At 36.6% G+C, this 60948-nt stretch overlaps 2 protein-coding genes across 2 annotated transcripts; both read left to right on the forward strand.

Annotated features, from left to right (window-relative positions):
* Positions 1 to 28520: 28520 nt before the first annotated feature.
* LOC146131960 (luciferin 4-monooxygenase-like) lies at positions 28521 to 37571 on the forward strand. The gene is made up of 12 exons (XM_083397157.1): positions 28521 to 28628; positions 29455 to 29671; positions 30641 to 30747; positions 31228 to 31300; positions 31565 to 31694; positions 32579 to 32744; positions 33546 to 33717; positions 34609 to 34706; positions 35161 to 35232; positions 35660 to 35815; positions 36419 to 36581; positions 37429 to 37571. Exons 1-12 carry the CDS (start codon positions 28521 to 28523, stop codon positions 37569 to 37571), a joined length of 1605 nt encoding a protein of 534 aa, XP_083253283.1.
* Positions 37572 to 42440: 4869 nt separating this feature from the next.
* LOC146131961 (luciferin 4-monooxygenase-like) lies at positions 42441 to 51493 on the forward strand. The gene is made up of 12 exons (XM_083397158.1): positions 42441 to 42548; positions 43375 to 43593; positions 44580 to 44669; positions 45150 to 45222; positions 45487 to 45616; positions 46501 to 46666; positions 47468 to 47639; positions 48531 to 48628; positions 49083 to 49154; positions 49582 to 49737; positions 50341 to 50503; positions 51351 to 51493. The coding sequence occupies exons 1-12, from the start codon at positions 42441 to 42443 to the stop codon at positions 51491 to 51493; spliced, it is 1590 nt and encodes a 529-aa protein (XP_083253284.1).
* Positions 51494 to 60948: the final 9455 nt, after the last annotated feature.

A 60948-nucleotide genomic window follows, 5' to 3' on the forward strand; every position in this document is an offset into this window, starting at 1 on the left:
AGCCAAAAAAGTTTGGGAACCACTGCTGTAGAGTCTCGGCCGGACTCGGAATCGGCAAAGTTGGGACTTATATAGTAGTCCGGACTCGGGACTGGGATTTTTTTTAATCGGACTGGGGTTATTTTAACCAACCCCGCAGCTCTGAATAAACATACGAAAATCTTTAACCGCGTTTAGCAAATATCAAAAAACGATTTTCTTACCGATGAACTTCATTTTTGATAATGGCCAGACTAAAGCACTTAACTTCGAGACTATACAATTTAACGTGTGATTTGTTATGAAGAACTTTTTTGCTGATTTCTGCATTTGAAAAGCACAGCTATAGCGTAAAGACCAACCAGTTGTTTTGCAACCACACTTTTATTGTGGGCTTTAAAATAAATTCCTAATAACTGCAGGTTAGAAAGACTGACTTGAAAAGACTGGCGAAGGCGAGTGCGTCCTATAAAACGGTTGAGAATTACAGGCGCATAGAATGGTATTAGATTCTGGCCGGGCTCATATTATTTGGCCGGGCTCAAATCGGTCAGTACTCGGCCGGGGCTCAATCGTTCCACTGGTTAAGCAGCACCGCGATTGTGCCGTCTTGTGAAACGCACACCAGGTCGCTTTTTCCATCTTCGTTCATGTGGTGGACCCGGAGTGAAGCGGTGTTGACGGAGCAGAAGTCGCCGGTGAATAAATCGTGCCAACTCGTTGCGAAAGTTGAGCCTTGGCGCCAAGTGACCCGAGCCACCCTGCCATTATAAGTTGGGTAAAGTACATTGTTCTCAAAAGAACCCTTAATACTATCTTCACACTACAAATAGCAGACAATAGACAAAAAGCGATTTTTCGAGCTAGCCGAGAGATCAAAGTTGTTGAACAGTGAACAGTAAACACTTGTGTGTGTAACCGTGTATCTTTCTACTATGCGAGGCACCCTGCAGTTATAAGTGCAAACCAGTCTGCTCTGTTTATTTCCTGAAACAAACGAACTGTCAACGTGAGGCTTTCCCATTTTATCTGGCGCCGTTCGAATCGCATATTCAACAGTGTCTAGTGTTGAAGTCTTGTCAACTCTTTAAAAATAACTCAAGTCGTAATTAGAGCAAGTCAGTTCCAAGTCAAACCCTTGTCATAAAGATAAAACGTTAAACTATTGCGATTGATGAACTTGTCAGATTATGAGCAATATCTCAACTTAAACGTCTAGTCCGGGCGCCAGGTGAAGCTAGCCACCCTGTCACCAAACGTGGGTAAAGTACTTTGATCTAAAAAATAACCCTTAATACTATCTTCAAACTACTATGAGCAGAGACAAACGGCAACTTCAGAAGGCTAGATCACAGTTGTTGAACACGTTTCTTTCCTACTATGCGAGTGCTGGGGCGTAACTTATGGAACGAGGTTCGCAGCAAGATTTTGTTAAACCAGTCTGTTCTGTTTATATCTGAAACCAACTACCTGTCAGCACAAGGCATTCCAATTTTATCTGGCGCCGTTCGAATCGCATATTCAAGAGTCGTGAACAAGTCATTTAAGTTCAAGTCACCTCTTTTAAAAAAATAAAGTTTTTTTTTTTATAAAAATGAAGTCCGGGCCAAAGTCAGAATTAGAGCAAGTCAAACTCCAAGTCAAGTCCTTGTCATAAAAATAAATAAATTATGAGCAATATCTGAACCTAAAAGTCGAACCAATAGCCTATGACTAGACCAAAAGCAACACCAAGGCAAAACTTATTTTACTTGTTTTTCCTGTCGAAGCACAAGATGTCTTGCGACCGATCTCCGTCGAAATCTCCCAGCAATAAAGTGCCACTGCCGAACTGACAGAATTCGAACTTATCTTCGCTTTCAGACGTGAAGCTTCCGTCATTGTTGTTTATCCAAGTTAGACTGAAACGCACAAAAAATAAGCTTCGCTTAAAAGTTTTTTTCTCGAAATAACCAACTGGTTATAGCTACAAACGTTTTGCATGTAATTTAAATATAAATTCTATTTTATTATCGTGTGAACATTCCGACTGTTTTATAGGAATTTAGCAGTGTTTAAACTATTGAAATTGGTAAATCCGTTTTTTGAATATGAGCAACAATTTAACTAAAAAAACAACACAAACGCAATATACAGCAATAAAAGTGTTCCAGATTATTCAACAAAATGCTATTCCAGATTATTCAACAAAATGCTATTCCAAATTATTCGACAAAATGCCTCAAGTCTAAGTCAAGTCATTTGTCAAAAAAACTTAAGTCAAGTCAAGTCGTTTTAAAACAGTGACTTAAGTGCTCTTAACTCAAGTCAATGTCTTAAGTCAATACAACACTGCAGTGTTGTAAACAAGTGATGTGAAATAGACTTAAACGACAGTCAAGTCATTTGTAAAATAACTTCAGTACAAGTCAAGTATTTTTCGAATGAATAGCATGTACCAGTCCAAGTCATCGGTTTTCTAAATCAAACGTTAAACTATTAACGTTGCTAACTCGTCCGATATTAAGCAATAACTTAACTAAAAATAACCAAAAACAAAAAAAATTGCTTTATGAAAACACTTTATTTTAACCCAAGTCACTTGTCCAAAAGACTCAAGTCAAGTCAAGTCGTTTGAAAATAGTGACTTAAGTGCACTTGGACTTGACTTCAGTAAGTACAACATTGGCATTTCATTCGTAAAAAAAAAACAGTGTAGGATACTGACGCGGTGCGAAAGTGATCAATGCAGATAATATCGTCGGCTCCGTCGCTGTTAAGATCCACCACACCTTGCCAACCTTGGTTGCACGACGGACGCGGGGGAAGACTCCAGCGTCCAACGATACCTGGTCAAACGTACGGACTGTTGTTTGCATAAATAGCTTGTGTCTCACGAAACAAGGTATTGCTGTGATAAACAGTTATGTTTGCCCAACACAGGCTAACACAATGGTTTTCAACCGGGTGCCATTTCTAATGCTCAAGGGTGCCGAGATATATTTAAGAATCTTTAGGAATCTGTTTTTTACTCAACTCTTCTTGTAAAGATTAGAGTGGAATAAATCTGATTATAACTTCGTACGTTATGTATAGATGATGTGTGTTGTTCCAGTTCCGTTTATAGTGACATTCTACTGAATTACCTACGAAAAATCTTTAAGGAGTACCGTAATCAACTTGTTATTTTTAAAGGGTGTCCGCTAGCCATAGAAGGTTGAAAAACACTGGGCTAATAGAAGGAAAAGTGCTTCCAATTCCAAACATATACGGTATGCGGCACCCTTGAGAAACAATCAAAAGATTGCGACACCACTACTAAAATTTTCCTGAAGTTGTTTACGGGTATGCCACTATAAACGGAACAGTAATAACACAAAAGGCTCCACACTTATAGGAAAACATCATCTATTGTACTATAATCGTACAAATCGAGTGGCTTGTTGTAAGTTGCATCAAGGGGCTTAACAATAGAGTAAAAATTCCCACAAATCCCAAATACTTTTCTGCACACTTAAGCATTACAAATGGCACACAGGTTGGGAGCCACTAAGTATATCCATATGCCTGGAATGGTTTGGCATCTGTGAGCCTGTGTAGCTCAGTTGGTAAAGCGACGGTCCCGGTATGGCCGAAGGTGTGATTTTCGAGAGATTTGGACATAAGTCTTTCGGACAAAGTGATTTGACTTGAACTTGAGTGCTATATAACAATTTTGGTAAAGTAAAGTTGTTTTTTCAACCAACATTCTGCTTATCAAACAGATAGCTCGCTAAATGTTATTGTTAAGTTTATGTATGTGTTTACTTATCAAAATATCGCTTCACTAATTTAATATAATTTTCATTTCTATTTTTAGCAAAATGCTTGACTTGAACTGGAGTTAACTATGACAATGAATGGGCATGCTATTTATCGCGCAAATGACCTAATCTGACTGGGACTTATTAAGATATTGCTTGACATGAACAATTTACAACACTGCCTAATTAACAATAGGGTACGAACAACGGCCCAAGTATTACAAACTTGTTTTTCTGGACGGATCCGACGAGGTAATTATTCTGTCCGGACAATGCGGAACGGGGCATTCTTTCGAATCTATATGCGGGCCGTAACAGGGAAATGTTGACAATTCAATTTCTCCTTGCTGGCATTTGCGATATCTGGAATCAAAAGATAAACAATTTAAGTAAGGTTCAACTGAGCGTTTTTTGTTTAATGTTTGATAGAAATATCTGATAGGATTGGTTTGGATAGCGATGCCAATCGACAGTGCTCGTCCGATACTAGGGTGGTATCGGTGCAGATTAGATTTCTTATTTACCGCAACGATTTCCACTCTCTAAGTAAAAATAAATAAAATTATAACTGAATTCAGGTTTAACTGGCGTTTTTTATTATTACTTCACAAAGATGTCCGATCTTCATAAAGATGTCCGATATCAGCGTCGCAAATTAGAACGCCTTTTCGGTAAAAGCGGATTTAATGTTAAGGATATTATGGGTGGTATATGATAAAAGCAACCTCTGAAATAAAATGGGTGTCGTCTTAAGCACTTTTCTCCATTTAAAGTTAGCGTCAACTTAGCAAAAATAAGGTAAAAGTACATAAATCTGAAAGTTAGACACACTGATACCTCTAAACATTCAAAAATCCTACCTTATTCTTAAACTGACAAAACTCAGTACATTCAACTAAAAACATAAATCCTGTAAAGCGTCAAGAAAAAAATTTACCTCCAAACCAAAATTGTTCCGCATGCGCCACAATGTGGCCACGGGTCCCAGGGACCCCAGTGAAAACAGTCTTTCCAAGGACAAGCTCTTACTTCTAGGGGATCGCCAGGACAGCCATAGGCGTTTTGATTTTCTTTGGTTTTGCATTCCCGACGCCTGACACAAAACATTTTTTTAAAGGAATATAAAGAATCTATTTAAATAAGGAACTGACGATGCCAGTAAAGGCGAAATATACACTCGTTTAAAAACTGTATGATGCTGGTTTTATTCAGGTTTTTAGACTTGTAAATATACGCGTCAGCGGAACAGCGATCGACAAGCAGAAACCTGCTGCCAATAAATACACCTTTTTATATATCTTTAAAGACAAAGAATTATTTATTTCGCCAGCAAAGGCATCGGTAGTACATCTTGATTCATACTAATGTTTCTTTTTTTTTAAATTACGAATTAAAAAAATGTTTTATTAAATACAAAGGAGCTAGTTTCCAAAAATTGCTTACATTTGACATAATTAGGAAAATGTAACGCCGCAATACTAATTCAATCATAGAGCAAAAAAATGTTTAACAAGAGCCGAACAGATCTTTTGCTGCAAGCCAGGAATGTTTAAATGTTCGGATTGAGTTGTTTGGGATGGTTACTTCATGAACTTTATAAAAATTGTTTTTTACCAAACAAAGTGTTTTTTTGTTCCACTTGCAGTCTTGCAGGGTTGCAAAATGGCTTATGAAAAATACAAAAACATTTTAGGACCTATTAAAAAATTGTATAGCCTTTAGCCTTTCAAGGATCTAAAATTGGATCACTCGAAGTTTTTTTTAGTATAACTCTAAATAAACAGTATAAATGCCATGGTCAACATAAAAAAATGTTTATTTGGAATCATACTTACTAAACACGTAATTTAAAGCTGCACAAAAAAAATGTCAACTTTTGGAAAAACTTAGGGATGTGCAAAGACTTTTCAATATACAAACCATTTCAAAGACATTCAAATATTTTGTGGTAACCCTATATTAGTCAGTTCAAATGGGTATTTCCAACGGCCAAAAGTTTTTTTCCAGTCACCTACCTGGCAACTATCTCAGCTTTTCCGCATTGAATGCAAGGCGGCCATTGGGTCCATCCAGTCCAGTGAACACAGTCAGGTAAGCGACAACCCATTGCTGACACGGCTTTACCAGGACAACCTGTGGCAGGTTCTTTTCCTTGCATGCAAGTCCGACGTCTAACAATAACAACATTATTCTACTCTAATTCGGTTGTTCTAAACCGGGGCGCCGCGGCACTCTACGGTGCCATTTTTATCGCTCAAGGGAAGAAGAAGTATTTCAAATTATTTTGGATTCCATTTGTTTGCTCTATAAGTGCCAAAAATTTAAAGGTTCGTTCAATCTTGTTGCACAGTTAATGTCATGTTTCAATCTCGTTTATTCTAACGTTACAGTTAACCACGAAAAAATACGAGCAAGAGTGCCGCGAACTATTTATAATTTCTGTAGGGTGCTGCCAGCCAAGAAAGGTTGCGAAACACTGCTCTAATTTGTATTCCTGTTTTCAGAATTTCAAATATTATTGACAAAGTTAATAACCTAGGATGGGGTTTCTTAAAATGGGTTCCCTAGACCCTTCGGGATACGTTGGGGTCCGTGAAAAAGCTAATTAAAATCTTAGGGTATAATTTAAAAAAACGAATAAACTGAAAAATAGATTTATAAATGACGTCATCTCTAAAAATTCCATGCCGACCGTGGTCGACGAAAACCAAATACTTTAGGGGTCCGTTTCGAAAATAGATGAAAAAAAAAATGATTTAGTGTTTTTGTATTTCACTGCTCGACTTACGTTGTTCGACTGTTTAAACTTGAATTATTTTTTACCCCCGAACTAACTCTACCGCTTGTTGCATTTGTAATTAACAGAAAAGATTGATGCCCACAACCCGTCTAGAAACACACTCTTGCCAATGCGACGCGTTGTCTGATAAGATGACATGAACGAATTTTCGATGTTATGCAATCGTCTTTTGTATGTATAGTTAAAATGTCGGGTATCCAAATCGCAATATAGCAGTGTTAAGTATCGAATTCGGAGTCAATACCTGATACCAGGTTGTAACACGATTCTATGGTGGTATCGGTGCCGACCGGTGCCGACCGATACCATAATCAATTAAAAAAAAATATTAACAGGCCCTGACCAACCTTCCTAAAAAACACTAGTACATAAAAATAAGGGATTACAGTACCATAAGTAATAAATAGGGCGATTATTTCGTGACCTAAAAAATGAGAAATTTTGACCTAAAAACTGAAATTTTGACAAATTTTGACAAAGAAATTTATTATTTTGACAAAATTTTGACCTGTTAGAAATACAAAGATTTAAACAACATATTATTGTTGTTTAAATCAATTGATAAAATTTTAACTGAACGAGAATTTCAAATTAATGACTATAATTTTGTAAATTTATGTGCATTTTTATTGATTTTGACTTAAAATAATTTTGACAAATTTTGACCTAACGTGTTAATTGTGACAAAATTTTGACTTTTTAAGTCAAAAAATAATCGCCCTAGCAATAAGAATAAAAATGCGAAATTCATAACAAGTACCGAAATCTGGGAATATTTAGCGAACCCTACCAATACTAACCTGGTCGTTTGATGGTTTCCACACGTAGCAGCACAAGGCAACAATGAGCCCCAGGATGACCAAAGTATACACTCTTCTAAACCACAAGTGGTTCGATCGATTGGTTCGCCTGGACAGCCTGTAGTCGCTACTTGACCTTGCATGCATCTCCGCACTCTGAACAAGAAACGCACTAGACTAAGAGATGTCCAATAACAACAGAAACACGATGCCAAGTGGTAGCACCGGTACTCGTCCGATAGTATAGGGCAGTGGTTCTTAACCTTTGGTAACCAGTCGAACCCCTGTGTAATTCTGCAAGCGTTCGTCGAACCCCAAATTTTCGCTCAGTATTCGTTTCTTTCACCTAGCAGCTGAAACTGGGCATATACTTATTTTATAATTTTAATGGTGAAAATAACGGCCCAAATAGACGTAAAAAGCGACATGCTTTATTGTTCAAACGTTTCGGAAAATGCTCATGCCATCATCAGTGATATCTATTTTGGCCGTTATTTTCACCATTAAACTTATGAACAGATCCTTATTTCGTCTATTCAAAATGCTACCTACTTCTGTATGGGCTTTGATATTCTTACTGCGTCTTACGACAACCTCCAACAATAACGCTCTACCCAAAACGTCGTGATTGGGAAACTCCAGCCCGGTGGTTTCCAACACTTTTTAGTACCTCAAATTAGGACTGATCTTCAAACCAAACATTTTGCCTAATTTCGCCAAAAAGTTAGTGTGTCAACTTCCAACACAGTCACGGACCAACTGCAACCTTTCTCCAATCTACGATTGGAAACCACTGCTTTAACCAAAATCAACCTGGCTTCAAACTTGCATCTGGCAACACCCGAGAAACAACCCTAGCATCCTGCCTTTAAAGGACTTGATTTGAGTGAACTTAATATACTGTTTTCAAATCACTTAACTTGACTTGAGTTGTTTAAGCAAGATGACTGGACTTGACTTGAGAAGTTTTGAAAAATGAACTTGACTTGATGAGTCATTAAGTCAAATGATTAGGGTTAAAGTTAAATGTGTCTTCATTTTTTTTAAGTTTTTTGTTATGTAAAATTAGGTGTTTTATTTCAAGGTTTTTTTTAGTCGAGTTTTTCGTCATAACAAGTTGACTACATTAAATAGTTTAACGTTTTACTTTTATATCAATGACTTGACTTTGAGTTGACATGCTCTAATGTTGACTTGACTGGGACTTGATTTGGGCAACTGATGACTTGGGACAAGAAAAGTGTTATTTTTTATAAGACTTTACTTGGACTTAAGTTATTTTATAAATGACTTGGAACTAGAGTGATTTCAAAATTCCTTATAATAGATAGATAGATTTAACTTTATTTCGGAACAATGGTATATGCATGCAAAATATTCAAATAAAAAAGAAAGGTCCGTAGTTCAAAGGGGGCAGCGAAATACTGTTCTGCCAGCTTGCCATGATTTAATTCGTGTTAATATGAAAAAGACTCCAGTCGTACCTCTGTTGCAAATCTCTGCCGCAGGTTCTTGAACAACCAACATAAGGACCCCACTGAGTCCATTCGGTCTTCGCAATCTGAGAGATATCAACAGGGGGACTGCATTCCTAAGGACAACACAACGTTCGACTGGATTCAAGATGCAAAGTTAAAGTTAACCCTGGCATTATAAGTTAGGAAAACAAAAAAAATGATCGATTTTTGTATTTGTGACATTACACTACGTGTATCACAGGGTAGGCTTGACGAAAGGTCGCATGACAAACTGAAAATGTAGGTACAATTCATTTAATTAATTGAAAGATTTCCAAAATCGAGATCAAAAGGTAGAGAAGCTTATTTTTGCCCATTTCATGAAAAAATGAAAAATTCAAAGAAAAATATTTGTAGGTTTTTCGAAGACCTGAAATTGGATAGCTCGACGTTTTTTTTTAATATAATTTAAAAATAGAACAGTATAAATGCAATGGTCAATACACTACATAAAAAATTGGCACTTTCAAAAATACATAATTTCAGCTGGACTTAAAATGAATTCAAAGAAAAACATAGGGTTCATCAAAGACAATACACAAACCAATTCAAAAACATTCAAACACTTTTTTTAAGGAGTTAAAGACTAAGTGGCAGTTCTGTATCACCTCGACTGAACAAATGCGGGTATCTTCCTCTATTTGAGAGTTACTTTGTTTTCCAAAGCATCCTTCCACAACATTGTATTTGGTCGCAAAGCAGCTACGCATTCTTGTGGTTTCGTCGCACGGATCATTGCAAATCGCCCAGGACGACCAAGGACCCCAAGTTGGAACTGGAAAGATGCATCAACAAGTAGCAAAAAAAATAAAGTCATCTTCAAGTCAAATTACTTACGATTAAATAAAACGATAAACCTTAAAATAGGCTGAAACACTTTAGAAAGTAAGAATCTCCCGCGGACAATAAAATGTAAAAAGTATACAGTCTTAAGAACCTTAAAATAGGTTAGATCAGTGGTTCTCAAAGTGAGCCACTTGCCTCCTTTAGGGAAAAAAATTTAAATTTTGGGGTGGGATTTGTTTCAGGGAGGAATAGGGGAGGAAAAAGAGATAACAAAGAAGTTATTTAATCGGTTAAATGCAATACACAGCTTATTTAAATGTAAGATCGAAGTTGTAAAAAGTCTATTAGGCCCATAATAATCTAAAAGTCCATCGTTTCTTCACACTTAGGCCTACAGCCATTCAGGAAATATAAACCAATGCACGAATTTTACATGGTAATTAATCAATACCTACGTTATACGTTCAAACAAACTGAACTTTCAGACGATTATCGCATCCAAATTACATCGAAGTAACAAATAAAAAAGGTACAGTACCTTGTGTTATTTTGGGGGGTGGGAGAATTAATAGTATTAGGGCTTGTAAGGGAGGAATTCGAAAAAAACTTTGAGAACAACTGGGTTATATTGTCCAAGTTGGGGCAATAGATCAACTAAAAATGAGAAAAAAAACGTGTGGCAATCTGAACGTTTTACGAGAAACAATTACAAATAAATAACTCAATTTATAACAACATGTTAAATAAAAACTGTTTGTTTCAACCCAAGTCCGTTCCACAGAAGACTCGAGTCAAGTCACTTGAAAACAGTGACTTAAGTTATTTAGGTCAAGTCAATAATTTAAACTTGCAACGCTGATAAATAGTAATTCAATGCTTTTCCTAAGCGATGTTTTGGAATAAAAGCATTGACTATATATCAAAATGGAATGCCTTTGAAAACACTAGACTGACAAGTTTGCATTAATATTAAAACCAGATTTGTGCAGAACAATTTATTTGCAAGCAAGGCAATAGAAAAGCAAAAGTGCGTTGAGATTCGAACCCACGACCTCGACCATTTGGGGCCTTGATTTTGCTGCTAATGCTACCTGCATCAATTTAGTGTTCTAATAATTATATAAAGGCGTTGCGGCTGGTCAATGCGACTTCTAGTCTGATATAATTAGCTTGGGTGTATTTTAATTTTAACGATCGGCTGATATCACATTTTTAACTATAATTGAAAATCAAATGCATCTCGTGGAATTTTTCCTTAGTGTGTTGTTATCTTAAGGAAATAACATCCCGTTCACGAAAAGCGTTCAATATAATTACCGTTGGATTTATTAATAGGTGGGCAATCGTCAAATTGGCAAGCTTCCATCTTGGAATTCAACCCCACGCATTTTCCACCCTCTGGACGACAGTACCGATATCTGTAGAGAAATCGACTCTGCAGTTGTCATTTTAATGGTAGAACTGCTTATAAAGGGTGTTAATTATAAATGCATTGTACCTTGTAAAAACTATCCACAGAAAAATAAAAAAAATACACACAGCTCATTTTTCTTGATATTCGGTAATAAAATACCATTAAAATACTGATTTTTTAAATTGTACAAGGATGTGTCCACTGAAATGCAAGTCTTAAAGTAAAAAAAAAACTTTTTTAACAAAGAAACACTTTATCGTTAATTTGGTACTTTGTATATTTAGCATACTTGTATTTGACTGAATTTCCACAGGTTGATGTGCATTCTGTCCAATTCCCAAAGGGGGTCCAAGTTGGAGGTGGCACTAAACAATTTATCTTTAATAATTTACCAAAACATAATGCACCTACTTACCAAACCTTAGCAGTATCTGCAAAGTCATAGTACCAGTGTGGTTATATGTTTTATATTGTACATTATAATAAATTTGTAATGTTTTGCGGAACTAGAATTAAGAAAAAACGAAAATAAAAAACTAAGTGAAATAAAGCGAATAACTTTGTTTAAATTTAGGCACAAAAATAGTCCACGATATTTAAAAATATGGTACCATACTAGTTCGGCAAAGTTCGTTCAACGAAGTACGTGTTCATGTAGCCTATTTTAACAATTTTAGTGTAAAAAAAGTTTGTTTCTGGTGTATTTTAGCATAATATATTAAAATCGGCTTAGAATGCAGCGCCACGCGTCTCATCGCAACCCAAAAAATAAAATGTGGGGTATCCTCAACGGACTCAGTTTTATTTTATTGGCCGGAGTCGGACTCGGGTTATTTTTAACCGACTCCGCAGCATTCAACTGTACTAAAGCCATATTTGACGCTGCACGCGAGTATTTTCCCTCTTTTTGACGTCATCCCTGATTTTTTTTCACAGCCGTCAAAACATAAATCCGTGGCCCCTGGGTGCAATATCTTGTTTTCTTTGCAAAGCTTCGACCGATAAAACAAAGCAAAATGTACCGACTTGAGCTGTAGCATCATAATTTAATTAAAATAGCAAATACATCATAATTTAATTTAAATGTCAAATACATCATAATTTAATTTAAATGTCAAATACGTCATGATTTAATTTAAATGTCAAATACGTCATAATTTAATTTAAATGTCAAATACGTCATAATTTAATTTAAATGTCAAATACATCATAATTTAATTTAAATGTCAAATACGTCATAATTTAATTTAAATGTCAAATACGTCATGATTTAATTTAAATGTCAAATACGTCATGATTTAATTTAAATGTCAAATACGTCATAATTTAATTTAAATGTCAAATACGTCATGATTTAATTTAAATGTAAAATACGTCATAATTTAATTTAAATGACAAATACGTCATAATTTAATTTAAATGTCAAATACGTCATGGTTTAATTTAAATGTCAAATACGTCATGATTTAATTTAAATGTCAAATACGTCATGATTTAATTTAAATGTCAAATACGTCATGATTTAATTTAAATGTCAAATACGTCATGATTTAATTTAAATGTCAAATACGTCATGATTTAATTTAAATGTCAAATATGTCATGATTTAATTTAAATGTCAAATACGTCATGGTTTAATGGTGCTTCATAACACTTTGCCCTCGTAGCTAAACCATTCGATCAAAATCATTCGTAAGTACTGACTTGAGTTGTTGCACTTATTGGTCTGACAGCGTTCGATGTCCACGCTGCTTGGAAGTTGCCAGGGGCAGTTGCGCACCTCGAACACTTTCCAGAACTTGCTGGTACAATCGCGTGAACGCCTTCGCCAGCCGGATCCGCAGCTTCGCGAGCAAGAGCCCCACTCATTCCACTCAGTCCAGAGTCCTGCGTCTGAATCAGAAGGTTTGCAAAGCTTTCGAGTAGTTCACATTAACTGCACCTAAACATCTATGGGAAGGTTACGCTAAAATATTAGCTCACCAACATGCAACTCAAGGCTTTAAATTTTAATTGCTTGCGGCAGGGCTTCGTAGTCGGTTATGAGGCTTGATCGGTTTTATTTATTCATGGATGAGTGATAAAACACTCCTATGAGGGTATTAATCTATATCTTTAACCTATATATTTTATACTAATTGGAAAATAAAAAGCTATGTAAGTTTTTTTGATTACAAAATTATAATTTGCAGAATATTAGCTACTGTTTTTCCTATTTGTCCTTCAAAATGTCAAAGTTTTTTTCAGTTTAAAGAAGTGTTGCCTGTTATAGAACTTACTTATATCAACAGGGCAATCTTCTTTAGTGCATTTTTCAGTTTCGTATTTAGCTTCAGGAAGACAGCAACTTGTTCTAATCAAAAACAGAAGTTTGACGTTTACAACAAGATTATTGCTTGATCGTGTTAGCTCTGTTTGTGTAATAAATCGACGTATCAAAAATTCAAATCAAAATTCAAAGGCTTTTTAAAAGCAAATTTGCAGGTCTTCAAAGACTTAAAGTTAGATTCCTCAACGATTTTGAAATATAATGCGACAACAAAAGTATAAATGTCACGGTCAACACAATTAAAAGCATTTTTAATCGTTAGTGGAACTTTTAAAACACTAAACTTAAGCTGGACAAAAAATAAATTGAAAGACTACCCTAAAGATTTTGAAAAAGCATGGCGTTTTCAAATACTTTTCAATTTGTTAAGCAAATCAAAGACATTTAAAGACACCCTGTATTACCATGACTGACAATTTATTAAACGTCTTGACAAGCAAACTATCTAAAGTGATTCCCATACTATGTGCAGCGGCACACTAGTGTTCCTCAAGAGATTGTCAAGTGTGCCGCGAAACTTTGTTAACTTTGAAATAAGTTATTTGTATTACCAATAGGCATACACGCAAGCATTTTAGACTTAAATACGCACTATCCATTAGAAGTTAATATTATTGAGACGTTTACATATAGTTTGTCGTTTGTTAAGGGCGATTGTAAAGTTACTCTATTGTTGTTCTGTTAAAAGTGCGCCGCGAAATATTGCAGATTTTTTAACTGTGCAGTAAACTTAAAAAGTTTGAGAACCAATAATCTGCAGAGTCAAATCAAAATATTTAACCCCCCCCCCCCCCCCAAAAAAAAAAAACCTTAAACAATCCACCTGTGTCTAATGCTGCTGTTTTACGTAATTTAAGACATACAAAGACTCCTTGTATTGATATGCCTAACAGTTTACAAACAGCTTAAACATACACATATAATAATTAAAACGTCGTGTCAAGCAATTACTATCGACAGAGTCTGAAAACTATTCAACCCGAAAAAAATAGCCCACAAATCCTTAAACAATCCACCTGTGTCTTATCCCGCTGTTGCAGGTCACTGTGCACGGCGACCACTCGCCCCAGCTTTCTTGCTTGCAAGCGACATCGCTCGAACACTTCTTGGTCTCGTACTTTTCTCCGGGACAGCGCGACTTGTAAACGATCGTGTTCTCCTTGTCCAAGCATTCGCGGAAACGAGATCGTTGTCCGTTACCACACGAGGCTGAGCATAGCTGCCAGTCGCCCCAAGAATTCCAGTGGTCTTCTTTCTGGTGCTCTGCATTAAATTTACACGGGAATGTCAGACTGCCTTGGATAGATAGTATAAAGAGTAGGATCAGTGCTGTGAACAAGTCATTTTAACTGACCAAAGTCCCAGTCAATACCAAGTCAAGTCATTTATAAAACATCTCAAGTCCTAGTCAATAATTCAAAAAAAATAACAAGTCAAGTCCCAGTCATTTTCATTTTTAAATTACTAAAGTCCCAGTCAAGTCATTTGGAAAAAAAGTCATTTATAAATAACTTTGAGTAGAGTATTTAAAAAAATACGTCCATGTCAAGTATTTAAAAAAAATAACAAGTTAAGTCATTTATAAAAAAACTCATGTCCTAGTCAAGTATTTTTTTTAAATAACAAGTCAGGTCCAAGTCCGAATCATCAGTTACCTAAGTCAATTCCCAGTCAAGTCATTATTAGAGCAAGTCAATTCCCAGTCAAGTCATTATTAGAGCAAGTCAATTCCCAGTCAAGTCATTATTAGAGCAAGTCAATTCCCAGTCAAGTCATTATTAGAGCAAGTCAATTCCCAGTCAAGTCATTATTAGAGCAAGTCAATTCCCAGTCGAGTCATTATTAGAGCAAGTCAATTCCCAGTCAAGTCATTATTAGAGCAAATCAATTTCAAGTCAAACTAACAAATTTGAGCTAAGATTTTACTATGAAGTTGTTATGAAGCATTTACTTAAAAACAAACAAATTTCCTAATTTTTGAACTTTGGAATTGGTCATTTGCTGTCTATTTTATGGCAGACTGATTAAACAAAGAATACGGCTTAATGTGTTTAACATTATGTAAAGTTAATGCGCAAAATAACAGTTGGGGAAAAAATGAATGTAATTTGCATTATATGTTTGTTCAACAAAAGTCATTACTGACATCCCACATTTATAAAAAAATGGATTATCGGTATCAGGTATAAGTCATATCTAGCGATATCTTATTATACAATTTTTGAGGGTCAATCAGCATTCAAATTTGTGGATTTCATTATAACTTCATAGACCTCCTTGTACTGTTCTATATTACAGATGTCTATCCAAATCCTGCAAAGGGAGGCCTGATAACCAAATCATGCCATAACTTTGCTCAAAAAGGCCATATAGATGCGATTAAAACATTCAAAGGCGCCTTTTTCTTCTTTGTTAGACCTAAATTGGCGGTAAGGAGTCTAAATTGTTCATGTTTGTTCATGCATTTAAATTTCAAAGTCAAATTGTGTTTTGATCACCAAACATGGCTGAAATTCCTTAACTAGTTTGGTTTCAGATCAGCACCAATACCACCCTAGTATCGGATAAGTCCTGATATCGGACATCCCTAATCCTGTATGTATATTAAAATCCAAATATTTTATTTATATATCATTTTTAATTATTAAACCATTATTTTTGTATATTACTTGGAGTGATGGTAAAATCCAATTTTTTTTTGTAAAAAAATGGGTAAGTTGATAATTTGTACAGGAAAAATGATATCATATTATCGTAGTAAAATATCGGCCAACATTTACCGATACCGATATATATAGAAGCCAAATATCGCCGATATTATCGGTAAACCGATATATCGGTATTTCTCTAATATATACCAATTTTTTACATAAAATGCAAATCTAAGAAAGACACTTCTTTTCCTACCATGAAATCCCGGGCTCAAATTGCAAATATAGAGGTTGTTGATTTTGTCGATATCTTGTTGTGTTAGAGCGAACCGTTGAGCCCTCAAAGTGGTTCCAGCTTTGTCTACAATGGTCGGATTTTGGTTAATGGAAAAGGTGAAGCCGCCAAAGTGAGTGATGGAGTTTATGTCGTAAGTTGAGTTGATGTCTCGCACTGCACCACTGCCCAGAGGCTTGAAATTGTATTGGTTACCTACAAATCAACATTACAAAAATGTAAGAAAGAAAAATAATTCAAACTTCATTCTCTGGTGAAAAAAAATTTAATGGTAAAATATGATTTTCATAATAGCTTTGCATGACGATATCCAGGGTCAAAACTATAGAAAAATTGTTACCGCACATGTATAAGTAAATGTCCATTCCAGAAGAAATTATTCACTAATATATATAAGCAACAGTTGTGTTGTGTTTCACTAGACAAGAAGTTACATAGCATTACAAGAGAAACAACAAAACAAGGATCATTTATTTGTATAAATTATATTTGTTGCCTACAGAAAATAAACTTTGACAAATGACAGAATGTTAAAATAAATAAAGCTTAATTTAAGGTACCTACTGAAAAAACATTAGTTTGCAATCTAAGTTACAGTGGTAAAATGATAGGGAGAATTAGAACTTGGGCATTGATAAAAAAAGCAAACATTTTGTAAAATTGGCAGCTAAAATATTGAAGGATTAATAACTGTAGACAACTTACTTTTATTTCAACGAGTTTAGAAGTTTTTCTATAGTCTTTCCCTTTTGCTTTACTTATATTGTATTGGATATATATGTTTGATTTTTTTTACGCTAATGACCTTGCCCTATTTTGAGCAAACTTATACTTTAGACCAGGGATGTCCAACATTTTATTAATAGTAGGCCGCATTTACACTTGAAATAATTTAATGGGCCACAGAACTTATTACGTTTCAAGATTAAGTATTGCTCTTTAGAGTTATAACGGGCCTTTAGAGTTATATATGTATATTTTTACCCATACTATACTATTAGTGCGCCCCTAAAAGCTCACTGGTACATTTTAACTAGGCTAATATTGAACATTTAAAATACTACTAGGGAGTGAAAATGATTAGCGGGCTGCACAAAAATTTCAGACGGGCCGCAATGTGGTTGGACATCCCTGCTTTAGACTGATGTTTTGTACAAGTTTTATACTTTATTTGTTATCAGAGCAGTAACCAACCAGCAAATGACTCCAGGCAATGTTTTATGTGAAGAAAACACCAAAAACTTTTCCACAAAGGAACTTCAAATAAATTGGCCGCGTGTGTCAAAAAATATTGTATAGGTTATAACTGTCAATCAAGAGCTAAAAATCATATTTACCAGGTAAAATATTTTCCATATTAACAGTTACATAATCGTCCCTGTCAGGCCTTGAATTTTCATGCCAGAATCCCAATGTGTGTAACATAAGGTGGAGGATATTGCCCAGATGGAAGCATTCTTTACTGAGGTTGATCCATTGGCGTCCACCGATTCGACCGACATAAGACCTGCATTTTTAAACAAAAGCTTCATCACGTTTTCCTTGATGTGTTGGATGATTTACAATAAATTTTCACCATTCTATTTTAGAGTATCAATACAATAAAGTATCTGTACATGCTCATAAGTGCAAACAACCATCTACATTAACCTGAAAAATAAATAAACAATCTAATGGTAAAATTATATCTGTCTGAACCTGCATCCATTTAGCTCTGCAATAAACTCAATATAATCCCTTTCTTCTGTATACGGAACAAAATCAACACAAGTTAACCCAGAAAACAATGCAATTGCTTCGTCAATTGCATCTAGAGTTTTTTGTCTGCCATCTGCAAGAATAAATGTGTTTCAAATATATTTGCTCAAGTTGTTACAAGCAACTGAAAACTGTTATTGTTACTAGAAATCGACCGAAATCACTGATTTGGATCGATACCCCATTTTTTACAATTCTGTCAACCAATTTTTTTTATATACCTGGGAAATGTTTAAAACGTGAATTCATTGAAAATAAAATTCAAATTCTGTTTTATTATATATACCTTTATTAAGTATTAAACTATTGTTTTGCAGATTAACTGGGCAGGATGTTAAAACCCAATTTTTTTATCAAAAAATGGATAAGTTGTTTGTTGTACAGAAAAAATTACATCATATTTTGTGTTGAAATATCGGCCAAAGCATCTGCTACAATCACCAATACCGATATGTCGGTAGAAGCCAAATATCAGCCGATTGGCTATTAAAGTTTTTACAAGCATTTCAAAACAGTTATTGTTATGTTTTAACAGTTTTACATAAGGTTTGTCATACACTTTCATACCTATTTTTCAAAAGAAAACAGTTCATGACATGGATAACACAATAACTACAAGTTTAAAACATAGTTTTACAATTGCAATTTCTAAACAGATAACTTAAGCTCTACATAAAATAAAAAAAATACTTTTAAAATCGACAAAACATAGGGTTTATTGAAGACTTTTCAATGCACAAATGAATTCAAAGACTTATGAGGATTTAAAGTCTTTGTGGCAGTCCTGTGCATATAATGTAGGAGGCTAGCTGAATTGGTTACATTTAAAATATAAAAACAGCCAAGTTAATATTTAAAATTGCAGCTAACTTACTAAGAGATGGAGCAATACTGTAAGGAATCCTGATTCTACCATCAACTACATTCCAGTCCCAGATGTTTTGGTGAATAGAAACTGAACTCCTTTCAATTGAGCTGTCTTCTTCTGTTATGTAAGACTGAAGATTGTGTTACAATTGACTAACTTGTACTGGCTGGATTTAAACCTAATTGCCGTGCTGCACATACAATCTGACTAAGTCCTACATTGAAGTTACTAATATACAAAATAACAGAATTGCAAAGCCAAAAAGTTGAGTATATCAATATCAACATCATCTCGAGTACAGGACGTTTCCATACAAACTTGTATCATCTTCATTTAATGTGACTGAGAAGTAAATCAAAGCAATGTTCATAAAATGTGGGAGGCAATTGTTATTATTATGAGTTTCCATAGTCGGAGCATCAACCTTTTTGGCTTTGCAATTCATTATCAAGCTACATTACAGATCTGTACATAGTGTACCCAAAATAATAAAAATCTTTCAAACAAAACTAGAGGAGTAGATTGTCATCTATACCAATTTTTTTTAATTTTAAGTAAAGTATAAAACAAAATAAAAAAATAAAACAATTCATCACAAGTTCTTATAAACTTTCAATTTGTCACTACTAACAGGGTTGTTTTTATCAAACATGTTGTACCAGCTAGTTTCAAGTAATTACCCTGATTATAGTGTTTATAAAAAATTGTTTGTTTTGACTTACTGCCATCATTTCTTTAAGGTTGACTTTTGAAAATTGAACATCCGACTCCAATAATCCCTCAGTGGCACATTCACATGATGTAAGACAACCAAAGGAATCTTGTTTGTACGAAATTAAGCAACTGTTTGGACAATCTGATACGTCAAAGTCACACCATACTTTAGCAGTTTGTCCTGTCAAGCACAACTTAATATACTCAGTGGAAAAAAAAAACAATTGCGTTTGAAAAGCTAAATTTTCAACTAATTTCAACATGTTGTATTTGCAATTGTTGGGCATCGTTCAAATCAATTATTAACAAATTTGCACAAGAAAATTAGGTAAAAAAAAAAATTAGGTAAAAATTTTGATTTGTTTCAAATAGAAAATGTTTCTTTATTTATTGCTTTAGTAAATAACTCACTTTCACAGTTTATGATTTCATATTCAGTTGGAATTCCCTCAATGGAACAAAAATCAGTTTCAGACGGAAGTACTGAAATATTAAATAAATATTTGTACCTAATTACAACATTATCTTTGCAAAAGACACAATTTCTTTAGGTTTAGTAAATTTTATTTATTACTTAACAACTAATCAAATTGTACATTTTGACATAAACACTCTGTAACTATACAGTATAGAGAAGCCCGATATCGGTTTACCGATAATATCGGCCGATATTTGGCGTCTACCAATATATCGGTATCGTAAAATGTAGGCCGATACTTTTGCCGATATTTTAGTACAAAAATATGATATAATTTTCCTGTACAACAAACAACTTGTCAATTTTTTTATGAAAAACATTTTGGTTTTAGCATCACGCCAAGTTAATATGGAAAATAATAGTTTAATAATTAATAAAGGTGTATAAACTAAAACATTATTAGGATTTCATTTTCAATTTATTCAAGTTTTGTATATTTCCCAGGTATATAAAAAATTTGTATCGGTATCGGATATCGGTTGAAAAATTGTAAAAAATTGGGTATCGGTATCGGTCGAAAAAATGGATATCGGTCGATCTCTAATACAGTATACACACATTTCTTGCCAGTGTTGTACAGACTTTTGAATTGACCTAAGTGCATTTAAGTCACTGTTTTCCAATAACTTGACTTAATTGTAAACTCATTTGAATACACTCCAGTAAACTTAGTGTTAAAGTAAATATATATATGTGTAATAAATATCAACCTTATGTTTGCTTCTACTTGTGTTGTATTGCAATGTCAAATAGTGCTCAGAATGTTATACGTTTCCCATTTTATAAGTTTATCTTTTATGTTGTGACTAAAACTTGATCTTTTTTGGAAATAACTTGGACTGGGACTTGCTATTGGTTAAATGTGACTTGAATTGGACTTTAGAGTTACTGTGCAAAATGAATTCAGTCACAAATGACCTGACTGGGACTCAAGTTATTTTGCAAAGACTTGTACTTGAGTTATTTTAAAATGATTTGATTACAAATTACAACACTGCGCCTTACTCACAAAACCACAGTAGAAGGCCACCAATTAAAAGCAACAGCAACAATAGAAAAAGGAGAAGTAATATCCAACGTTTCTTGTTACTCTTTTGTGGCTCAATAGGTATTCGTGCTGCAAAATAGAAGGTATAGTCATTATTTTTACAACAAAATTTATTAAAAAAAATAAAAATGTATATATATTAAAAAAAAAACTCTGTTTATTGGAAGAAACTTATTCCATGTAGGTAATAAAAAACTAGGCACTGTTCTAGAATCCTCCAACATTTTCGTCCTGGGGTTTATATTACCAACATTTTTTAGGTTGGGGTGTGACTTTTTTGTACCAGGGGACAGATAGCCATTTTGGTTTTGGGTGGGGCGAGTATTATTGTATTGTTATATTTATTTTCCATATTTGTTTCTTCCTTGCAATTTCAATTTCGACAACTAGTTTGTTACTGTCAAAAAAAGTGGTAGAATTCTGGACCAGCACCAAAAACTGCATTTTTTAATAGGTATTTTTAAATAAAACAATTATGTTTGCATAAAAAATTTGACATTTTTATAAACCTACCTACACCAGTCTTTGCAGCTTTCAATCCTGTTTCCTTAGGCTTTCTTTTTTTCTTTTTCTTAGGGATTGGTGGTTCCTTATTTGGTTCCATTTTAGGCAAGATTAAACTGTTCGGTGGAGTGTTTGTCAATACCAAGTTGAACACGTATTATTTCAACATACAAAATCATCCTAATTAACTGGAAAAAATGTCTATAATGAAGTTTATTCAACTTGAATAGCACCTTAAGGGCGCTGGTCTAGAATCTCACCATGATTATTAAATCAACGCACAATAATTGGGTTAGGGTGTGAGCTAGCGTTTGGGTGTGGGTGGGTCAAGTACAGAGGCGTAGCTAGGGTGTGCGGTGGGGTGCATATGTCCCAAGGTACAGGGGCGCCAAAATGAGGCGGATTCTTTTTTAAATACAATGTTGTAATAAAATTTGAATCGTTTTTTCGTATAAAGTAAGGTATATTATGTTATTGTAATAGAAAATGTGATTAAACATGGAGGGGCGCCCATTTTATAATTTGCCCCTGGGCGCAAAATACCCTGGCTACGCCTTTGGTCAAGTATTAATATATTCATTTTAATAATAACACTTGACCCACCCTAACCCAAATGGCTAACCCGCACCTTAACCCAAACAATGTGCGTTGTGGTAGGATTCTAGGCCAGCAACCCTTTAAGTTGTTACAGTTCAAAAACTAAATAACAACAAAACACTTATGTGAAATTATACAGGGAAAGTTAATTTCATACATTATTTATACAACCAGCAAAATCCATCTAACCTATCTGTTGGGGTATCACTTTATTTTACATATGCTGAGGACAGGGGCGAATTCAGGGTTGGGGAAATGGTCATGGCCCCCTAAGACTGAAAATTTTACTGTGTAAATGCAATTTTTTTGGCACTTTTTGAACAAATTATGTTTACAGTAAGTCTTAGACAGGTTTGTTGTAATTGCTTAACCCAAATGCGTCTCATCGCACACTCGAAAGTGAAAAATTTAGGCAACTTAAGCTATACAAAATCATTTTAAACATAAAAAATACGGGCGCTGGTCTAGAATCCTACCACAACGAACATTATTTAGGCTAGGGTGCGGGTTAGCGTTTGGGTAGTTTAAGAAATTTTATTAAATAATAATACTTGACCCACTTAAACACTAACCGACACCCAACCCAAAGTATAATTGCTTTAATCAAAATTTTATCAACTTTGTGGTAGGATTCTAGACAAGCGCAAAAATACGTCATGTTTTGACATTAGTTGTGACATCACGTTTTAACACAATTCTATGACGGCAATCCCGTTTTTTTTTCATGTCCCCTCCCGAACAAAAATCCACGATCTTTCCTGGCCGGAGAGTTAATTGAATGAAGAACTGATTGCTGTAAAAACAAAATGCCACAAAATTAAAGGTAATGAAAGGTTATTATCGTTAAAGTTTCTAATTAAAATGCGTTTAAAAAGTAAACTTGTCATGGTATTCCTTTGAACAAATTTATGACATTCGAGGAATGTACCGTGTCACTGCAAAGGCAGACTACGTTTTATTCGAAAATACGAATGTTTGGCGCTCTTTTACTTACGTACGTGAAAGTTATGCAAAAAACAAAACAAAATAATACCACATACCACAACGCATATTGTTTGGGTTAGGGCAAAGAGATTATAGGTTATAATCTCTTTGGGTTAGGGTGCAGGTTAGCGTTTGGGTGAGGGTGGGACAAGTAATATTATGTTTATTATAAAATAATAACTTGACCCACCCTCAACCAAACGCTAACCCGCACCCTAACCCAACAATATGCGTTGTGGTATGCGGCATTTAAAAAAAGTTTTTTTTTGTTATTAATTTTCACGTACAAAAGTAAAAGAGCGCCGAATGTTTAATCTCTATAACTTTTAAACACTGTTTATTTTTTAAGTAACTTTAAATTCGGATATTCACCCATAATATCGACGAAGCGGCAATTTATTAAAGTAGTTAACTCCTCAAATATATAAACTATAAAAATGGTTAGCGAAGCTAGCGACACACCAAGTCATTTTTACGAAAAAGTGCGCCAACAGTTTAAGCAAGGCAAGGGGAAAAACAGCTTTAAGTTTAGCTACAACAATTAATGGTTTTTGAACAACAAATGTCATCTTAGAACACTTTCTATATTTATTACTACTTTGTTTTTAATTTGTTGTGCCTTATTCTGGCTATTAAATTTTTCTTAACGGATTTAGTTCCATTTCGATTTACAAGTAGTTACAATTATTAGGTATTACTATTAGTCCTATTTTGATCTTATTCCGAACTAAATATTATTGCGACGTTTTGTTTTAATTTCAATCTTATATCAGGATGTCCCTTTTTTGGTTTAAAATAAAAAATGGAAACAAACTACGATTTGCATGGAATTCTTTCACACTTCGTATTCTATGAGTATCGTCTGCATTTTTAGAAATTTTCTTTAAAACCTTAACGAAAAACGCCAGAATTTTTAATGCTTTTCGTAGAATGATCAAGCACGTGTTTGATATTGGATTAGTATACAATTATATATCACGGTAAACAGTTAATACTTACTGAAAAGAAGCTCTACCGGTACTTATTTATTTCATTTGGCGTTTCGTTACAAATGAGTTGTGCGTGCCCGCCCTTATCGCTTTTTATTTTGTACGTTGGTTATCGTTTTTTATCTCCTTTTATGTCTTTTTATTTTGAGTGGTGTATAGTTGCATTCTCCAATGCAGCCAAAGAGATTATAATCTCTTTGAATGCAGCATAGGTAGCCGAAACGTCGGATAGAACAAATAGAACCGGAAAAACCTTTTTCAGTATGTACTATGCCATTCGGCGAACGAACTTGCAACGAGCGCCGGGAAGTCAAATGACAGCATGAGCGGCACAACCGGCCAGGCTGGTTATAGAATTACTGGGCTTTGACCCGATCACATTGTGAAAACTGCTACACTTGTATTTTATCGCTAAATAGTGTCTGCGTAGGAAAAATCCCTTGTCAACGCTGTAGTGGCGCGTCTAAATAATTATGATATTATCGCCGAAACGTAAACAGAGTCATGTGCATTTTTTCACTCATCGCTAAGTATTAGCTCGTGCTATTTCTTTCTCTCTCTTTCTCTCTCCTATTTTCTCTTCTTACTCCCACTCTCTTGCGTGTGTTTTGTGGTCAGTCGAGTTTGGGCGCGCTACAAGCTGTATAGCCCTTTTGAGTGCTAATAAAGAGGACTGGTAAAACTAAGTAGTGTTGAGTCGATGTAGTAACCTTCTGATAGGAATTAGATATGAGAAGTCATAGACAATAGTTCCAATAAACATTAAGACATCCCCAAATCGCTACAACGGCGTTGGAAAATGTACGACCGGCCAGAACCTAAAAAGTGGTTTTTAAGTAAGGAAAGTCAGCCCAACTTGAGTCTTAGCTCAAAATAGTAACCAGATGAAGTTTGGCTGACCAGATAACCTTTTGTGTTTCTCAGGTTAATGTGATACTAACATGTTGCTATGTGATTTCGATTTAAACGTTGAAAATACCGTTGGCTTATTAATTTAAAACGTAGCGGTCGTCAATTAAAGCCTTTAATATGTTATTTTCTGTTAAGTTACCTACCCTTTTGTGTCAAATCGCGATGGATTTTTACCACTTGTTGAAGTATAATTTAGTCACACGAATAAGTGTAAATCAAGGTAAAGTCGAAAATTTATTTTGCATTGTCGACACTTCTGCGCATAAAACGAAGCAAAGGATCATTAATTGTTAACTATAAAATTAGGGAATATTTTTAAAAAATAGTGAAGGCTACATTGAATAGGACAGGTAGACCCAGCAGAATTTAATAGCAATAAATAAATACTAAAAATTTCTCTATAGTAATTGGATCTTTAATTTTCCAGTTAGCAAAGCAAATTTAACAGCAGCGACTGCAAAAAATCCTCAAAAAGAAACAGTATAAAATGTTCGCCCCTATCCAAGGTTTATCTATATCAGGGATGGCGAACCACTGTCCCGCGGGTCACAAAGTGACCCACCACAGATTTTTAATGACCCACTTGTCTCTCTAGAAATACCGAAATGTTATTAACCATTTTCATAAAAGGATAAATGTAAAAAATCAGTTCTTCGTTGGATAGCATTATACTGTTTCAATCAGGGCTGCCCATCTGTGGGTCGTGCAAAACTGTTTTAGGGGTGACGATCAGGGACGTGCAGTCAGGCGAGGCAGGTGAGGCACTACCTCACCTGTCAACATCTGGCAAAGCAAAATATATATCAAGCAAAAGTTATATCAGTTATATCTCTACCGCAAATTTTGCGTTTCTATACCTAAATGGTGCTTTATTGTTTTCTTCTATTTCTGTTGCCTTATTCATTTCAAGCGTTCACGCGGTCAAAATCATTAAAATGCCGGAAGAGAGGCAGCGCCAAGCTCAGATTACACAAGTTCCATGCACTGCATTATGCGTGCCTTTTTTCTTTCGCAAATTCTCTCGGAAAACATGATGAACGATTTAGCTATGATTTGAGGCATGCCTCAATTGTGACGTCCAGGCTGTGAAGCCTTTCTTTGTCCGGCTTGAATTCTCGCATAGTGCGTGTATATTGACTTCTTGCAGTGTAAAGCTCCAAAGTTGTAGTCATAAATAAAGGCAGACCTGTTGCGAATTTAAAAGTTTTCAGACGACTGGACAAAAAAAATAACACGCAACTTTCAAAAAGATTGGTAAAAAGGAGTGGATGTGTGGCTGTCATAGGCGTAGCCAGGGGGGCCAGTGCCACCCAAAAATTTATAAATATTGTTATCTTAATAATAATTTGTTTTGTAGCTGAGCAGTAGCCTACCACAACAGACAATCACAGGCGTGTCACACCTTCAATTATCATGCATTTCTATGTCATAAACGATGTAGTCATTATTACGTTTGCTATATTAATGTGGTTTTACTACTGTACTTTTTGGTGATTTTGTTTTCGCTCTCTGAATAATGTTTGAGTATTGCGCTAAAACTCAGTCAGTTGCTGCTCGAAACGGTTTGCTAGCATATTTATTTGTGTTCGATACGCGGTTCATACAATGGCAATAGCTAAACAAAAAAAGTACAAACTTTTTTTTCTTATTAGTACGATACCGTTTTTGTGGTTGTTAAAGAAAAACGTGACTCAAAACAATTTGTTTCTCACAATCGGGAAACCTCGCCGCACGTCACTGGTGATGATTAGGCTGACATTAACTGCACTTGCGTGCAGAAAAGCAGACAACTAAAAGCATTTTGTTTATCGCTGTAAAACGTGAAGGGTGGCGATCCAAGGAAATTAAGAGTTCGCAGACAAAAAATTCTATAAACCCTGGTTAAACCAATAAACCATGCTGAAAAGCTCTTGCTTAACTCCTGTAATCCCATAAAAAATGCTGCAGCATATGTTAACTATTTAGCTTCTTAATATTTGTGGGAATCCGAAATCATACAAAAATTACCAACCCAGACAATAACACTTAAAACGACGCAGCAGCTGAGCTTTGCATAAAGTTAGCGCATAATTAAATATATGACCCACTTGAGCATTTTGTAAGGATTAAGGTCGTGTTTGTGACCCGCGCGATGAAAAGGTTCGCCATCCCTGATCTATATCGAACGCCAGCAGTTGTATTTTCATCCGCTTTTTGTGGCTTTGATATTTCTCGCTGGACAGCCATGGGTTGCTTAACCACAAATGGGACGCAAACAAGATTGGCATACATTGTTAAGTGGGTGGCCACTTGAGTAACCTAAAAATCGCCAACCAGTTCTTAGCGGGTTGCACTATCCCAATAGCCTATTTATTTTTCTTTAGTGATTTAAATGGCCCTAAGCCGTCCACTTGCCGTTAAGTCTGCCTTTATGCTGATGTGCATGCTTTACATAAAATATAGGCTACCCATGTGTATAGTTAATACCTGAAAAAATGATCATGATTTTGCAAATTGCGATCAAGACTCAACTTTATAGTTGCGTATTTGCGCTTCGACTCTGTACAATCTAAAATGTCTGTCAAATTATCTGGTTACTGCACCAACACCTATTCAACTTTCAAACGAGAGAAACGCAATCGATATATTCTGCGTTTCTTGCGAACTTTTTACGTGTTTAAGGTTCAGCCATTCAAGTGTGCAGTTAACATAGTGCTAATATTTTTATGTGTTTAAGTAGAACTTCTATGATAAACGTTTGACGAACGTTGGAGCATAATGGTTGGAGGTTGTAGTAAGACGTAATAAGAATATCAAAGCCCATACAGAAGTAGGTATCATTTTGAACGAGTTATTCGAAACGTTCAAAATGATACCTACTTCTGTATGGGCTTTGATATTCTTATTACGTTTGACGAACGGAAACAGAAAAAATAGGAGTTTTTCGGGCTTCGCGCGATAAATTTACTTCGGTCGCGTAATTGCACATCAGTTTTTTAAAAACGGGACGTTCTAAAGAATACATAAATTCTGACGTAATATTGACGTCATATGTCCCCCACCAACTACATTTCGGATACGCCATTACATCCCTGGCCCGCCATATGAAACGAATTGCTTCTGTTGGCCCGCGGCAAAATATAGTTGGACCACGCTGCTATAGTTTATACAGATGTGGCAGGCAAAATTGAGCAGGCCTTTTCAGCTCGAAAAAGGCAACTCGTTTACGATGGTTAATGTTTAACTTTTAGTATCTCGTCGAAATCATTGCAGTGCAACATCACTTGCTGCAATCCAGACTAAGCATATTTATCAGAATTAGAAAAGAGCTAGATTATGGTTATTCGAAGCCCAATTCCAGACCTGGTCATACCAGAGGTCAACTTTGATCAGTACATATTGGATTCAATTGAAAGAAACGGCAATCTGAACGGGCTTGCAATCGTAAGTTAAAGTTAATCCGGTATACTATTTGCTGTAGTGCAGGTTTTAAATAGCGGTACCTAACTAGGACATCAAGCTAAAATGAGTTAGTTTCGATAACCATTTTAATTATTTGTTATCGCCCGTAATCAATTGTTGAATGAAAAAGATTGAAAGTGACAAATATTTACTTTGAAATAAACTATAGAAAAACACTTGAAAGGCTGAAAACTTTTTGCTATTTAAATGTCAAACAGAATATTACATATGAACACATGTACATCACTACACACCTATGTGTGGTAACAACTGAAATCTAGCCCTTCTGAAGTTGCTTTTAAACAAACGATTACAGCTTACGTATCATTAGTGCACCTAAAGCCATTGCAGACTCACCGGATCGTTCGATCAATTATGCAAGTAGATCACAGTTGTTAACACACATGTGTGTGCGTGTGTGTGTTCATTGAATAATTAAATGGTACTGTTTTTTTCCCTTTAATATGAAGTTGCTTGTACTAACAGAATGTCGCAAGCATTCGCGTTTGTTTGTGTTTCGACTCGCTCCTCTCTGAGCCTGTGTAGCTCAGTTGGTTAGAGCAACGGTCCCGGTATGACCGGAGGTCGTGAGTTCGAACCTCACTGAAGGGTTGTTTTTTTCTAGCCTGCCATGCTTGCATCATTCATTGACAGATTCGGTGAGTCTGCAATGGGTTTCATTGTACTATAGGATCTTACATAGTAAGAATATCATTGCCCATACTGAAGTGGGTCTCATTTTGAACGTTTCGCAATTAAAATGGATTTTCTTGATTAGCCTTCAAATAAGAGTAGTTATTGTGTACAGATTGACGCTGACTGCAGCGATGGCAAAAAGACCTTCACTTTTGCACAAGCAAGGCAGAACATGTTGGAATGCGGCAGCGCCCTGGAAGGGCTGGGTGTGGTCAAGGGCGATGTGATTGCAATGTGCTGCAGCAACTGCGCCCAATACCCTTTCCTTATGGTGGGCTCGAGCGCTTGCGGGGCTGTCATGGTCACATGCAACCCTATGTACACTAAAGGTGGGTGCTTGCAGGTTGACTTAACTAAAGGTTACTGTTAAGCGACTGCGCAACATTTGTGATCTATAAGTGGCGTTACGCACATAAGAAAAAAGTTCGTTTTAGTTTAGGAGTAAAACACGCAATTTAAAAAATAGCCCTTTTTTGTTTCATTATTCACTTTTTGTTCTTTTTTTCTATATACAGCCCAGGGATGGCGAATAATTTCATCGCGCGGGTCACAAACACGACCTTAATTTTTATAAAATGATCAAATGGGTCTTATATTGAATTATTTGTTAATTTTATGCGAAATTTTGCTGCTGCGTCGTTTTAAGTGTGATTGTCGGTAATACGCGGTTTTTGGGCGATTTTTAAATTCGGATTCCCACGAATATTAAGAACCTAAAAAGGTTATAAATGCTGCAGCATTTTTTATAGGATTACAGGAGTTGGACAGAAAGCTTTTCAGCATGATCGTATTCACAAATACAGGGTATTCACAATTTTAGTTGTCGAGCTCCTAGTTTCCCGCCAGCACCCTTTACGTTTAACAGCGATAAACAAATGCTTTTTAGTTGTCAAAATGCTTTTTAATTGCCTTTCTGTACGCATTTGTTCAATTGCAGTTAACGTAGGCCTATACTCGTCACCTCTAAAACACTTTTAAACGACCTACAGATTGGGAGCCCCGATTTAAACAGTATAGTGCTATATAACGAAAAATTGTATTTCCTGAAAATGATTTCCTGAAAATGAACGTTTCCGTATTTCTAGAGAGACAAGTGGGTCATTAAAAATCTGTGGTGGGTCACCTGGTGACCCGCGAGTCAGTGGTTGGCCATCCCTGATATAGCCTATAGCTGAAACAATGCATTTAGTTCAGTAAGGGCAAAATTACTGAGGCTGTATTCTTTACAAAGTTGCCAGACTCGCAAGTTACAAAAACTGAACGAAACGGAACCGAAATACTAAATGCACATTTTTCAGATGAGCTTATGCACCAGATGAGGCAAACATCACCCAAGGTTGTGTTTGTGAACGACAGCACGTGCGGAAAAGTGGAGGAAATAGCCAAGGAAGTCACCAGCATAAAAGTATTCTATGTTGCTATCCTAATAACATTGTATTATGTCCGGTATTCTTAGCGAAATTATATATAAGACAGAATAACATACGAACGTTGTCGGAAATAAGCAATCAACGCTATTTGTGCAATGACAGTATGTTTTCAATTTTTTTTTTCAATTTTCATCGGAAATAATACATATTACGTAACCAAACCTAAATGCCCAATGAAGCCTAATGCATAATAGTAAATTAGGGTTTAAGAAGTTTCATTGAAGTGCAGATAAGTACTATACGATGTGTATATTAAGTATTGCCCTTTTTGTAATCATTTTAGTTGTATTCATCTTAGAAAATCTTGTTTTCATGTATATCTGCTGCATATTAACAGCGTATAGCATTATAGCACATTTTGCCTGTCGAACTTTTATTCATGTAACAATCTACAAAAGGCATGTCCAGCAACCACAAATACAAAAAGACTAACGTGTGCTGTTTTATTTACTCAGCACATAGTCTGCTTCGAAGGAGGAACAAAACATCAGTCTTTCTCCGACTTTATAGAAGCAGGAAAATCTTTCGGTGGGTATTTTACATGATAAAAATAAACAGATTGGTTCGTAATTCTTTAGATTACAATCAAGTTTATCGAACCTTTACAGTTTTAAAGCTTATTACCGTCTGAATATATACCACAAGGCAACGAAGAAACCTTTTTTGGTGTAAATTTAAAGCTTCTCGCTTTGAAAATTTTCAAATTGCAACTGACGCAAAAAGGCCAGATTGGCGGTAAAATCAGAAAAACATTGAAGCATTAAATTAAGTTTTCACCTTCTATTCTTCTAGCTTACCCGTCGAACAGAAACGTGGCATTGGACGACTTGGCGTTAATTCTGTACTCCAGTGGCACAACAGGATTACCAAAGGGAGTTATGTTCACACATCGCACACTAGTCAGCTTGTTATCCTTATGCAAGTATGTTGCAAATGCAATAATAATCGCAGACGGTTCCCAGTGCTATGATGGTATCACTGGTCGAGTGGTCGTTCTATACTGAGTTGTATCGGTGCCAATCCTGTATCACATTCTTTTCGACTTTTCATCTTCAGTTTGTAATTTAACTGAGTGTTTTTAAAAATGAGCATCTTAACAAAAAGGCAATCAAGATTCCGAGTGCTAAAGCAATTTGTGAATTACCGACCTGGAGACTATTGGGTTTGCTCATTTCAATTTAATGTATATTTTCTTATTCGACCATTGTAATCACGTCATTTGTAATCGGGTGGGCGGCACTTTTACCAAAAATATACATCGAAAGAAGATTTAGTGTATCAGACACCCCTGCCAAGGATGCAAAACTTTATGGCTCTTATTTTGAGAATCGACGAAGGTTACCTCTTGTCAAACATGTTTGCATATAGTGCTGGCGTGTGCAGCTCAAATAACGGCAATACGTTACGGCAATGTAGGCTAATGTTTGGGAATGCATATAGACATGTGTTCTCGGTAATTTATAATATGTTCAATACAGTAGTGTCAATATATTGAGAACATCAATTACTTTATAAACTGAACTTGTCACAAGTTAAAAAAAAAACAGTTAAACCCATGCAACTTTTCTAAGCCGCAGGCATTTTGTAAAATAAAAAGTCAGCCACTTCATCGAGTGTTTTATGATTTTATCCAACTTTATGCGCGAATTGATTTCATCATGGGACTGTTTTTGCAAAAGCGCTGCTTTGTGAGGTATTATAACGACCCGGTTTTTGACTCAATTATAAAAAGTATCTAACTTTCTTTTCCAAAACCTTGATTTTCCTAAACTCGTTACATCCATTAAACTTTTATTTCTTTCAAAGGGCCAATATTCGTTTTTCGCGACTTGACACAAATTACATGGTTATTCCTATGTTTCACATCTACGGCTTCTGCATGACACTGGGAGGCCTAAGCCAGGGATCCAAGTCCTTAATTAAGAGGCGGTTCGACTTCAAGCAAATGCTGGAAGACGTTCAGACCTATCAGGTATACATCATTCGATTTCGAGACGTCAATGAAGCAGCTTTAAAACGAAATGTTCGCTCTTTTCTATAATGACTGATCTTAATCTTTTGAGTTTGATGTCAGGAATAGCTTCTGCACTCGGAATGTTTTCCCACATGCCACGCCCTGCTGCGATTCGTTTAGGAAAACTAAGATGAACATTCAATAGCAACCCTTAGAGTTGGAAACTGATAAAACTGAATCCTATGACCCAGTGGTTGCAATGAGCGACTGTTTTCAAATGGTTGGACTTGTCAATTAAATTGGGTTTAGATTAATTTTTTTATTTAAATATTTTTTATTTTATTTTATTTTTTTTTATATAAACTCCAAATTTGCACATAAATAATTTGCTTGCTGTATATTGCGTTTTTTTTTTAATTTTACATGAGCTCATAATCAGACGATATTACCAGATTTAATAGTTTTGCGATTTACTTTTATGTCAATAACTTGAGTTGACTTGCTCTAATAATAAATTGACTGGGAATTGACTTGGGCAACTTGATGACTTGTACTAAGACTTGACTTATTGTTTTTGCAGATGGCTTGGCTTGGACTTAAGTCTTATTAAAATCACTTGTTTTCAACACTGTATACCCTTAAACATTATTATCAGTTAGCCTACATCTATATCTATAAATGTCAGCTGATTACACAATTTGAATGCTAAAAGTGGGTTTCTTCACGTCGCTTTTGGTTGATAGCCTCACGTGTTGATTAGAATCTTAAATTCAGGCCGATAAATCATGACAGCTTCAACATTTAACACAAGTTGTTTAGATCACTACCATGACCTTGGCGCCTCCAATCTTGGTTGGCCTCAACCAGCTCCCACCAAACGTTGGAAAGAAGATATTTTCGTCTGTACTCGAGATTGGATCTGGAGGTGCACCTCTTGCTGAAGGCGTCGCAACAGCATTGGCAAAAAACCTCGGTGTTCGCATCAAGCAAGGTAAAATTTGTTAGTACTGGTTAGAATTCAACAGTAGTCCATCGGAAATATGCTGGATTAAAACAGAATCCGTTTCACCAAAGAGAGATTCTGCTATTTCGTAGCATAAAAGTAATAAGGTTGAATAAAACTATCACGACCAGCAATGCTGATGTCTGAAAATGAAAAGCGTTAAGTTGGTTCAGTTTTCATCCAAACCCATCTTTAAAAAACAACTAACAAAACATAACATACAGTTAAATCAAATGTATTTGACCAATGTATGTAACTAAACGATAGAACAAAATCAGAATTGACTTATCGGGATAGCCAATAAAAATCTCCCGATATCATAAATGTACATCGGAAGCCATCGCAAACACCGAATCTGTCGATCATTGATACAATCAATGCCGGCTAGAAAAACAACTAGGCTTCAACAATGTTCGAACCTATGACTTCGCCATGGTTGTGTGTCGACTCGCTCCCCTCTGAGCATGTGCAGCTGAGTTGGTAGAGTGACGGCCACGGTTTGTCCGGTCGTAAGTTCGAACCTCACCGCAGGCTAGTTGTACCAACACGATGCAGCGATGGTGCTATGGTTGTTTCTCGACTAGCTCACTTGGCAAAGCGATGGTCATGGATTGTCCGGAGGTCATAGCTCCAACCTCACTGCAGGCTATAGTTGTTTTTTTAGCCTGCCTTGTTTGCATCCTTGATCGACAGGTTCGGTAAATATGCAATGGCTTTCGCCTACTATAGTACGAAAGCTGTTATCGTTACTCAAAAAGCGACTTAACAAACTTGTATCGTTTCTGATAAAAATAGCTGCTGATAAAATGTTTTATCACACAATCTTTTTGTGAGAATCAGTATTGAACACAAGTTATCAATCGCATATGTGTTTATCAGCTTGGGGACTGACCGAGATAGCTCCCGCAACTTGTCATCTAGACATCAACACGCCCATATCATCAGTTGGTATTGTGTCGCCCAACACGCTTATCAAGGTTGGTGGAGTTGGTCGAAAAAAAGCAGTGGTTCGGCAGCACAATTCACCAACAACAACTTTGAATTAACCTCATTTAATTTAGGTCATTTTTAATAGTCAGTTGACTCGAAGTAATGTATTTTGCAAATAACTGGACTATTTCTCTTGAATATCCTAAAGTTTTATTTTGTTTTACGTAACTTTGTTTCACATAAAGAAGTCTTTTTACTATAGATTTTTTAATATAACTGTTGCGGAGTTTTTGCATGGCGGCTGGCCAAGTGCTAAAATTGGATTACCGGACAAATATAACCAAGTTAATTAATATTTGACTAATATTACAATGCAATGAAATAAAAATCGTCTATTCGTTTACTTAAATGTTTATATTTTAACCTCTGTATAAACAACCGCTTCAAAAAACGTTCAACGAATTGATGAAAACATTGTCTTGTTGTGTATCTTACACTTAGGTTGTGGATGGTGAAACGGGAAAGGAATTGGGTCCGAATCAAAACGGCGAATTGTGGGTGAAAGGACCTCAGGTAACTTTATTTAACCGATATCCCCGTGGTTAAATATCCAAATTACTACAATGAAGAACTGACTTTATTTATTTGTTGATATGGTGCCGTTACCGATAGCAGACTTGGAAAACTCGAATAGATAAATCTAATAATAATTCTGCTGGCCAGTTCACGTCTGCTAGCCAGTTCGATTTCTGAACTATTTGATATTAGCTCATATTATGTATATAATACAATAAAGTTTCTCCAATAAAGTCAGTTTGCTGTTGGCCAAATCTCTCAGTTTGCAACTGTTGGCCTTTCGATTTTTTGTGCATATATGGGGAACGACAAAAAATCAATTGCCATAAATTAGTACAGACACCGAAAATATGCCTATTTAGCAGTCAAAACAAATTTTCAACACCGACTTTTTCTGATCTCTGTGTGCTTTCACTACTTGCAGATGATGGCAGGGTACTACAAAAATCCAAAGGCGACAGCCGACACTGTGGATAGGGATGGATGGCTTCACACTGGAGACATCGGATATTACGACGACAACCAGTACTTTTATATCGTCGATCGGCTCAAAGAACTTATCAAGTACAAGGCTTTTCAGGTAGAGATACCTCTTTAAAACACCAGAGAAGTCCTTTAAATGTATGTAGGTCGTTGGCCCTTGTCGAGATTTCAGCCAGTATCACTTCATATAGAATTGTTCACCACCCTTGTTATAAGATACAACTTCTCCACTGAGTGGTTCTTCATACCTTTGTGACAGCATTCAATCTTGTTGTTTTTTGCTGTTACAACCAATCCCCTGTTTTAAGGAATTAAATTAACTTGGGTTTATGAAAGACAAAAATTAAATTAAAAAAAGTTTCTTGCGCTAGAAGCAGATTTTATAACACATTGATTCTAAAACTAACTGCACCGACATTAAACGGAGTTAATTTTTCGAACTTTACATATGATCCAACAGCTACAACTATAGTGTTAGGTGTACAGCAGCTTCACACCGACTTGACCAAAATAATTCAACCAAATTCTTATGAAACGGTTTTACAAAAATTTTTCAGAAAAGCTTTGAAAGTTTTGGGGAGTCGAACTTTGAAACCACTTTGGCAGAATTTCACCTCAACAGAAAAACCTAATCTTAATGTTCGGATTCCTTGGGTCAAATGAGTTAATTTCTCGAGATTACGCAAATCCGTTTTCGCAGGTGGCCCCGGCCGAGCTGGAGGAGGCATTGTTACGTCATCACCTGATTGTTGACGCCGGCGTCATCGGCATTCCCGATCTCGCTGCCGGGGAACTCCCCAAAGCGTTCGTGGTGCGCAAAGACGAAAGTCTGACTGCCGAGCAGATACACGACTTTCTAAAAGGTACAGCATTTCTACAAAATAGGGATGCGGATCCAGTTAAAAATAACCTGAGTCTGATCCCGGCTATTAAAATGAGTCCGGGTCAGACTCCCGAGTTCAGAGTCCGACTACGGAAAAATGTACGACTTCGTTGAGTCCGGAGTCTGGTTTAGACTCTACATCCTGTATTTAACTATTCACGCAACTAGAACAAGGTGGATATTCAGCAATCCACTCACATGGGATGTCATATAATTCATCCACCCACAATACATGTTTGAAAAATATTCTACCATCGGTTATTATACTTTTACAATTTGATGCTTTATCAGTCTCGAAATTTGGTACTGCGCATGCGCATGTCGTACTCGGGACTCGGATAGTTTTGCGCGGTCTTAGTCGAGTCCCGACTCCAGATAATCAAACCGACACCGTCGAGTCCCGAGTCCGACTTCGCAGCCCGGGTACAAAATAGTTATTTTGGACAAATTTGCCCAATACTTTGGTTAACTGGCACCGTAAAGATAAAATTAACGTCGCAATTTACCACTTTTCGTTTTAAATCCTAATAAATGCCATAGAACACCATGCACAATTATGTGGCCATTAAAAAGATGCGAGTGTTAAAATGCAGTGGTCCATCTATAAGAAATTCTCATGCTTAGTAAGACTAGTATAAAAATAAGTACCAAATGTTTAAATCAGTTTTGTTTTTCTAAAGTACATACCCAGGGTTTTATTGCTTATAGTGGCTTTCTCAATTGAACTTATAAAAACTACTGTTTTTGTGTTTAACTATAGAAAGAAAGTAAGTTGGTGTTTGATACTGAAAAGATTTTTCGCCACTAATCTTTATTTTTTTTGACAGGCAAGGTGTCGAAATTTAAGTATCTACGAGGGGGAATCACCTTCGTGCAGGAAATCCCGAAGTCGCCCAGTGGAAAAATTCTGCGACGTTTGTTGAGGGATCGGGAAATCGAAAGCAACAACATTCCAAAGTCGAAATTCTAGAAAATCATTGCTCGTATAGTGCTCCGGGTGATTTCACTTGTCGTTATATTTGCAAATTCAATACACTTTACCCTAAGTATATGCTATAAAAATGGTTAGCGAAGCTAGCGACACACCAAGTCATTTTTACGAAAAAGTGCGCCAACAGTTTAAGCAAGGCAAGGGGAAAAACAGCTTTAAGTTTAGCTACAACAATTAATGGTTTTTGAACAACAAATGTCATCTTAGAACACTTTCTATATTTATTACTACTTTGTTTTTAATTTGTTGTGCCTTATTCTGGCTATTAAATTTTTCTTAACGGATTTAGTTCCATTTCGATTTACAAGTAGTTACAATTATTAGGTATTACTATTAGTCCTATTTTGATCTTATTCCGAACTAAATATTATTGCGACGTTTTGTTTTAATTTCAATCTTATATCAGGATGTCCCTTTTTTGGTTTAAAATAAAAAATGGAAACAAACTACGATTTGCATGGAATTCTTTCACACTTCGTATTCTATGAGTATCGTCTGCATTTTTAGAAATTTTCTTTAAAACCTTAACGAAAAACGCCAGAATTTTTAATGCTTTTCGTAGAATGATCAAGCACGTGTTTGATATTGGATTAGTATACAATTATATATCACGGTAAACAGTTAATACTTACTGAAAAGAAGCTCTACCGGTACTTATTTATTTCATTTGGCGTTTCGTTACAAGTGAGTTGTGCGTGCCCGCCCTTATCGCTTTTTATTTTGTACGTTGGTTATCGTTTTTTATCTCCTTTTATGTCTTTTTATTTTGAGTGGTGTATAGTTGCATTCTCCAATGCAGCCAAAGAGATTATAATCTCTTTGAATGCAGCATAGGTAGCCGAAACGTCGGATAGAACAAATAGAACCGGAAAACCTTTTTCAGTATGTACTATGCCATTCGGCGAACGAACTTGCAACGAGCGCCGGGAAGTCAAATGACAGCATGAGCGGCACAACCGGCCAGGCTGGTTATAGAATTACTGGGCTTTGACCCGATCACATTGTGAAAACTGCTACACTTGTATTTTATCGCTAAATAGTGTCTGCGTAGGAAAAATCCCTTGTCAACGCTGTAGTGGCGCGTCTAAATAATTATGATATTATCGCCGAAACGTAAACAGAGTCATGTGCATTTTTTCACTCATCGCTAAGTATTAGCTCGTGCTATTTCTTTCTCTCTCTTTCTCTCTCCTATTTTCTCTTCTTACTCCCACTCTCTTGCGTGTGTTTTGTGGTCAGTCGAGTTTGGGCGCGCTACAAGCTGTATAGCCCTTTTAAGTGCTAATAAAGAGGACTGGTAAAACTAAGTAGTGTTGAGTCGATGTAGTAACCTTCTGATAGGAATTAGATATGAGAAGTCATAGACAATAGTTCCAATAAACATTAAGACATCCCCAAATCGCTACAACGGCGTTGGAAAATGTACGACCGGCCAGAACCTAAAAAGTGGTTTTTAAGTAAGGAAAGTCAGCCCAACTTGAGTCTTAGCTCAAAATAGTAACCAGATGAAGTTTGGCTGACCAGATAACCTTTTGTGTTTCTCAGGTTAATGTGATACTAACATGTTGCTATGTGATTTCGATTTAAACGTTGAAAATACCGTTGGCTTATTAATTTAAAACGTAGCGGTCGTCAATTAAAGCCTTTAATATGTTATTTTCTGTTAAGTTACCTACCCTTTTGTGTCAAATCGCGATGGATTTTTACCACTTGTTGAAGTATAATTTAGTCACACGAATAAGTGTAAATCAAGGTAAAGTCGAAAATTTATTTTGCATTGTCGACACTTCTGCGCATAAAACGAAGCAAAGGATCATTAATTGTTAACTATAAAATTAGGGAATATTTTTAAAAAATAGTGAAGGCTACATTGAATAGGACAGGTAGACCCAGCAGAATTTAATAGCAATAAATAAATACTAAAAATTTCTCTATAGTAATTGGATCTTTAATTTTCCAGTTAGCAAAGCAAATTTAACAGCAGCGACTGCAAAAAATCCTCAAAAAGAAACAGTATAAAATGTTCGCCCCTATCCAAGGTTTATCTATATCAGGGATGGCGAACCACTGTCCCGCGGGTCACAAAGTGACCCACCACAGATTTTTAATGACCCACTTGTCTCTCTAGAAATACCGAAATGTTATTAACCATTTTCATAAAAGGATAAATGTAAAAAATCAGTTCTTCGTTGGATAGCATTATACTGTTTCAATCAGGGCTGCCCATCTGTGGGTCGTGCAAAACTGTTTTAGGGGTGACGATCAGGGACGTGCAGTCAGGCGAGGCAGGTGAGGCACTACCTCACCTGTCAACATCTGGCAAAGCAAAATATATATCAAGCAAAAGTTATATCAGTTATATCTCTACCGCAAATTTTGCGTTTCTATACCTAAATGGTGCTTTATTGTTTTCTTCTATTTCTGTTGCCTTATTCATTTCAAGCGTTCACGCGGTCAAAATCATTAAAATGCCGGAAGAGAGGCAGCGCCAAGCTCAGATTACACAAGTTCCATGCACTGCATTATGCGTGCCTTTTTTCTTTCGCAAATTCTCTCGGAAAACATGATGAACGATTTAGCTATGATTTGAGGCATGCCTCAATTGTGACGTCCAGGCTGTGAAGCCTTTCTTTGTCCGGCTTGAATTCTCGCATAGTGCGTGTATATTGACTTCTTGCAGTGTAAAGCTCCAAAGTTGTAGTCATAAATAAAGGCAGACCTGTTGCGAATTTAAAAGTTTTCAGACGACTGGACAAAAAAAATAACACGCAACTTTCAAAAAGATTGGTAAAAAGGAGTGGATGTGTGGCTGTCATAGGCGTAGCCAGGGGGGCCAGTGCCACCCAAAAATTTATAAATATTGTTATCTTAATAATAATTTGTTTTGTAGCTGAGCAGTAGCCTACCACAACAGATAATCACAGGCGTGTCACACCTTCAATTATCATGCATTTCTATGTCATAAACGATGTAGTCATTATTACGTTTGCTATATTAATGTGGTTTTACTACTGTACTTTTTGGTGATTTTGTTTTCGCTCTCTGAATAATGTTTGAGTATTGCGCTAAAACTCAGTCAGTTGCTGCTCGAAACGGTTTGCTAGCATATTTATTTGTGTTCGATACGCGGTTCATACAATGGCAATAGCTAAACAAAAAAAGTACAAACTTTTTTTTCTTATTAGTACGATACCGTTTTTGTGGTTGTTAAAGAAAAACGTGACTCAAAACAATTTGTTTCTCACAATCGGGAAACCTCGCCGCACGTCACTGGTGATGATTAGGCTGACATTAACTGCACTTGCGTGCAGAAAAGCAGACAACTAAAAGCATTTTGTTTATCGCTGTAAAACGTGAAGGGTGGCGATCCAAGGAAATTAAGAGTTCGCAGACAAAAAATTCTATAAACCCTGGTTAAACCAATAAACCATGCTGAAAAGCTCTTGCTTAACTCCTGTAATCCCATAAAAAATGCTGCAGCATATGTTAACTATTTAGCTTCTTAATATTTGTGGGAATCCGAAATCATACAAAAATTACCAACCCAGACAATAACACTTAAAACGACGCAGCAGCTGAGCTTTGCATAAAGTTAGCGCATAATTAAATATATGACCCACTTGAGCATTTTGTAAGGATTAAGGTCGTGTTTGTGACCCGCGCGATGAAAAGGTTCGCCATCCCTGATCTATATCGAACGCCAGCAGTTGTATTTTCATCCGCTTTTTGTGGCTTTGATATTTCTCGCTGGACAGCCATGGGTTGCTTAACCACAAATGGGACGCAAACAAGATTGGCATACATTGTTAAGTGGGTGGCCACTTGAGTAACCTAAAAATCGCCAACCAGTTCTTAGCGGGTTGCACTATCCCAATAGCCTATTTATTTTTCTTTAGTGATTTAAATGGCCCTAAGCCGTCCACTTGCCGTTAATTCTGCCTTTATGCTGATGTGCATGCTTTACATAAAATATAGGCTACCCATGTGTATAGTTAATACCTGAAAAAATGATCATGATTTTGCAAATTGCGATCAAGACTCAACTTTATAGTTGCGTATTTGCGCTTCGACTCTGTACAATCTAAAATGTCTGTCAAATTATCTGGTTACTGCACCAACACCTATTCAACTTTCAAACGAGAGAAACGCAATCGATATATTCTGCGTTTCTTGCGAACTTTTTACGTGTTTAAGGTTCAGCCATTCAAGTGTGCAGTTAACATAGTGCTAATATTTTTATGTGTTTAAGTAGAACTTCTATGATAAACGTTTGACGAACGTTGGAGCATAATGGTTGGAGGTTGTAGTAAGACGTAATAAGAATATCAAAGCCCATACAGAAGTAGGTATCATTTTGAACGAGTTATTCGAAACGTTCAAAATGATACCTACTTCTGTATGGGCTTTGATATTCTTATTACGTTTGACGAACGGAAACAGAAAAAATAGGAGTTTTTCGGGCTTCGCGCGATAAATTTACTTCGGTCGCGTAATTGCACATCAGTTTTTTAAAAACGGGACGTTCTAAAGAATACATAAATTCTGACGTAATATTGACGTCATATGTCCCCCACCAACTACATTTCGGATACGCCATTACATCCCTGGCCCGCCATATGAAACGAATTGCTTCTGTTGGCCCGCGGCAAAATATAGTTGGACCACGCTGCTATAGTTTATACAGATGTGGCAGGCAAAATTGAGCAGGCCTTTTCAGCTCGAAAAAGGCAACTCGTTTACGATGGTTAATGTTTAACTTTTAGTATCTCGTCGAAATCATTGCAGTGCAACATCACTTGCTGCAATCCAGACTAAGCATATTTATCAGAATTAGAAAAGAGCTAGATTATGGTTATTCGAAGCCCAATTCCAGACCTGGTCATACCAGAGGTCAACTTTGATCAGTACATATTGGATTCAATTGAAAGAAACGGCAATCTGAACGGGCTTGCAATCGTAAGTTAAAGTTAATCCGGTATACTATTTGCTGTAGTGCAGGTTTTAAATAGCGGTACCTAACTAGGACATCAAGCTAAAATGAGTTAGTTTCGATAACCATTTTAATTATTTGTTATCGCCCGTAATCAATTGTTGAATGAAAAAGATTGAAAGTGACAAATATTTACTTTGAAATAAACTATAGAAAAACACTTGAAAGGCTGAAAACTTTTTGCTATTTAAATGTCAAACAGAATATTACATATGAACACATGTACATCACTACACACCTATGTGTGGTAACAACTGAAATCTAGCCCTTCTGAAGTTGCTTTTAAACAAACGATTACAGCTTACGTATCATTAGTGCACCTAAAGCCATTGCAGACTCACCGGATCGTTCGATCAATTATGCAAGTAGATCACAGTTGTTAACACACATGTGTGTGCGTGTGTGTGTTCATTGAATAATTAAATGGTACTGTTTTTTTCCCTTTAATATGAAGTTGCTTGTACTAACAGAATGTCGCAAGCATTCGCGTTTGTTTGTGTTTCGACTCGCTCCTCTCTGAGCCTGTGTAGCTCAGTTGGTTAGAGCAACGGTCCCGGTATGACCGGAGGTCGTGAGTTCGAACCTCACTGAAGGGTTGTTTTTTTCTAGCCTGCCATGCTTGCATCATTCATTGACAGATTCGGTGAGTCTGCAATGGGTTTCATTGTACTATAGGATCTTACATAGTAAGAATATCATTGCCCATACTGAAGTGGGTCTCATTTTGAACGTTTCGCAATTAAAATGGATTTTCTTGATTAGCCTTCAAATAAGAGTAGTTATTGTGTACAGATTGACGCTGACTGCAGCGATGGCAAAAAGACCTTCACTTTTGCACAAGCAAGGCAGAACATGTTGGAATGCGGCAGCGCCCTGGAAGGGCTGGGTGTGGTTAAGGGCGATGTGATTGCAATGTGCTGCAGCAACTGCGCCCAATACCCTTTCCTTATGGTGGGCTCGAGCGCTTGCGGGGCTGTCATGGTCACATGCAACCCTATATGTACACTAAAGGTGGGTGCTTGCAGGTTGACTTAACTAAAGGTTACTGTTAAGCGACTGCGCAACATTTGTGATCTATAAGTGGCGTTACGCACATAAGAAAAAAGTTCGTTTTAGTTTAGGAGTAAAACACGCAATTTAAAAAATAGCCCTTTTTTGTTTCATTATTCACTTTTTGTTCTTTTTTTCTATATACAGCCCAGGGATGGCGAATAATTTCATCGCGCGGGTCACAAACACGACCTTAATTTTTATAAAATGATCAAATGGGTCTTATATTGAATTATTTGTTAATTTTATGCGAAATTTTGCTGCTGCGTCGTTTTAAGTGTGATTGTCGGTAATACGCGGTTTTTGGGCGATTTTTAAATTCGGATTCCCACGAATATTAAGAACCTAAAAAGGTTATAAATGCTGCAGCATTTTTTATAGGATTACAGGAGTTGGACAGAAAGCTTTTCAGCATGATCGTATTCACAAATACAGGGTATTCACAATTTTAGTTGTCGAGCTCCTAGTTTCCCGCCAGCACCCTTTACGTTTAACAGCGATAAACAAATGCTTTTTAGTTGTCAAAATGCTTTTTAATTGCCTTTCTGTACGCATTTGTTCAATTGCAGTTAACGTAGGCCTATACTCGTCACCTCTAAAACACTTTTAAACGACCTACAGATTGGGAGCCCCGATTTAAACAGTATAGTGCTATATAACGAAAAATTGTATTTCCTGAAAATGATTTCCTGAAAATGAACGTTTCCGTATTTCTAGAGAGACAAGTGGGTCATTAAAAATCTGTGGTGGGTCACCTGGTGACCCGCGAGTCAGTGGTTGGCCATCCCTGATATAGCCTATAGCTGAAACAATGCATTTAGTTCAGTAAGGGCAAAATTACTGAGGCTGTATTCTTTACAAAGTTGCCAGACTCGCAAGTTACAAAAACTGAACGAAACGGAACCGAAATACTAAATGCACATTTTTCAGATGAGCTTATGCACCAGATGAGGCAAACATCACCCAAGGTTGTGTTTGTGAACGACAGCACGTGCGGAAAAGTGGAGGAAATAGCCAAGGAAGTCACCAGCATAAAAGTATTCTATGTTGCTATCCTAATAACATTGTATTATGTCCGGTATTCTTAGCGAAATTATATATAAGACAGAATAACATACGAACGTTGTCGGAAATAAGCAATCAACGCTATTTGTGCAATGACAGTATGTTTTCAATTTTTTTTTTCAATTTTCATCGGAAATAATACATATTACGTAACCAAACCTAAATGCCCAATGAAGCCTAATGCATAATAGTAAATTAGGGTTTAAGAAGTTTCATTGAAGTGCAGATAAGTACTATACGATGTGTATATTAAGTATTGCCCTTTTTGTAATCATTTTAGTTGTATTCATCTTAGAAAATCTTGTTTTCATGTATATCTGCTGCATATTAACAGCGTATAGCATTATAGCACATTTTGCCTGTCGAACTTTTATTCATGTAACAATCTACAAAAGGCATGTCCAGCAACCACAAATACAAAAAGACTAACGTGTGCTGTTTTATTTACTCAGCACATAGTCTGCTTCGAAGGAGGAACAAAACATCAGTCTTTCTCCGACTTTATAGAAGCAGGAAAATCTTTCGGTGGGTATTTTACATGATAAAAATAAACAGATTGGTTCGTAATTCTTTAGATTACAATCAAGTTTATCGAACCTTTACAGTTTTAAAGCTTATTACCGTCTGAATATATACCACAAGGCAACGAAGAAACCTTTTTTGGTGTAAATTTAAAGCTTCTCGCTTTGAAAATTTTCAAATTGCAACTGACGCAAAAAGGCCAGATTGGCGGTAAAATCAGAAAAACATTGAAGCATTAAATTAAGTTTTCACCTTCTATTCTTCTAGCTTACCCGTCGAACAGAAACGTGGCATTGGACGACTTGGCGTTAATTCTGTACTCCAGTGGCACAACAGGATTACCAAAGGGAGTTATGTTCACACATCGCACACTAGTCAGCTTGTTATCCTTATGCAAGTATGTTGCAAATGCAATAATAATCGCAGACGGTTCCCAGTGCTATGATGGTATCACTGGTCGAGTGGTCGTTCTATACTGAGTTGTATCGGTGCCAATCCTGTATCACATTCTTTTCGACTTTTCATCTTCAGTTTGTAATTTAACTGAGTGTTTTTAAAAATGAGCATCTTAACAAAAAGGCAATCAAGATTCCGAGTGCTAAAGCAATTTGTGAATTACCGACCTGGAGACTATTGGGTTTGCTCATTTCAATTTAATGTATATTTTCTTATTCGACCATTGTAATCACGTCATTTGTAATCGGGTGGGCGGCACTTTTACCAAAAATATACATCGAAAGAAGATTTAGTGTATCAGACACCCCTGCCAAGGATGCAAAACTTTATGGCTCTTATTTTGAGAATCGACGAAGGTTACCTCTTGTCAAACATGTTTGCATATAGTGCTGGCGTGTGCAGCTCAAATAACGGCAATACGTTACGGCAATGTAGGCTAATGTTTGGGAATGCATATAGACATGTGTTCTCGGTAATTTATAATATGTTCAATACAGTAGTGTCAATATATTGAGAACATCAATTACTTTATAAACTGAACTTGTCACAAGTTAAAAAAAAAACAGTTAAACCCATGCAACTTTTCTAAGCCGCAGGCATTTTGTAAAATAAAAAGTCAGCCACTTCATCGAGTGTTTTATGATTTTATCCAACTTTATGCGCGAATTGATTTCATCATGGGACTGTTTTTGCAAAAGCGCTGCTTTGTGAGGTATTATAACGACCCGGTTTTTGACTCAATTATAAAAAGTATCTAACTTTCTTTTCCAAAACCTTGATTTTCCTAAACTCGTTACATCCATTAAACTTTTATTTCTTTCAAAGGGCCAATATTCGTTTTTCGCGACTTGACACAAATTACATGGTTATTCCTATGTTTCACATCTACGGCTTCTGCATGACACTGGGAGGCCTAAGCCAGGGATCCAAGTCCTTAATTAAGAGGCGGTTCGACTTCAAGCAAATGCTGGAAGACGTTCAGACCTATCAGGTATACATCATTCGATTTCGAGACGTCAATGAAGCAGCTTTAAAACGAAATGTTCGCTCTTTTCTATAATGACTGATCTTAATCTTTTGAGTTTGATGTCAGGAATAGCTTCTGCACTCGGAATGTTTTCCCACATGCCACGCCCTGCTGCGATTCGTTTAGGAAAACTAAGATGAACATTCAATAGCAACCCTTAGAGTTGGAAACTGATAAAACTGAATCCTATGACCCAGTGGTTGCAATGAGCGACTGTTTTCAAATGGTTGGACTTGTCAATTAAATTGGGTTTAGATTAATTTTTTTATTTAAATATTTTTTATTTTATTTTATTTTTTTTTATATAAACTCCAAATTTGCACATAAATAATTTGCTTGCTGTATATTGCGTTTTTTTTTTAATTTTACATGAGCTCATAATCAGACGATATTACCAGATTTAATAGTTTTGCGATTTACTTTTATGTCAATAACTTGAGTTGACTTGCTCTAATAATAAATTGACTGGGAATTGACTTGGGCAACTTGATGACTTGTACTAAGACTTGACTTATTGTTTTTGCAGATGGCTTGGCTTGGACTTAAGTCTTATTAAAATCACTTGTTTTCAACACTGTATACCCTTAAACATTATTATCAGTTAGCCTACATCTATATCTATAAATGTCAGCTGATTACACAATTTGAATGCTAAAAGTGGGTTTCTTCACGTCGCTTTTGGTTGATAGCCTCACGTGTTGATTAGAATCTTAAATTCAGGCCGATAAATCATGACAGCTTCAACATTTAACACAAGTTGTTTAGATCACTACCATGACCTTGGCGCCTCCAATCTTGGTTGGCCTCAACCAGCTCCCACCAAACGTTGGAAAGAAGATATTTTCGTCTGTACTCGAGATTGGATCTGGAGGTGCACCTCTTGCTGAAGGCGTCGCAACAGCATTGGCAAAAAACCTCGGTGTTCGCATCAAGCAAGGTAAAATTTGTTAGTACTGGTTAGAATTCAACAGTAGTCCATCGGAAATATGCTGGATTAAAACAGAATCCGTTTCACCAAAGAGAGATTCTGCTATTTCGTAGCATAAAAGTAATAAGGTTGAATAAAACTATCACGACCAGCAATGCTGATGTCTGAAAATGAAAAGCGTTAAGTTGGTTCAGTTTTCATCCAAACCCATCTTTAAAAAACAACTAACAAAACATAACATACAGTTAAATCAAATGTATTTGACCAATGTATGTAACTAAACGATAGAACAAAATCAGAATTGACTTATCGGGATAGCCAATAAAAATCTCCCGATATCATAAATGTACATCGGAAGCCATCGCAAACACCGAATCTGTCGATCATTGATACAATCAATGCCGGCTAGAAAAACAACTAGGCTTCAACAATGTTCGAACCTATGACTTCGCCATGGTTGTGTGTCGACTCGCTCCCCTCTGAGCATGTGCAGCTGAGTTGGTAGAGTGACGGCCACGGTTTGTCCGGTCGTAAGTTCGAACCTCACCGCAGGCTAGTTGTACCAACACGATGCAGCGATGGTGCTATGGTTGTTTCTCGACTAGCTCACTTGGCAAAGCGATGGTCATGGATTGTCCGGAGGTCATAGCTCCAACCTCACTGCAGGCTATAGTTGTTTTTTTAGCCTGCCTTGTTTGCATCCTTGATCGACAGGTTCGGTAAATATGCAATGGCTTTCGCCTACTATAGTACGAAAGCTGTTATCGTTACTCAAAAAGCGACTTAACAAACTTGTATCGTTTCTGATAAAAATAGCTGCTGATAAAATGTTTTATCACACAATCTTTTTGTGAGAATCAGTATTGAACACAAGTTATCAATCGCATATGTGTTTATCAGCTTGGGGACTGACCGAGATAGCTCCCGCAACTTGTCATCTAGACATCAACACGCCCATATCATCAGTTGGTATTGTGTCGCCCAACACGCTTATCAAGGTTGGTGGAGTTGGTCGAAAAAAAGCAGTGGTTCGGCAGCACAATTCACCAACAACAACTTTGAATTAACCTCATTTAATTTAGGTCATTTTTAATAGTCAGTTGACTCGAAGTAATGTATTTTGCAAATAACTGGACTATTTCTCTTGAATATCCTAAAGTTTTATTTTGTTTTACGTAACTTTGTTTCACATAAAGAAGTCTTTTTACTATAGATTTTTTAATATAACTGTTGCGGAGTTTTTGCATGGCGGCTGGCCAAGTGCTAAAATTGGATTACCGGACAAATATAACCAAGTTAATTAATATTTGACTAATATTACAATGCAATGAAATAAAAATCGTCTATTCGTTTACTTAAATGTTTATATTTTAACCTCTGTATAAACAACCGCTTCAAAAAACGTTCAACGAATTGATGAAAACATTGTCTTGTTGTGTATCTTACACTTAGGTTGTGGATGGTGAAACGGGAAAGGAATTGGGTCCGAATCAAAACGGCGAATTGTGGGTGAAAGGACCTCAGGTAACTTTATTTAACCGATATCCCCGTGGTTAAATATCCAAATTACTACAATGAAGAACTGACTTTATTTATTTGTTGATATGGTGCCGTTACCGATAGCAGACTTGGAAAACTCGAATAGATAAATCTAATAATAATTCTGCTGGCCAGTTCACGTCTGCTAGCCAGTTCGATTTCTGAACTATTTGATATTAGCTCATATTATGTATATAATACAATAAAGTTTCTCCAATAAAGTCAGTTTGCTGTTGGCCAAATCTCTCAGTTTGCAACTGTTGGCCTTTCGATTTTTTGTGCATATATGGGGAACGACAAAAAATCAATTGCCATAAATTAGTACAGACACCGAAAATATGCCTATTTAGCAGTCAAAACAAATTTTCAACACCGACTTTTTCTGATCTCTGTGTGCTTTCACTACTTGCAGATGATGGCAGGGTACTACAAAAATCCAAAGGCGACAGCCGACACTGTGGATAGGGATGGATGGCTTCACACTGGAGACATCGGATATTACGACGACAACCAGTACTTTTATATCGTCGATCGGCTCAAAGAACTTATCAAGTACAAGGCTTTTCAGGTAGAGATACCTCTTTAAAACACCAGAGAAGTCCTTTAAATGTATGTAGGTCGTTGGCCCTTGTCGAGATTTCAGCCAGTATCACTTCATATAGAATTGTTCACCACCCTTGTTATAAGATACAACTTGTCCACTGAGTGGTTCTTCATACCTTTGTGACAGCATTCAATCTTGTTGTTTTTTGCTGTTACAACCAATCCCCTGTTTTAAGGAATTAAATTAACTTGGGTTTATGAAAGACAAAAATTAAATTAAAAAAAGTTTCTTGCGCTAGAAGCAGATTTTATAACACATTGATTCTAAAACTAACTGCACCGACATTAAACGGAGTTAATTTTTCGAACTTTACATATGATCCAACAGCTACAACTATAGTGTTAGGTGTACAGCAGCTTCACACCGACTTGACCAAAATAATTCAACCAAATTCTTATGAAACGGTTTTACAAAAATTTTTCAGAAAAGCTTTGAAAGTTTTGGGGAGTCGAACTTTGAAACCACTTTGGCAGAATTTCACCTCAACAGAAAAACCTAATCTTAATGTTCGGATTCCTTGGGTCAAATGAGTTAATTTCTCGAGATTACGCAAATCCGTTTTCGCAGGTGGCCCCGGCCGAGCTGGAGGAGGCATTGTTACGTCATCACCTGATTGTTGACGCCGGCGTCATCGGCATTCCCGATCTCGCTGCCGGGGAACTCCCCAAAGCGTTCGTGGTGCGCAAAGACGAAAGTCTGACTGCCGAGCAGATACACGACTTTCTAAAAGGTACAGCATTTCTACAAAATAGGGATGCGGATCCAGTTAAAAATAACCTGAGTCTGATCCCGGCTATTAAAATGAGTCCGGGTCAGACTCCCGAGTTCAGAGTCCGACTACGGAAAAATGTACGACTTCGTTGAGTCCGGAGTCTGGTTTAGACTCTACATCCTGTATTTAACTATTCACGCAACTAGAACAAGGTGGATATTCAGCAATCCACTCACATGGGATGTCATATAATTCATCCACCCACAATACATGTTTGAAAAATATTCTACCATCGGTTATTATACTTTTACAATTTGATGCTTTATCAGTCTCGAAATTTGGTACTGCGCATGCGCATGTCGTACTCGGGACTCGGATAGTTTTGCGCGGTCTTAGTCGAGTCCCGACTCCAGATAATCAAACCGACACCGTCGAGTCCCGAGTCCGACTTCGCAGCCCGGGTACAAAATAGTTATTTTGGACAAATTTGCCCAATACTTTGGTTAACTGGCACCGTAAAGATAAAATTAACGTCGCAATTTACCACTTTTCGTTTTAAATCCTAATAAATGCCATAGAACACCATGCACAATTATGTGGCCATTAAAAAGATGCGAGTGTTAAAATGCAGTGGTCCATCTATAAGAAATTCTCATGCTTAGTAAGACTAGTATAAAAATAAGTACCAAATGTTTAAATCAGTTTTGTTTTTCTAAAGTACATACCCAGGGTTTTATTGCTTATAGTGGCTTTCTCAATTGAACTTATAAAAACTACTGTTTTTGTGTTTAACTATAGAAAGAAAGTAAGTTGGTGTTTGATACTGAAAAGATTTTTCGCCACTAATCTTTATTTTTTTTGACAGGCAAGGTGTCGAAATTTAAGTATCTACGAGGGGGAATCACCTTCGTGCAGGAAATCCCGAAGTCGCCCAGTGGAAAAATTCTGCGACGTTTGTTGAGGGATCGGGAAATCGAAAGCAACAACATTCCAAAGTCGAAATTCTAGAAAATCATTGCTCGTATAGTGCTCCGGGTGATTTCACTTGTCGTTATATTTGCAAATTCAATACACTTTACCCTAAGTATATGCACGTTACGATGCCTTGTTTAACTATACTTTCAACATACAAGCTAACTTAGCATTAAGAGAATCTTTAAGGATGCTTTAGGTCAGTGCTTCCCAAGTGGGTAGCGAAGCTATTTCAGGTGGGTCGCGAAACTTTTCTAAATGGTACAGTTTACATTTATACAGCAATTTAACAAATACGTAACAATTATAGATGTGTAGTGCGCATTAAATATTTCAGTACGCTTTTAGTAAGCCAGTTGTGAAGATGCACGTTTTATGTATTGGTCATATCTCATTGTGGGTCGCACAATAAAACTTGCATAAAAGTTGGTCGCGAACTGAAAAAGGTTGGGAAGCACTGCTTTAGGTGCTATGTTACTTCATGAACTGCAAAACTTCAGTCTTGTTTTCATTCGTATTCTTTTAGTTATAGCAGTGCTTCTCAACCTATGGGTCGCGACGCCAAATTGGGTCGCTGTTTGATTTGGTTGGGTCGCTGACCGCAGTAGCTCACATGTTTATACTAATTGAGATTGATTCTGAGCAAAATTTCTCAATTAAGAAAGTTAAGGAAACAATACAAAGGATGTTTTATAATAATTATTAAAGTCGAAATTCTTTATGCTAATGCCTATTTGTTTGTTCGCCTACAAGAAGCTAGTTTCTATTTTGCTTACAAGAAAAAACAATGGGGTCGCCAAAGCTTAGTCGTCATAATTACTTTTAATATTTGGGTCACCGCGAAAAAAGGTTGAGAAGCACTGAGTTAAAGTTTCGTAAAATACCATGAAATCAGGCCACTTTTTTAACGACAAATAGTATTAAAATCTTGACAGGCTTTATTAGTCCGATACAAGGTTGGTATCGTTGCTGATCCGATAAAAAATTAATACAAAAACAAACTATTATAAAAATATGTCCGCCATGACTTGCGATCCAAGCCAGCAATTCTATACCTTTAAAGATAAATTCATCAAAATATTAGGATAACAACTTGGTAAGTAAATTTCCTAACGCTAAAAAGAGTTTCTCCTAACCTGGCAAACAATTTTAAACGATTTTTAAATGTTTTCATTTTATATATTTCGATTGTTTTAGCGTATAACACCACTTGGTGTTGCAACGGATCGAGATATTTTTGTCCAAAATTTCGGGAACCGACATCATATATCGCAGGGTTCGGCAACCTTTTTTGGCCCAGCGGACCGGTTTGAAACCGAAATTTTTCCGCGGACCGGCTTAAAAAAGCAACAAATGTTCAGCAAAGGTAATTTATTACAAACATTCGTTTGTTTTTAAAACTTTTATGCCTGAACATCAAAATAATAAATCATTTGCAATGCATATTATATGGGCACAGCACACTGGTTTGTTTTGAACCTCGCGTGTGCTTAATGCTAATTGAGATTTTCTTTATCATACCAATCAACCATGGAGTATGTTTAAATGAAAGTTAATGTGTTTTGAATACAGCTATACATTTAATTATTTTTGACTTATATCTTAGTGTTTTGGCATTTTACGTACGGTTTGGGTATAAATCAAAATTATAATTTGAGAATCCTTCTACGGACCGGTAACGAACTTATCGCGGACCGGTACCGGTCCGTTGCCGACAATATTATATAACTCCAGAACCCAGGCAAACTTAACTTCGCCTTTTCTACTTTTAAACAATTTCGAGCTGCAATGAATTCAATAGTTTCGGACAAACATATTTTTTTTAAACAGCAGGCAGCCAAAAATAACGCGGATTGACGAAAACGCCCTGATATGGGCCGCGCTCAGTTACAAAAGAAACAGGCCCGCAAAGACTCTCACCACAAAAAGCGGGTGTTTAATACGTATCTCAATACGCGAACGTAACAAGCCGACGTCTTCTACTGTTTGGGAATGCCATCGCACACCGCAGACCATGTTCCCTCGCAGTGGCACTCCTGCTTGCCGCTGCACATGTCATTCCCCTCGACGTAAGGACAGAAAACCATGCACGGTGCGCCACACACCGGCTCGGCGTCGCTCTTCGCGCAGCCGCAAGACGGCGCTGTCCCGTTCGGTTCGAGCCCGGCGAAAGACCAGCACTTGTCAGTTCCGCATTCGGCCTCGCAAATAAGGTCTGCCGAGATTGGCGTACAGTAATGACTTGACTGGGGCTTAAGTGATTTCAAAATCACATTTTTACAACACTGGTAAGTTAAAGACTAATGTACATGACTGATGAGCTAGCTAAGGCTTACGATAAAAAATGGCCCTGCAATCTTTAAACAGGTATAAAGTAATCACTTTTCAAAAAAGAAATACTACAGCAGTGTTCCTATGCTAACGTTGAAAAACAGTATTGACTAAATTTCGAATATACTGTTGATGCTAGGAATTGTATTAATTGTAAAATTTTTCTTCTGGCAAATATTTTTTTTAATAAATGTACCGACGTTTCGATAACCTATACAGAAAATCTTTATCAGGGCAATGATATTGCAACTGGGCGCAAAATATATATAACAGTCAAACTAAAAAGAAAAACACAATGGAAGACGGTATACATAGCAGCCAAACAATAGCCGTGTTTAATTGTGTTTTTATTTATTGTTTAAGTGCTGTATATATTTTTCGCCTAATTGAAATATCATTGCCCTGATAAAGATTTCCTGTATGTTATCGGTGCATTTAATAAAAATATTTGCCGGAAGAACAATTTTACAAATGACTAAATGTTCTTTAAAAAAGATACAAACACTCCGGTGCTCGATTTGATTCAAAAAAGCAAAAGGTACTCTTATAAAAAGATACGATTTGACATGTCGCCTATTGCCTATCTACAAAATACCTTACCTTTATTGTACTCCGGTACCTCGGCTGCCCACTCATGGTAAGCGGTGGGGCTTGCGGTGTTACCGACCGGCGTGTAATGACAAACCACTAGGAACACGTAGTTGCCAGCATCGTGTGGTGTATCGGATCTACCAACACCGCAACCCATTCTCTCGGTAGACTTCCACAATAGCTGGGTGAAGTGGCCTGAAAAGAGGTTAGGTTTCCGTTAGGGATGGCTGATAATATCGAATCGCAGCCAACACCCGGTAGTATTGTTGCCGATCCAATACCAATTTTATTTGGGCGTTAAAGGTATGATTTTCACAACCCAGTCACTCTACCTTGCAAGAGTAATTTATCTAAAAAAAAACAGTAGCTGAACAAAGGAAGGTAACTAAACTTTTTTAATATTTGCGTTATTTCTCAGAAAAAAATGTTGGACCGCAACTTGGAAACATTACCATTTAACGTTTCATTTCTTAAACTTAGTAATGACGTGAAAAAAAATGAACCCAACTCTGACCACCAAGTCGCGAGTCTGACACCGGCCAAGTGTGTCGATTTCACAAAAAAAACCCGGGACTGGACAAAATCTCACCCTATTTCGCCCATTTACGAAACTAATATAAGGAGGACATCGGGACTTAACGTAGTATTACTCGAGCCCCGAGTCCCGAGTCCAACTGTGCGAAATAAACGAATCTGCAGGGTCCCGAACGCCGTTCCAGAGTTCGACTTCGACTTCGCACCCCGCTTTGGGCTTTTTCCTGGTGTTTTTTCACACTTCGCATAGAGAGAGAATATTTTATTCGTTATGCAAATTAGAACTCACCGACGACGTAGCTTCCTGGGTAACCTGACTTACTGGATCCTGGATTCAACCAGTCGTAGTACCGCACCTCGGCATACTTGCCATAAGTCGACTGGTAACCTTCGTACAACACAAGTTGTTTAAGGGAAAAAACTTTGATTGTGACTGTTTAGCAGTGTTGTAATGACTTAAGATGTTGACTTGACTTAAGACTATTTTAAATTTCTTGGTTTGAATTACGCAATTTGAACAAAATTACTTGATTGTTTAGCAAAAGCTATAGCTTCACCTTTCGTTTAAATCATAGAAAAAATACTCAATATTTCCGATAAACATAAAAAGCTGGATTAACTAATTTATTAAATCGCTTCATAATTTAAAATGACAAACATAAGATAGTTTAAAGCGCTGATTTCCTAAATAAAACATAAATCGATTTTATATTTTTTCGTAATACCGGAGATTTACTGCAGACACGTTTTAGAATTTGCCAAATCTAATACCGGTTTTCGTCTTTGGTACGCTAAACACCACAGGTCAGAATACTATGAAGTAGGAGATTTATATTTTACAAGGCTTCATAAAATATTTAGACGCTGCAGTTATATTAAATACATTGATAAAAGCACGTACCATCGAACCATTCGTTGCCCGGAACGTCGTAAGGCTGCTTGGAGAAGGTCAGCATTTCCGAGACGTGAAAGATGCGATATACTTCACCGTTCGGATAATAACCTATGAATAAATGAGCATTGTTAAGTTATTTCTATCCATTCACCCTAAACCGAGCCACGCACAAGACTAGGGGCGGCTAAAAATCGACATTTTGTTCCGATAGCGATACCCGATAGTTGGGACGAAAAGTATCGTGATCCGATCCGATATCAAATGACGTCATTAATATGCTCAAACGAGCATAGATGAAATTAAGTGTATTTTTTAAGATTATTAAGGCAAAAATCGCGTTAGCGTAAATAAATTTAGTTACCTCCCGTTTTTGGTTTATCTGGTTTAATTACTATGTTAATTTGATTTCGGATCGGCACCTTTACTAGCACTTGGCATCGTATATCGGCTTCGACCGAGATCACATGTCAATATATATATATTCATCAAACATGGACAGTTGTGTACGAAAGAAAGAGAGAGATGAGTGAGAGATAAGGAACAAAAAAAAAGACAAAAAGAGAAATCGAACGACAGTAAAACCTAGGGAAAGATAAAGCGAGATTGAGAGAGAGAGAAAAATATAGCGGATAAGGGTGGGGGGTAGAAAGAGAGAAAAACATGAAAAGGGACAAAGATGAAGGGAGAATGAAACACGGAGAGACATGGGAAAGAAAACACGAGAAAAAGAGACGGAGCGAAGGAGTAAAACTAAAACGAGAGACAGAAAAAAGAAAATAAAAAAGAAATGAAAGAGAAAAAAAAGTAAGAAGAAAAGAAAGATTGAAAAAAGAAGGAAAGAAATACAGAGAAGAAGAGCAAGAGAAAAAGAGGTTTTCTTTTAGTCTACCGACCTTGAACTGAGTGGTTGATGACTGTAGTGTTGGTGTCCATTACGTAATCGACGTATTTCTGAGAGGTGGCTGCCAGGGCGCGGTCCCAAGTCAGGGGAGGGGAGTCGTGACCCCTCCGGTAGTAGTTGTGCCACCAGAGAACGTCCTCTGACCACGAATCGGGAGGAACGTCCATGTCTAAAATGCAAAAATACCTTTTTATGTAAAAATACTTTTAACGTAGAATATTTTTTATATGTTGGCATGTTGCAAAACTTTAATCTAGTTAACCTGTGTCCTTAAAGGCCGCAAAAAGTAATTTTGTGAACGTTTTTTTTTATTAATTCAAGAGTTGACTAAGGTGCACTTAAGTCGAGTTGACTAAGGTGCACTTAAGTCACTTTTTCTTTCGGACAAGTGTTTATTATTCGTTGGCATGTTGCGAAATCTACTTTAATTGTGGTCGTCTTGTTATAAAACAATCTTGTTAACCTGTGACTTTACGAGCCACAATAGTAATACGATGAGAAATGTTGTAATGATAACGTCAATGATTTAACTAAAGTGCACTTTATTCAAATGACTTGACTTAATCTTGTGACAAATGAGTTGACTTGGTCGTTTTTTAACTTTTCTCAATAAAATTGGGTATTTTCTGGAGTTTTTAAGTAAAATAGTTAGCTCCAATATACTACGTTAGGTTGTTTTTTATTTAGTTATTGCTCTTGATCGGATGAGTTTACCAATTTTAAAAGTTAAACGTTTTTTTAATGTCAATGGCTTGACTTGGACTTCAGTTATTTTTCAAGCGACTTAACTGAGACTTAAGTGTAAAGAATACTTAACTCAGACTTAAGTCGTTTAAAAAAATGACCGTGTGTATACAACACTGTTCGGCAAGTTTTGTAACTCCACTAAATAGGCAAATTTTTACCAAACCTTGAATTTACAAAAGTCTTACCTTCGCATTCATTTTCGCAGCTTTCTGTTGTGAAACTGAGACCAAAGCACTTCTTGCCTTCCGGACATACCTTGAAACGTCTCCGCAGCCCGGCGCCGCACGACACAGTGCACGCTGTCCACTCCTCCCAGCCTGACCACTCAGTGTCCCATATACCTGACCACAGAGTGGAAAGTTTAGTTTACAGAATGCCACCTTCAGCTAGCGAAATAAGTTTTTTACCAACGATTCATTTTGTTTTATGTTAGAGCCATTTCGAGGAGGGACGATAATAACTGTTTTTTGCCTATTAAACGAAATGTAGATAAAATGTAGATTTTTCAGCGATTTATATTTATTTAAATTAAATATATATTTGTGAGTTTGAACCAATGATCATGGGCCGACTCGCCAGTATTGCTATTACCGGCCATGTACTCGTTTCGTTTATAACATATCTTAGAAAATGAAAAGACGCCTTTACTGTATTTTTTATTCTTGGCAACGCTTCTCGTTTTTAAAGCATTTTTATCCGCCTGGTTCTGCACACTCACACCGAAGTTCGAAAAATTATCGCCATACTTGTTATATGTAGATGTCCCATATAACTGACGACAAAGTGGGACGTTTAGTTTACAGAATGCTTTTTTTGTGCAAGGTTTGTCATTTTTCAATGTAAATATTCCGAAATTGCCCCGACTATGTTACCATGTTATATCTCCTGTGCGAACTTCCGGGCAATATTTGGCTTTGAAAAGACGAAGTGTGGTGATATACAAAAAATATGGTCGTTAGCTGCCTAAAAGTCTTTTTTTGCAATTTGTATTCTTAGTGCTTTTTTCGCCATTTTATTTTTATTAATCAAAAGAAAGAAATAGTTCGCCAACGATTTATTTTTTTGTTATTTTAGAGCCGCTTCGAGGAGGGACCTAACATTACTTGACCGATAATGATAATACGTAATAAGAATATCAAAGCCCATACAGAAGTATCATTTTGAACGTTTCGAATAACTCTTTATTCATTTACAACATAGAGAGAAGTCACTGATGGTAAGTGTATATATAGTGCTAAGACAGACATCAGCACTATATATACACTTACCATCAGTGACTTCTCTCTATGTTGAAAATGAATAAAGAGTTATTCGAAACGTTCAAAATGATACCTACTTCTGTATGGGCTTTGATATTCTTATTACGTCTTACTACAACCTCCAACCATTATGCTCCAAAGATAATGATAATAATAGTGTTTTTTTGCATGTTAAACGAAATGCCGATCAAAAATACTCTCAACAACGCACAATTTATTTTTAAAAGTTTACCTTAAATAATCGACTGACCAAACAGAAATCATTGAGGCAAGGGATTCGTTCTAGTAAAAAAAACAAGTTATTCTTACCGACGAAGTAGGAATGTTAACGCCAATACAGACGTAGGTTATATCTGAATGTGTGGAATAACTCGTTATACATTTGTAAAATGTTCAAAATGTTACCTATTTCGAGAGACGGATCAAGGGCGGGGATAAGTGGTCATCCTCCGAAAAATGTATTATTTGCCTATTTTAACTACGTAATTGCAACCTTTTTCGCGCCTGGTGCGAATCCACACAATGTGCATTAGCCATTTTGTGAAAATAAATTTAGCCTGAGGCCGCAGTTCGTCCCATCGCAAATTTAAAATGAACGATTGGCCTATTTAAACCAGGGCTGCGGAGTTGCGAGAGTCGGGTTTGTTTTGCTGGAGTCGGTCTCGGGACTCGAGTAAGACCATGTAAAACTACCCGAGTCCCGAGTGAGACGTGCGCATGCGCAGTACGAAATTTCGAAACTGATAGTGCCGCAATCTGTATTTGTAAAGGTGAAATAGAATATATGGTTGAATATTTTCCCACCATGTACTGTGGATCGATAAATTATATGACACCCCTTTGAGTGAATTATATACCCACCTTAACTAAGTTACGTAAACGGGTGAAATACACGCTGTTGGGGCGGACCCAACAAAATCGCACATTTGGCAAGAGTCGGTCTTGGGATTTCTTCAACCGGATATTAACTAGATCAGTGATTCTCAACCTTTTTTCTTTCGTGGCCCCTTAACGTCGCAAAAAAAATTCTGTGGCTCAATAAATTTTTATGAAATAAAAAACTGTAAAATAGGTTTAGAACAAAACACAGCAGAACATATTTCAAAATAGATTATTTATTCAATCGTGCATTAGCGAGATACTTGCGGCTGAACAATAAATTTACATTCCTTTTTTATTCCTCCCCAAGCCATTTTTATCCCAAGCGTAATTAAATATAATGACACAAATGAAACTAAATCTAGCTTTTTTAAATTGGTCTGTGGCCCAACTCAAATGTTCTTATGGCCCACCAGTGAGCCATGGCCTACTGGTTAAGAACCGCTGAACTATAGATACAAGGCCTTTTGCACGCTACACGCGAATTTTTTCGTAGTTATAATATAAAATTAGGACACATTGTAACCCTTATGACGTCATCGCTGAATTTTTTTTACGCCCTCCCAAACCCCCTTCTTCTATTATACGGACTTGGATATTGCTACCACGTCTAACCAAAACATCCACCCATTGCGCTACGAGGTTTAGAGGATAGATATATTTTATAGTTTTGGAACCGAAACAACTAGAACGCAGTACTAGGTTACAAATAAAATACAGTTGTTTGTTCTAGGATGCAGCGAAATACCGTAAGGTACATCGAGTCAACTGCACCCTGTTTATTTTTACTTACGACATCCTTTTTCTTCGCACTCGGCGCATTCGTCGGACCCCAGGGTCCTTATGTTAAGCTGGCTGGTCCATAATCCCGGGGGGTCTCGGGCCACGGTGGGGAAGGCACAGTTGACAGCGTAAGGCCGGTGCGTGCCAAGGCAAAAGTACTGGTCCTGCGTTTTATTTAAATTTTTGACAGATGTGGTTGTATAGGTAACTATGGTATATGGCTTAAAATATAAGCAACACTGCATTCCCTTTTCCAAGTTTAACAGTTTTGCGGAAGTTTTTGGTTTAATGAAGTGAACTTCTATCGAATCGCACGGCCTTAAGTTATTAGTTTAAGGTAGAGGTATCTTGATAAAACACAAGGTCGGAAAATCAAACCGCTTTATAAATGTTGCATACTTCGTATGTAGTCACTCTACCCAGTCAATCGAATGAAAACAAATACGAAAGTGTTATGAACTTGACTCCACGGCAAAGATTAAACAGTTGTCGGGTTGCACTTTCTAAACAAAATACCAGAATCAGCATACGCAGAACGTTCAACAGTTCCACACTTTAAACTAGTTTTTAA

The sequence above is a fragment of the Ascidiella aspersa genome, chromosome 9 (assembly GCF_963924565.1).
Source record: "Ascidiella aspersa chromosome 9, kaAscAspe10.2, whole genome shotgun sequence".
NCBI lineage: Eukaryota > Metazoa > Chordata > Ascidiacea > Phlebobranchia > Ascidiidae > Ascidiella > Ascidiella aspersa.

Coding starts and splice junctions, on each gene's coding strand:
- LOC146131960 (XM_083397157.1), top strand. CDS start 28,521: ATGGTTATTCGAAGCCCAATTCCAGACCTGGTCATACCAGAGGTCAAC. Junction 32,745..33,545: donor AAGACGTTCAGACCTATCAG/GTATACATCATT, acceptor CAAGTTGTTTAG/ATCACTACCATGACCTTGGC. Junction 35,816..36,418: donor TCAAGTACAAGGCTTTTCAG/GTAGAGATACCT, acceptor CCGTTTTCGCAG/GTGGCCCCGGCCGAGCTGGA.
- LOC146131961 (XM_083397158.1), top strand. CDS start 42,441: ATGGTTATTCGAAGCCCAATTCCAGACCTGGTCATACCAGAGGTCAAC. Junction 43,594..44,579: donor ACCCTATATGTACACTAAAG/GTGGGTGCTTGC, acceptor CTTATGCACCAG/ATGAGGCAAACATCACCCAA. Junction 45,223..45,486: donor AGAAGCAGGAAAATCTTTCG/GTGGGTATTTTA, acceptor CTATTCTTCTAG/CTTACCCGTCGAACAGAAAC.